The 62,578-nt window shown below is 37.4% G+C and overlaps 1 long non-coding RNA gene across 1 annotated transcript; it reads right to left on the reverse strand.

Annotated features, from left to right (window-relative positions):
* Positions 1 to 11,487: 11,487 nt before the first annotated feature.
* Positions 11,488 to 60,668, reverse strand: LOC120312695. Its single transcript, XR_005557940.1, has 3 exons — positions 60,544 to 60,668; positions 17,398 to 17,553; positions 11,488 to 11,612 (listed from the first exon to the last, which is right to left on the reverse strand). It is a non-coding gene; the product is annotated as an uncharacterized LOC120312695 (long non-coding RNA).
* Positions 60,669 to 62,578: the final 1,910 nt, after the last annotated feature.

Consider the following 62,578-nt stretch of genomic DNA (forward strand, 5'->3'; position numbering starts at 1 on the left):
TACCTGGAAGTAAATCCTGATAAATTCAACATAATTTACCTTGGATTGCAGCCGTTCTTTATTATTCATAATTCACACTATTTGGGGAATGTTAGCATTTAATGTGATTAACACATGTAAGAGGAAATTCTAACCAACCATTCATATATTATAGATGTAAAACAAAACACCAGTGCTAAAACTAGGTAGGAGCAGATGTGACAGCAGTAAAGCACTTAGCTAACTTAGGCTGTGTTTATCTTACAACTTCAATATTTACTTTATTGAGCAAAAGAATGTTAACTTCATCCAACGCTGACAGATCATTCATCAAAAAATAATAATTTTTAAATAGTGAAATATTTCATTGGCAGGATTGTGCAGAAAATTAGGCAGTGGCTTTCCATTCTTAGACCTCAGATTCAATTCACCCAGAGGAGAAGAGCAACATATCAAACTGATCAGATTAGTGAAGGGGGAAAAGCACCCTTAAGTGGAATAAACTTGACATATATTTGGTTTAGCTCTTATGGTTTCCATCCATGTAATAAACTGGCTATATACCCTCTAAAAGTTCACATCCTTCGGCCATTTGTTCTTCTAAAGTAGTGTTACAATTATGCCTTTAAGAGAGATTCCAGAGGGAAATTAACAATATTCGCACTAACGGATCGTTAGACACACCCAGTATCCCACTTTTACCTATAAACAAATCTTTGTAGTGATGAGACTTACCAACTTATGTCTTCATAGTAATGGGACAATAAAAAGGAAACATTAGGCCTAGAGAACTATGTTAACAGAGAACAGAGAATAATAGGTTTGGAAGGTACCTTGCAGGACTTCTAGGCTAAACCCCCGCTCCCCCTGCCCCGCTTGAGCAGGAGACCCTATACCATTCCAGACAAATGGTTGTCTAATCTCTTCTTGAAAATCTCCAGTGATGGAGCATCCACAATTCCTGGAAGCAAACCATTCCATTATTTTGTTTAATAGTCAGTCCAGGGGTACATACACACACAGACACTAGAATAGGGGTAGGCAACCTCGGCTCTTTTATGACTCATGGACTTCAACTCCAGGAAGATGCATTATTGCTGAGGCGGTTCTCCAGCGGCTAGAGCCAATAGTAATGTCTAGGTACTGCCCAAAATTTTGGGCACGCTATGTAGATGATACTTTTGCGATTATCAAAAGATGGGATAGCGCCAAATTCTTGGAGGAACTGAACTCAGTATATCCAGACATCTGCTTCACCGCAGAAGAAGAGATCCAAGGAAGTCTTGCCTTTCTGGATGTACTGATCAGCTGATGCCCCAATGGCACATTGTGCATGTCTGTGTATCGCAAACCCACCCATGCAGACAGAATGCTACATTATAATAGCAACCACCCAGTAGCACATAAAATCAGCTGCATCCGGACGATGTTTAAATGGGTTAATTCCCATTGTAGTACGGCTGAGCTAAAACCAAGGAGAAAAAACATCTCCATCACATCTTCATGAGCAATGGCTATTCCATGGGTTTTGTGAGATGGTATAGTAGACCACATCGAAATCATAGAGACGCATGCTCCAATGTGACAGCAATGCCGGCCACACGAACAACCCTCCCTTACATTCATGGTGTCTCTGAGGCCACAGCACAGCTGTTGGCCCCCTACAATGTGAGCGTTGCTCACAGGCCTGATCACATCCTTAGGTCCAAGGTCATGCATCCAAAAGAACCGCTCCCCAATGGTCAAAGATCATCTGTGGTTTACATAATTAATTGCAAGGACTGTGCAAGCAATTACGTTGGGGAAACCACTAAAAGGCTGAGGACCAGGGTTCATGAGCATGAACTGGCAATTAGAAAGCAGTAACAACGCTCACAAGTGTGGGCCCATATGTCCAGCTCTGGCCACACTTTTGATCTAGCTAACGCAGAGGTTATGGCTCATGAGACTACCAAGGGTGGTCACCTACTTAAGGAAGCCTGACTCTCTAATGAAAATTCCATCAACCAGCATATAGACCTTGTGCCGGCCTACCAGATGCTTAGGAGATGGGAACAACAGCAGCACAGCCAACTGAGAAGACATTTAACTCTTTCTTGGCAGGATTGGGGTAGTAGAATGATGGATGAGACAGGCACGATCTCCAAGGAAGAAGATGACAGCATTTTACATAATTGGGACAATGGCTCTATAGATGGGACGACCACGACTCACATGGACCAAGATGATGGACCAAATGGCCTTAAGCCAGGGATGGAAGCACTGAGGCAATCTGGAAGGAGGGGGAGGGAGGGGGAAGACAGAGAGCAGGAATGCCAAAACAGCTGCTTGTTGCAGGACTGGGGTGGAGGAATTAGGACATTGGCCTTGGGGGTGGGGGAGGATAATGGCCCTGGGAGGGAGGGGGACTGGGCACAGGGACAGATTGACAGCCACCCTCCAAGTGCTTGCACATGCTCAAAAAGAGCACTTGAGCATCGTAAAACAACCAGTGGAGTCAAAGACAGTTTGCCTGATGTGGAACAACTTGGTGTGATAAGGATTAACACAATCAACGGGCCGATGATGCGCTCAAGGAGACGGGCGAGAGGCAGAAGGCTATATGAGCTGCCTTCCCTATCTCCTGCTATTCTAACTCTGATGACGCCGGCAGTTTTTTGGCCAGACGAAAGCTTAGTAGCTCTTTTTAACCACAGGCTTGTTTATATTAAACAGGCTGGTTTATTATATCCTGGTGTTCATTTTTTCTTTCATCTGTTAGCATATATGTATGTGTGTGTGTGTATATATATATATGTATGTATGTATGTATGTATGTATGTATGTATGTATGTATACATATACGTATACGTATATATAATGGTACAAAAGGATATATGCAGTGTTATCTTCATTTTAGATGTCAAAAGGGTTTTGCGGCTCCCAGTGTTTTGTTTTCGGTGGGAAACAGGTCCAAGTGGCTCTTTGAGTGTTTTGGGTTGCCTACCCCGATCTAGTTCTTCTAAAAGAAAAAAGATACCTTTATGATTTAGAGTAACTCCTTAGCAAAATAAGGAGAAATGAAATCCAGTTGTTGCTCTTTTTTCATTCCACAGTCCTTAAACTATGTCTGGGCCTGTGTGCCACCTTCTTTTCTCTGTTGGCTGCACAATGATTGTGCCTTGTAAAGGTTTTTTTTAAAAAATACTGGCTACCTAGTAAAGACAGGTTGGTTATTGGTCTGAAGACTGGGGTTTATTCCCTATCTTTTTTTAGTCTCTTCAGAATCTCTTCACTCAGTTTCTCAAGGACAAACTACATGCTACATAAAATATGTAGCTTTCTGTTGCACTTCCATTTTTTAATTTAGTTAATTACTTCCAAAGTAGTCGTCCAGGCTGAAATCAAGTCCGTTGCACATGCCCTTGACTCTACAGCAGTTCCAAAGGACAAAAAGGATTGTGCTCTGGATCAGGTTTCCTTAATACACAAAGACTAAAATTCCTAGAATTTCTACCCAGCCCCACTGACTGGGGGCTCCGGGGAATTGGTGTTCCAATAGTAGTACAGTACTTTGGGGAATAGCATTCTAATATTCCTGAAGGGATTACATTGCAGAGTGTTTTTTATATATAAAGAAAACTTATAATATGAAGTCTAGATTTCACTGAAACTGCCGTTCTGTGTTTTTTTAGACAGCTTCTCAATCCAGAGAAATCCTATAGAAAACCTCAAAATGTTGTGGTCTATGAAGACACCCTTTGTTCTTTTTCCACTGACTTTTCCATCTTTTGTCTTTCCAGAAAACTTGTTAAGGGAAAAATAGAGTATTTGTACAACTTCCTCTGCCTGGTAATGCTTAAAAACCCCTGATTGCCATTTGACACACAAGGCTAACTTTGAACTTTGACAAACTTTGCTTAAAAGTCAGCTGTATTCCATTCCTGTTACCCAAATATTCATATGTTTTAAATCTGTTTCTAGGAAAACTAGACATATGTTAAGTCCAGAATTTATTCTTGGGTCTGGTTTTGAATTTTGAAAATTCAAACTGAATTGCCCACAAATAAACTCTCACTGCAACTGACAGTAACATAAATAGTATTGCAGCATTAGATAATTAGACTGAGTGTAAAAATGTGGATTTATGACACAGTCAGAAGTGATGAGGTATTGCAGCTTTTGTGTGCAAGATGTTAATACTTAAGAAATGCCAGCTTTGGGATGCCATGATAGGAATTAATGTCCCTATCCCTAAATATCATTACAGAGGAAAGATGGTCAAATTGGAGCTCTAGCTTTGAACAGAAATGTATCTATGTACATTATGCACTCCTTATGTATTGAAGCTGAGTCCATGCCATTGTGCCTAAATTGTGCTTTGCCATTGAGTAGGAGGGTGAAAAACATTACAAGAATTTAATTTTTTTTTACATGGATGAATGCTAGTCAGAAAGGCACACATGTTGTTTATCATGCTGGCAACAATTTGCTACTGAGCCCCAGTTGAAATAACAATGACTGAGCCAGAGCTTGGAAATCATTCAAATAATCAGAGAAATGCAGTGATCTTGCATTAGAGAATTAGAAGCTGTTAGAGCAGAGCTCGGAGGGAATTACTATGTCAGTATTAACAGTGCATTTCCTGGGAAAGAAGAGGCCAGAAATTCTGGGACGTATGAGAACTGCTAGGTAGGAAAGAACAGGACCAGACTAAGTCATTTCTACTGGACGTTCTCACCATGCTGCAGATGTTTCCCAAAGACTAAACATTAGTCTTGCAAGGCTCTGATTGTACTCACCAGAGCTGTTGCAAGAAAAACCAGAACTGATTTGTGCTCCTTCTAAATCAAGGGTGTCAAACTTGCAATATCATGTGATGTGTCGCAACATATTGCAACTTTTTTTCCATTGCTGGGAATGGGGTGGGCACGGTTTTGCCATGACACATCTGACCTGTGAGCTGGCAGTTTGACACCCCTATTGTAAATAGTCCACATGGAAGCTTAGAAATAGGGTTCCAATCAGATCTTTTTCTCAGTAAAATACACAAGTTAAGGGACAAGCAAAAGAAAAGGTGCTGCTGTCTGGATTCTGGTTTAAGCATTCCCGACCTGTCTGGAGGTATTGCAAGTATTGGGAGGTATGATAATAATAAGACTGGAATCTTCTTTTACCATTGGTAACTCCTGCCATGGAATCTTCTACATCAGAGGATTGCTGTCCTCAGGAATGATATCCCTCAAGAAATGGGTTTAACTCCCACTTTGATGTTTTTATCAAATTAAGCTAAAACCTGCTTTATTGAGAGGAGCAAGGAACTAGATTACAACAATCCAAAACATTTTGCAAACAGACATCTTCTTTTCCAGGCTCTGAGTTATCCCTTCCCTCCAATGTTCCTGCACCTTCAGCTTTTACATCATACTACAGCCCTGCTTTATCTAACTTTCTTTTTTAAAAAATTATTTAATTCTTCTGAGAGAGAGAGAGAGAGAGAGAGAGAGAGAGAGAGAGAGAGAGAGAGAGAGAGAGAGAGAGAGAGATGGGCATACTGTAAAGCACTGTTACATATGCATCATTGAAGGATGGGCCCCAAGAATCATTGTTAGAAAAATAAAAGTGATAGAGGGCTGCAGGCTAGTGTTTTGTCTTGGGAAAAATGCATAAAGGAAGCTAATGTGACAGTATTAAGCATACTCTTGGGGGTAACAGGAAAATGTCTTATTAATTTATCTTCTGAAAACTGGGAATTTTACGACTTATTTCATTTACCAAAGCAGCAGCCATTTGCAAGGACCCGCCTTTCTCTCACCTTCAGGCAAACTTGAAGGGACCACACAGTCCTTAAAGGTTACTTATTGCTGGAATTGGGGGACTGAAGGTGTCTCCACTCCACACAAAAAGTGGAGAGGACAGGTGCAGTAGAATGAAGAGCCAGCAAATAGAGCAGATACTCAATAAGTCCCCTCTGGAAAAAGGAGAGGACTTGAGGTCACCCAGAAACACTCCAGACAGCTGTTTCTTGCAAGGAGACCCAACACAATGGTCTCTAGTGGGTTTAAAACTCTGTGAAATGAAGAAATAGCTATCTTGTTCAAACCACAATTGGCACTTTTGAAAGGACACTACATTTGTATAATTCCTTTTCTAATCACTTCCAGAAATTGCTTGTTAATTGCTTTTTAACTATTGGATTGACAAGTCTGACAGTGCTGAATAAATTTCCTTCAATATTTAGTGAAACAAGTTTTAAATAGAACTTTAGCAACTTTTTTAAAAAAAATAATCAACAAAAGAGTTGACTTTAGAAAGCTGCAAACAGATTAACAGTCCAAATAAATTTGAAATAAGATTTTGGAATTACTAATAAAGAACTGTCCCATGAAAACGTAATGAGATAAGGGTTTAAAAATTGGATACTACAGGGAATTAGAGGAAATGAAGGATTATAATAAAGGAGAAGAACACTCAAACTGAACTTACAGTTGCAGAATTAAGAAAATATTTTAATATTGGACATATTGAAGGATATTTTTGAGCAATGTCATATAAGTTAGTTTTAATAGTTTGTACCTCTATAGATAGATAGGTTTTAAAAATGCTATGGAAGAGGAGCAAGTTTTAACTAACAAGGTCAAAACTGATTTAGAAACTGGATGTAAAAGCTACAAGAATGACATAAAAATATGCTGTATTGGACATAGAAAAGAAATCATCTAATGTCTTAATAATTAAAAGCAATATATTAATAACAAAGCAAGAGAGTGATTTGGATAATTTTCCTACACTGAATTTATAAAAGAAGCTTGTTAATTCATAAATTTAGCTTGTTGAAGAATTTTGTGAAAAAGGGCACATGAAAAATGAAAAGAAATCAAGTTCTACAGTACTATTTTATGGGACTAAAGATCAAGATTTTTAGAAGTAAAAGAAAGGAATATAAAGTTGCCTTATTTGATCAGAATTAAAATATATTCACTTTTATCTCTCGTAACCCTTAATGCACTTTTTCTGATATGAGGTCAAGGAAGTATAGTTGTATGAATTTGTTTAAGGCCAAAAGATGGGTATGGGAAGAAGACATCATTTGTTGTATTTTAAGAGGTGATACTATGTTTCCCCAAAAGTAAGACCTACCCTAAAAATAAGCCCTAACTTGATTTTTGGGAATGAACCTAATATAAGCCCTACCCCCCCCCAAATAAGCTCTAGTTTGGGGGCAAGGCGCACACCTAAAAATCAAGCTAGGGTGTTGGTAGGGATATGGAGCTGCCCCACGTACCCCACATCCACTTACTTTACAGCCATACCTCTCCTCACTGGCCCACTTCTTCTGCAGTATCCCCAGGCCTGCATTTCACAGTCAGAGGCCTTTCTGGAAGGCCACGGTAGCCAAAAACTGAGCTATGGATTGAATCTATAGCTCGGTTCTCGGCAGCAGTGGCCTTCCAGGAAGACCTTTGACAGTGAAATGCAGGCTGGAGCTCCCTTTTTAGCTGCAGAATGAAGCTGTTCCTTCAGCTGCAGAAGAAGTGGACCGGCTGGGCACCAGAGGTGAGTGGAAAAGACAACACCCCCCCCCAAGGCAAAAAAAAAAAAGAATGGGTCTTATTTTCAGGGAACCATGGTAAGTTAGTAAAAAAAAATTATACTTGTGAGGAAGGATGAAGTAATTTCTTAATATATGTCTTTTCTTTTGCTTTACTAAATTCTCATTTCTTTTTTATTTCTCTTTAGATTTTTACTCTCTTTTTTCCTTCTTTTCTGCACATTTTCTTTTTTAGTTTGTATTAGTTTTTATTGTTTAATTATAATAGTTAATAAAATTACCATTTTTTAAAAAGGGTTACTTATTGACTAGGGATACACATTATCTGAAATCCAGAAATTATGAAATTGAATTAAATATCTCTATTGCCTGAGGATCATTAGCATATTACATAAGCAAAGTAGACACTCTGCATCTTTTACAATTTTGCAGTTCCAGAGCTTCAATCCTGCCATTAAGCATATGTGAAACTGTCTTATATAGAGATTTCATAACCAAAATACTTGACATAGAACGGAAACTGAAGAAAATGCTTAAGCAATTAATAATGCCTTGCACATAATAAATATTTGCTGAACAAAATCTGTCCCAACTTTACACATTAATCAAAAGAGAATGCCACACGATTTTGTATAATTAAGTAGAGAGTCATTCACGAACAATAAAATGAAATGAACCAATATTAACCCTATGCTGTTTATTAATAGTACAGGTACTCAATAGTCCACAGTGCAATTATTGCAGTTAATTGAAGGGTCATGTTATCAAAGATTAATAATTGGAACGCATCTCAACAATTCATTCATCAGAGTAACAAACATTTTTTTCAGACTGAAAAAATGAAAATGTGAACTCTGCACTCCATTTCATTGGATTCATGAGGTGGAGGCATGAATCAATAAAATCATTTTTTAGCAATGACCAAGAGCATTTTCATATTTCAGTTTGTAATACATCATAATCTATGCATTCACCTACTTGTTATCTTCTTCGCTGTTTTTTAATCTACCTTGACTCATGGGTATGTCTGTCTTTTGCCTCTTGCATGAATGATACAAGGCAATTGCTTAACAAAAATAGAAGACACTCAGTAAGAGCTAAGCTCTCTCTCTCTCTCTCTCTGTCTCTGCCCCCCTGTCTCTGTCTCTGTCTCTGTCTCTGTCTCTCTCTCTCTCTCTCTCTCTCTCTCTCTCTCTCTCTCTCTTTCTCTCTCTCTGTGTGTGTACTTCCAAGTCAATTTTGATTCCTAGCAACTGTCTGGATAAGTGCTTGCAGTTTTCTTGGCAAGATTTCAGAAGTGGTTTCTCCTTCTTAGGGCTGAGAGTAAGTGACTAGCCCAAGATCACCCAACTGCTTTTGTGCCTAAGGTAGAAGTAGATGGCACCCAGTTTCTCTCCAGGTGCCTTAACCACTACATCAAATTTGCTCACATGCGCAGCCTAATATTTATTCAGTTAAGAACATACCTTATTTCCATATCAGCCATCTCCAAGAGAGGTGTGAGCAACCAAGAGGTGTGAGCAACTAACAAGCAGAATGTTATTTAAAGTGAACACAACCCTGACACCCGCAAAGATGTTGTATCATGTGCCAGCTAGATATAGTATCCTTTTGCCTGCACTTTATGGAGCAACTGTCCAAATTAATTGATTGTCCTGGCTTGTGCTTCTCCTGTAGCTGCTTCCTCTAAGCCTTTACATTTGCCTGGTTCCCTCTTGGCTTGTGCCTTGCTTGGAGTGGAGAGAGAAAGACTGATGGTATCTAATCTCTGCCTGTGTGCTTTAGTCTGGATGCAGAAAGCAGTGATGGAAGTAGAAAATGGCTTGGGTGTGGCCAGGGGACAGGAACAAAGAGGAACAAGAATGGATCAGAAAAGGAGAGAAAGCGGCCCAGAGAGAAAACTGATGCTAGAACAATACAAAAGAGATCAGGGTAGAGAAATAAGTTGTGGAAGTGTGGAAATAAATCATCTGCATGTAGGTGATGATATCAGTGGGGCATCATGTCTGCATATGTATGTAATACAGTTTTATTCAGAGAAATTAATTTCTATTTGGCTAAAGAAATGTAAGTTCAAAGGAATGATTTTTGGTGTTGATCTTCTCTCCATTCCTGGCTTCAGTTGGAGTTCTTAAGGAAAAATATTGATTTCTCTGTCTCATTCTTTCTTGGTCTTCAAAAAAGTTCTAACTGAACACACGTGGCCCTCATTTTTATGCCAGAGCATTAAATGCTTTCTCCTGATTAGCTATTGTCTGAGAAATCAAAAACTTGGAAAGATTTTACTAAAAATCTTCTAATAAGTGCAATCCAATTATTTTTCATTTTAGGAAAGGATGTGTTTCATAAAAAGAAAAGTCATGGTCTCGCAGCAATTTTTAAATAACCTTATAAAATGTAAGTTTTACAATATTTTTCAAGGGTAGATTGTTTTATTGATCGTAATTAAGAGATTGTTCATGATAATTCTAGATCTGCCTTTAAAATAATTCTGGTTTAAATTCTTTTACATTGATGACATGTTAATGTCTGCATATGATTAACAATCTGAATTAAATATTGTTTATATATATTTCAGGAACACTTGGCGATTGTAGAAAACTAAATGCAAATTTGAAACCATATTGTCTTCTAGGAAAGAAAAAGTCTCAATTCCATTCATAGTGGAAATATACTTTTCCTAAAAACCAAGTGATTATAGTATAGCAAAGCCAGAACCAAAAATTTGTATGCAAAAGTTCCCTTTTCCATTGCTTTCCCCTGTTATCTCCCTATTATCCAGTTACATTCAAAGGATTTGTTTTTGGTAATGTTCACTGTATCAGTGGGCTAGATGGTGAGCAGTTGCATTTCCCCTGCTAGCCTCTGGCCTTGGACAATGAGCCTATGTCTCAGGAAGGCATGATGTATAGTTTCAGTTTCCCCTTCCCAGCAGCTTCCTCTCCCCATAGTTTATGGCAGGCTGGAATGTAGCAAAGCAAGGCTGAAGCGCAGGATGGCAGTTCTGACATTCTGCCTCCTTGAAAAGGGGCTAAACCTAGCAAGAGAAAATATGTAAAAGACATGTTACTATTTCAGTGGGGTTTATCAGAATATTGGTTACGGAATTTACAAAGTAGGCATGGGACTGCCTATGTTGGACGTCAACCCACACAGTTTCAGAAGGTGGGAGATGTTTCCAGAGGATTAAGTATTGGAGTTTGCCTCTGTGGGTCTGTGAATCAAGAATTTCCTTGACCTCAAAATGTTGTTCTCCTTCTATGAGGATCAGGGCTGGTGCTGGCTTTATTGGGGGATGCAGGGATGATGTGCTTGCAGGTTTTAAAAGGCTACAGTGTAAAACAGGATGGACATATCTAAGGCTTTTTGGTAGCTTTAATTCCACCATCACTAGGTAGATGACTCTAATGATGGGGAAGGAGCCAATGTATTTCAGTCCCAAATTCTTTAAGGGTTGCCTGGATTTTGGCAGGATTTTATACAGTTCTTAGAGACCTCTCATCACCCACAGACTAATGGGGAAATGGAGCCTTCAATTACAAGATGGAGAATTGTTTGTTTGTTTGTTTGTTTGTTACCCATCTTTTTAATAATTTTTTATAAATAATTCAAGCAGCAAAAATATCTAATACTCTATTTTTCTCCTATTTTCCCCACAACGAGTATAGTGAGCTGGTATATTCATCGCAATAATAAATGAAACAGAAAATAGAACAGAATAGCAAGGAGCAGAATAGATGGATTTATAAGCTTTTCACAATCTTCTAAACTTGCGCAAAGTTATGCAAACTGATCCCCTAGTCCCCTAGCCCCTAGCCCCCTGCAAAGTGTTCTAGTTCAGCCAACTTCAAGGTAAGATAAGTCTGTAAAAGACCATGATTAACTCCGCCAAAAGACAAAGAGAAACTTTACTAAGAAAGATCAAGAGGGGTTCCAGGCAGCCCCAAGAGAAAAGACCAACAATGAAAAGTATGTTGCTAACTTTTTTTTAATGGGAGGGGGGATAATTTCTTGTCAACTTCAAATATGGACAGTTAGAATTGATTATGTAAAGCCCATTTATCAACGATCTTCAATCTCTTGTCAGGTTCATTTCATACACCTTGGAGGAAAGAGAGAAAAATGTCTGTAAGAGGAAAGTGTAGGAAATGATAAAAATATACATTTCCCTTTTAATATGACTGGAGTTATTACTCATGAAACATGTTGGATTAACAGCCTGACACCAAACCAAAAATGGCAAACATGTTGGCTGAATGAAAAATGCTTCAGTGCCTGAATTCTACTGTATATGGGTTTGTATGCTCTGTGTGTATATGTGTGTATGTATATGTGTATGTGTGCATACACACAGAATGTGTGTGTGTGTGTGTTTGTGTGTCACATTGTCTGCAATGTCATACTCCCATTCTATTCTTACACTCTTTTCATTGCTTATTTTGTATTTCAACTAGTGCTGATATGAAATACTGTACATTTGTGAATGTATATGTATAAGTAGCTATCATACATAATTGGGTTTGTTTATATTTACTATCTAAACAAAAGGAATGTTGAATGAAGCTATGTCTAATTGCAGTAAGCTGTTTCTTTGCACGACAGAAAACACTCCTGCGTCTGCTATCCTTAAAATTGTTCAGTTATCTGAAACTATTTGTGAATCTTCTTAATCAGAAGATTCTTTTTCTAAATTCCTTAGAAAATGTTCACTTTGTTGTTGATTATTATGGTTTATAACTATAAATACATAATACAGAATTCTCCAAGGAGAAAGTACAGATGATACTTCCAAGGACTAGAGATCAGAACAATGAACTCTATTGTAATAAAGATAATTGGTCATGATCATTTATCCTGCTTCAAAGGCTATAAGTCCATTATGTTGGTCATTTTTTAGAACAAATATATGATCTGGAAAAAGAAATGATGCCATTTTATAACTTTAGATCTACCAGCAGTAGGTCCATAGAAACAAATAATTTAGGCAGTGATAACCTTAAGCCAAAGATGTCCTATCTTTTCATAAGAATTAAAAAGAAATAGCCTTTGATAGCCCTCTGAGTCACATCCTTTCAGAAGTTCAAAGAGTTCTTTCATAGCTTCAGTCTATTCCGTATTCTTTCAAATCCACAGGAGAACCTAATCTTGGTCCTTCAAAAGCTAGGGAGATGGGGAGTCTAACTGAAGGCTACTAGGCTGTAGAAAAAGACTAAAATTTCCATGCAATCTCAGTTTTCCAATATTAGTGCAAAGCTTTGCATGGCAGGTGATTTTAATAATAGTTTCGTTGAGGAGGAGCTATATCGTTTAGGCCTTATTGCTACCAACAGACAATTAATATTAATATTAACAATGAGGGCAATCAAAGCTAACTAGTTGCATAGTGCTTTCAGAGTTCATCATGTACATTATCTGTCAATGCTGCAAACGAATTTGGCTGAAGCCATTTCCACTTCGTATTCAGTTGTCACAGAATTGGGAGGGTGGATGTGTGCTTTTAAGTTTAGACAAACAAAAATTGTCCTGTGGGAACCAAGGCCATTGCTGCCTGGGTTTTGATAGGCTGAAATTTCCATTAGAAAGCCCTCCAAAGTAGATTATTGGGGAATGTGATTTATGATTTATTGCTGGGGTAGGAAATTCAACTTTGTAACATTGTAACCTTTGGGAGGGAACTTCAATCTTGGTTTCACTTTTGATTGTACCAATACTATGCAGCCAATAAATATGTTCTTTAAGGAAACCTCTTGCCTTGGAGTTTTGCTTTTACTGGTCTCATGTATCGGAACCATGACATTATCTTGGTGAATAATCCTGCTGCCGAGTCATGAATGTCAGGATGGTCAGAGGGAAGAGATGGAAGGCTGGGGACAGAAGTTTTCTTAAGGTACAGCAGAAGCAATACTAAACCAGGAACTTTCTGATTTGTTCTTAAGTCTCTTATGGGCATTCAGTTGAAATCAATTCTGCTTAAAAGCCCCCTCAGTTTCTAGGGCCTGACTTACCTTTTAGAATCTCATTTTGTTTCACTTCCTTATACATAAAATGGGAATTATAGTGACTCCCTCATAGCATTTTTTTCGAGACTAGCAAAAATCTCTTTGCCTACTAGAAATAACTAGAAATAATAATACTAGAATAAAATGCAAAAAGGGTGTACATTCTTCTTCAGGGAAAGATGAAATAGTAAAAGCAAATATGCCAACCCGAAGAAAGAAAAGAAGAGAAACAGGCTGTTCTAAGTAGGGTGCATTATCATAAATATAAATGCATAATGTTGCAAGATTATATTCCTGAGCATATGCAGTGCTTTTAATTAAAATGCCACCTAACTTCTCCTCAACACAACATCCCTTTGTGTATGTGGGGCTTTGAAATGATAATGTGTACAACCTAGCACTGCAGAGCCACCCCCTCCTCCCAACCCCTTTTTCATTTCTGAACTTAAAATATTTAGATTTCTATGGAATGGAAAGAAACCAAATCAAACTGTGTAATTAAAAAAAGGCAAGAATAAATAAATATAAAATCATATCTTCCCACTTAGTCTGCTAACCTATTCTCATCTCCTATTAGGTTTTCAGGACATGGATATATAAAAATTAACACATACATCTGTATTTAGCTTAAACATACAAAAAAAATGACATCCTCCTGGTTACATTTTTAAGTCTTGTTTTTATTTCCTCTCCTTGTCTTTCAGTCTAAACACTCAAGGTTATAAGACATCAATTTTATATGCCAGGGCCCCAATGAACTGTTTCTGCTTAAAATGACACTTCTGTTTAAAGACCTAGTGATTCTCCAGAATGTATGATTTACTGCAGCAGCACTCTATAAGCTTCATTTCATACCTCCAAGAACTAACTAGTCCAAGTGTTAAATAAACATGAAGTGCCAGGCTTGTTTTCTTTCCAAAAGTGCAATCACTGTGTTACTCTAATGATTAAATATTGTTTAAATATACAACTGAGAGACTAGTTTCACAGTAGATTCTTTCCCCGCACTTCATTTTTTACGTATTAATTATTTTGTGTTCCGACAAAGAATTTAATTAGAAATCACAAAGAGCTTCTGAAGAGTGAAGTGGTAAAGGTTTTATCTGCTGTAAACCACTGAAGAATGGGCGTAATTTGGAAAGAAAAGGGAGTTTGCCAAGAAATAAATCTTACCTAGATCTGCATTAATAACAGGTGGGGGGGGGTAGAGATTAAACCAGCAAATAGTCTGGAATTTATTTGTGGAAACAGAACTGCTAGGACATTATTGGAATGGAAACATGAACTGAATGTGGAATAACCCTAATCTCCGTTAGATTTAGCAATGTTCTTTCAGCTTTCCCCAATATGGCACTTTGCCAGCATATAGGGAGAGTGTGCCACACTAATGAGGACTGATGAAAGCTGTCTTATATGATCACGGAAAAGAGCAATGATAGCCAATCCAGTAATAGATATTTCTGAATTTAATTGTATTTCACTAACAAACAAAGCAAATTAACATGGATCCAAAATGATTAGGCTAAGAACACCGTGAGACAACAATTGACTAGTTCCTGAATGACAACCACAACCTTCAGAGAATGGGATTGCAGATGATTCAAGCTGAATTGTAAAAGGACAGATAAGAATACTTCTCTTCTCCCCATTGTATGTCACTCCCTTCTATAAACTCAGACCTGTTACATTTTCTCAGATAAGAGAGTTGGTCACCTGAGGGTGCCACTAACTCTGTGGTGCTTGCCAACTTTTCAGATGCCCCAAGCCTTTGGTAGAATTTGAACTACAATATTTGTATATATACTGCAGATGGGCAAAAAGAGTTATTGTCTCCTGTGAATTCTGCATAGGTGTCAGGAAGGGCATCCAGCCAGTAAATGCTCCAACTCCATTCAGTCACCCTGACTCCAGCTCGATACAAGGGATTACAGGGTCATTAAAAGGAAAAAAAATGTACATACTGCAAATCAGTTCAGAGTCTGCATTAAGAGATGTACTGAAGCAAGTTGTATTTCTAGATGTGATGGAAATAAGGCCCTCCATGGCGTAGGACTCAGTTATTTGAAGGATTGCTTACCTCTCATGTTTCTGATTGTCAAATACAGCTAATAGAGTGGATGTGATCTGGATTTCTTCAGTTAAACAGCATCATCTTTCAGGACCAGAAAGCATGCCTACTCTTTTGCAATGCTGATCTTCTGAAATGAGATCTACCACCTACCTTTTCCCCTCTCCCGCCCTGAATGCTACATGACTCCCATCCTGATCATGTTCTGGAAGACCTTAAAGGCCTGGATGCTCACTCAGGTCTTGGGGTAGGGTGGATGGAATCCATTCTTAGATGTGTTTGACATATATTACATATGTTTTCATAGTTGCTGAACTTTGATTATTTTCTAGGTTGTATTCAAATTTATATTATTGTATTTTAATTTTGTTATTTTTATAATGTGAGTGGCCAAAATCATTTTGCAGTTTGGCAGAGCTAAAATTCAATCAAATAATAAATAAAAGAGAATTTTACTTAACAAATAGCAGAGAGGTACTGTATTGGTGGTTACAAGAAATGTGAAAAGTGGCAAGATGATTGCCACAATTGCATAGTCAAACCTCTGCCCCCTTTTATTTAGTTATTTATTAACTATATAAACTATTATTTAGTTATTCCAGAAGATGTGTCTGTATTGCAATATATTTTAAGAAGTTTTGTTAGTTTATTGAAATTATGTGCACGGTGAGTCCATTTTCAATTATAAACTCTAAAGCCATTTGTCAAGAAAACTAGAAATTGCTATACTAGAAAGTATAAAACTATTGAAAGGCACTTTAATTAATGTTTGGGTCATGGACACAACCAGATCAAACTGAAGGTTCACAAACAAAAGTGTGGCTATGGAGATTCTCAGTCATCTAGGTCATGTTGTCCCAAAGGTGCTTTTTCAAAAGGCAAATGTTTTTTTTTTTTTCCCCTTGAAAGCATTTCACTTCTCATCCAAGAAGCAAAGAACTGAAGTAGCTTCTTGAATGAGCAGTGAAACGTCTTCAAGGAAAAACAAAAAATAATTCAATTGCCTTTGAAAAGCACCTTTGGGAAGAAAAGTGGGAGTTTGTGAAAGGAAAACAGGTTTAAGACTTTAATATGTTCACAACTACTACTACTAGTAGTAGTGTTTAATATAGATAATTGTTTCTGAAACAGAATAAACTTCAAGAAACTATTGCATACTACTGCATACTTCACGCCTGGGCTCGGTTCCTATTTATTTGTGGCACAGAAACCTTCTTCGGTCTGTTAAGATCAGTGGCCTTCAAAATAATCCTATTCCAAATGGAAGAATACTTTGGAAAATAGAGGTATTAATTGTTTCCAATAGCCAGTATAGTGGCTCAAATCTCAAATACTCGGGATTCTCTCAAATGTAATCTGTGCCCAAAACTGTGAATGAAAAATAGAATTTTATTTTTGTTCTGATGTCTTTTGTTTGAATGTAATTTGTTCCTCTGGTTTTTGTTCTATGATTGAATGTACTTCCACCTTTTTGGTAGCAACCTTGTATTACAACTTTGACACATTTGAAGAAAGAAGATCTATAGGAAAAGGTAGAACCAAGAGCCGTAAGACACTAGGTTACAATTCAGATGAATTTGCAGTTTAAGCATATGATGACTAGAGAAGAGATGTAGATGTATTTTTTAACTGCCACCTCTACAGAAAGGTTAATTAAGTCATCCGTGGCTGGGGAGGAAGGTACAAAACACTGTTACCAAAGAAAATATTTTCAAGTGCTATACATTGTGTAAGCTAGAGACATTTTGTCTCTAACTTGCACATCCCAATAACAATATACACTGGGATCATTTAAAATATAGAAAAACAGAAGTCCTCACCTTGAAAGGAAGCACAATTAATTAAGGATCCTGGAAGACAATGTTTGCATTAAAGTCTGTACTCCATTGGGTTATTAAGTAATTCTTTTGGGTAGATTGGAACTTTGAGAGGTCATGAATGGGCCCTCCCATAAAGTGGGTCCTCTTGTGGAGGTTCTAAAAAATGAAACAAAATATTTATGAACAAGTAATTTGATATGGAGGATTCCTGACTTTACAATTTAGTTCACTAAACATAGCAACAATAAAAGTGAGCTCTAAAAACCTAGATTTATTTTAATTACCTTTCTGCTAGAAAATTGCTAATGAGAAGTTATATAGATGTGTACCTGGTTTTATCAAAAATACCAGCAATGTATATCTTACCTGTTATATTCTACCCACTACAAAGGATCGTGTAAGTAAGAAATTCAGAACAGATTTGTTACATCTGCATTATTGGCATGTAAAAAAAAAAAAAACCTAATCACTCTAGGCTCAGAGTCTGAGCAATTGCCAGTTAGTAATAAATGGATGTCAGGTTAAGGATTTACAACCAGTGGGGGAAAAACACACTCACAGAACCTGGCAGTGTCAGTGAAAAAGAGGAATCACATGAATTTTTTTTTCCCTAAACACAATCTAAAAAATAATTGTATCTTCTTTCTTTCACTCTTCCAGATGTGTACACTTCCTTTAAAACAGATTGCATATCTATGAGAAAAGGAACAATGGAAGCATTTTATCAAACGCTTCTAAAGAAATCAAATATCATAACAAGTAGGCACCTGATGCTTTTCTGGCCAAAAGTCTGTTTCATCTACTCACACACCATTAGTCTTAGAGCTAATTCCATTTATTTCCAGGGCAGATAAATCTCATACCAATTTCTGATGTTAAAATTCTGTGGTATCCTAACTCAAAAAAGATGTTTATCTATGTACTTTGGGTTGTAAACATATGGTGGGTACTCATGAATGCCTTCTTTGTTGCCCACAAGGTTCTCTACTCAGGTCCTGGGCACTGTGGAGCAGGTGTTCATTAAGGATATCCCTCTACTTTGCTCCATTCAGCTTTCCCTCAATCCGGACCAGTTTCCAATCTCTGCTGCTGAACACCACTTCAGCATGATGCTGCCACCACTATGCTTCACTGTTCGGATGGTTTTGGGCAGGTGATGAGTGGTATCTGGTTTCCTCCAGACATAACATTTAGAATTGAGGTCAAACAGTTCAATCTTGGTTTCATCAGACCAGAGAATCTTGTTCCTCACAGTCTGAGAGTCCTTCAGGTGTTTTTGTTTTTTGCAAAATCCAAGCATGCTTTCATGTTTTGCACTGAGGAAAGGCTTCCGTCTAGCCACTCTGCCATAAATCCCAGATCAGTGGAGGTCTGCAGTGATGGTTGTCCTTCTGGAACTCTGTCCCATCTCCACACAGGATCTCTGGAGCTCAGTCAGTGACCATTGGGTTCTTGGTCATCTCTCTTACTAAGGTCCTTCTCCCCTGATTGCTCAGTTTGTCTGGGTGACCAGCTCTTGGAAGAGTCCTGATTGTGCCAAACATCTTCCATTTCAGAATTATGAAGGCCACTGTGGTCTGTGCAGCAGAAATTTTATTCTAGTCTTCCCAGATCTGAACCTTGCAATAATCCTGTTTCTGAGCTCTGCAGGGCAGTTCCTTTGACCTCATGGTGGACTCCAATCAAAGTGTAGAAACATGCTAGCAATGATCAAGAGAAATGGGAGGCTGAATTTCACATATTATTGTAAAGGGTCTGAATACTTAAGACAAGATAATATTTCAGTTTTTTCTTTTTAATCAATTTACAGACATTTATAGAATTCTGTTTTCAGTCTGTCATCATGGAGTACTGAGCATAGATTAATGAGAAAAAAATGAATTTCAACAACTGCATAATTAGGCTGCAACATAACAAAATTGACAAAAGTGAAGAAGGTCTGAATACTTTCTGAATGCACTGTATATATACTCAGTCAATAATTCATTCATTCAATCAATTAAAAGAAAATGGGGATACAATGAAATTGGCATACTTGCCAGTCTCTAATATTATTTTTACCTACAATAACATCTGTCAGTTTCCTCTGTTGGAACTAGTTCCATAGATGGTTTTAGAAAAAAAATAATAAATTGTGAATGACTTCATCCCAGTGCTTGTACTGTTCATAAAGGAAGTCAAAGGTAGAAAGGTGAGAGAAGGCATACCAAGAGACTAGAGGAGGTCATGGGAAGAAACCTCCGTCTTTATTTTGGGATAAATGGACTTTTTAATGACCCATTATCAACATGACACTTTGCAAAATGGCAAACTGTCACTTTAGTAGGAGCCACGGTGTGAGAACACAGAGAATATAGCTTTATTTGCTGTGTTATAGATAGAGAGGAGTGTGTTAAGAAGATATGGAAGATTATAGGTGGATAGTAGGAAGATTTTATTGATAGTAAGTGTGGGAAGATGCAACAGAAAGTACTGACTGATATGAGGCATTTTGAGGAGGCTGGGAAAGTTACTGGAGAAACGTTACACATAAGCAACCATCACAGGTGGTTCAGAAAGTCACGTCTCACTCACCTGACAAATAGATTACTGTAATTGACTTTATATGGGACTGCACCTGAAGATTTTGTGAAAGCTATATCTGTCCAGAATGCAATGCCTCATTATAGCAATAGCAATAGAACTTAAAATTATATACCATTCCATGGTGCTTTCCAACACTCCGAATGGTTTACAAATGTCAGTATATCGCTCCAACAATCTGAATCTTCATTTTACTGACCTCAGAAGAATGAAAGGCTGAATCAACTTTGAGTCCATCAGGATCAAATTCCAGACTGCAGGCAGAATTAGCCTGCAATACTGCCTTCTAAACTCCAAGCCACCAGGGTTCCTGGAATTTGAGACCAATGTCTTGTAAGTTAGACTGGTAACTGGCTGGTTTCTGAGTTCAATTCAAGATCCTTTTTATCACTAATAAACCCCTTCCTGGCATAGGACTCAACAACTGAGTTGTTTTTGACTATCTGGTAAAATCAAGCAGAAGGGATCCCATTAATCAAGCAGGGGCAACCAGTTGACCCAAGAAATGTGCCTTGGCACCTGCCCTATGAAATGATGTCACCCTAGAGATCTGGGCAGCTCCCACCTATTTATATTCAGGAAGTTATTAAAGATCTGGTCATTCTCTCAGACTTTGGGGAAAGGTGAAGGTTGAGCTTCTGCTGAATATTTGCTACAGTAGATCTACAATCAAACCATAGATTTAGTCAGTACCTGTTCAGATTTTAAAAGGTCAAGGTAGAATCAAGATAAGAAATGTGCACATCTTGTCAGAGAAAGCAGTTTAGGTATTAGGGACTTAACTATTGTTCATTAGTGTTAAATATATTTTTAAGCTGTCTTTCCTCTTTGTGTAACCAAGATATTTTATAAAAATATGATGAAATATGCCCTACACAGCATAATAAAAAAGAATGCAAAAATAAAAACAACTATCTGATCATATTTAACCAATAAAATGTTCTAGTCAGCTAAAAACATGATTTTTGCTGGCATTCCAATGTAAAAGCCTTAATTGTGTCAGGTCTCTTACAGGTCACCTTGTAGAAAATACTATCTCTGTGTAGCACAGACATACAGAAGAAAATTGTATGAAGGACTAAGTGTTTCCTCTAGAAAATGAAACTTATCCATATTAGGAGCCAGGAATAGACTTCAAGAAACTATAACTTAAAGTTGTGAGACTGGCTGTCAGTGCTTTTAAAAACTGTTCAGAAAGAAACTCAGTTGAAGACCAAACACCCAACAGCAGGAAACCATAGCAACCCATTCTACGTTATGCCATTACTTTCATTTGTTCACCCTATACATGTGTGATACATAAGTGCAAGGTAATCCAAAGTGTACTTTAGTTTCAAAAGTAACTTTACGTGTGCAATTTATAAACAGAGTCAAAGCCCAGCCTCCAGAATTCAAGCTATTCCCCTTTTCCCAATGGTTTTCAGTTATAGTATATTAAACTACAGTTCCCATAGTCTACACACCATCTAAGGATACTGAGAAGGTATCCAATACATAGTAGGAGAGTTTGGGAAAACTGCAATAGTTCCCTTAGAAAGCTGATACTATAAATGAACTTCCACATTCTACATAAGTGATCCTTCCTCTAGCTTCTTTCAAGAGCGATGCGGTGGGATAGTGTGTACACTGCTAATTGCATCTGATGATATACAGTGACTTTGCATTTTTAATATTATTTGAGGAAAATATTTATAGCCCAAAGGATAATTATTTCAAGAGCTATGGTCCTGGTTTTCCACCCCATTAGTTTGGCATGGAATCAATGGAGTGAAACCAAGAATTAAAAAGCAAACAAAGAAACAGAATTGGTGTGTGTGTGTGTGTGTGTGTGTGTGTGTGTGTGTGTGTATGTGTGTGTGTGTGTATGTGTGTGTTCTGTATGCATGGTGAATATAAATCAAGTCCTGTTTTCCTAGGAAGGTATCTGCAAAAAGTAACCCTTTGTAAGCAGCACGTTGTTAAATTTGTACGCTGAATATTAACAATTCCAAAGAGACAAAAGGATAGGTATATAATTATCATTTTAAAAGCTCTCAATAAGAAGTTAAAACTCTGTGTAGCAGAGGCTATCATACATTTTGGGCTTAGACAAATTGCTGTATTTGATAAGGAAATCAATAGAAGGCAAAAAAAAAAAATCCATGAAATAAATATAGGAACCTGATAATTACTTGGGACCCAATTAATATCAGAATTGTTGCCATTACTCTCGGAGGAAAACCATTTCATCAAGCACACAGGTGTACTTTTAAACAGTGGATCTGCCTGATGAAAGATAGCAAGAATTTCAATGACACCTTGAGGGATCTTATGAATAAAATATCAAAAAATGGACCTTTTCTTTGTATGTGGAGATTGTAATGCAAAAATTGAAACAGGTTTATAACATATCCAAGGTAAGATGTGTGCTATCTTATATTTAGGCAGCCAGAGATTCCCAAGTTAAAAGTTTTAAATAATAAGGTTCTTTTGGATAAACTTAGCTTCCCTCAGAATTCTGTCCTTACTGCACACTCTGACACTCCATTTGAAAGTCTGGTTAATCAACCCAGAAGATCATTTGGAATTTTCTCTCAGTCGTTCACAGCTCCAACTATGCCTCTAATCAAGTTTTATCAGCTTCATTCCTTTTCTGGGCAATACTATTATTCCAAAAAGAAAATGAGGCAGAGAGTGGTAATTATAAGCTATGACATGAGCGAAGGTTATATTAACATCAGCTTGTATCAAAATAGTCTAAGGTGTCTTTCCTGAAAGAAAATACAGAGAGAAGAGACATAAACAGAAGAAAGTGAGAGAGAGGGAAAGATAAGGGAGACAGAGACTATATGAATAGTCATTCTGCTTATTTAACATACACTTAAACTGCACTCCCTATTCTTGTTTGTACTTTTCGATTTAATTTCTTGCTTCCTTTCCTGCTTTTCATTTAGTCTACACAGAGTACACACCTAGCATACATTCCTGCCAATTTATAATATGTCAAACATCTGATGCATTGCACTCCAGTCCATGAAAACATATGCTATAATAAATGTGTTAATTTTGAAGGTGTCAGCAGATGGTTAGTTGCTTGGCCTCAACCAATTTTTCTGCCCTTCCCTCTCATCTCCATACTGATCATCAGGAAAGCATCCCAATCAGTAAAACATCAGCATTCTTTTATTATATCTCTTCTGCCTACCCTCATGGAAATTTACGTACACACAAACACACACAGAGACACACACACATACAAACTGCACATCTTATGCAATGGTTGGAATATGCTTATCAATCACAAAGTAGCTCAAATACTTTACACCATTCACCACCAACTCTCATGGACACATTAATCAATCCCAAGGGTCATGTGAGTAAGTTCTCAAATTATCACACATAGACAGAGGCCAGGTTTACTGTATCTACTCAGCAAGCATATTCAGGCCTGGGGATATGACCCAAGGAAGATAGGAATAATTTTCATGAATCCTGGTCAACTTCAAAAAATAAAAGGGAGGAAAAACGTGCCATTTCTTCCCACAATGTTGATGTATGAAATCTGTGCCATACAATTTCCTCCTAAAAATGTGAGTGATGAAAGGTGGACACGAGTCAGATTATGTGCCATGTTTTATGCGTTTTGGATTTTGCTCATGGGCAGTCTCACAGGGATGAAATTACATTCAGTTTTCTAGGCCATCTATTGAAATATACGAATTGCTCTCCATCCAAATGGTTCTTCAATGTGCCAGTATACAGTAGCTCTACAGAAAGGATTGGAGAATCATTGAAGTAACTCTGTGCCTCTATTAAAGATCTCATGCCCAGAACAAATAATTGGATTTGGGTGACCATATCATTCTGCCATTATAGGAACATAGGCAGCCAAAGCTATAAATTGTGATTTATGCACCAAGTTCCTAACCAAGGTCATGTCAGTGGAACTGTCATAGTGTAAAATGTACTGAACTAAGAGCTCTTTCTTGGGAGCAAAAACAAATAGAAGGTGATTTGGAAATGAGTGAAGTTTGTATAAGTGCTGCCAGCCATCTTTGACCTCATGTTAGAAAGTCCATGGCAGGTATCTTGGAAAAAAAAAAAAAACAGAGGAAGAATAGTCATGCCATAAATGCTATGACTGAGATGAGGGAAAAATAGAAATAGGTAGCCTGTTCTGGTTGCTGCTTATAACTATTAATTTTCTCCACATGGATAAGATCACCATTTGGGAGGGGGGGGAGATGTAAGCCATTTTTCTGCTGCTTCTGCTGCTTCTAAGCCCAGGTACTTAGCAAGATAGTGTTACTCCCTCTCACTTATTTCTCTAGCGGGAAGGCTCTTTAAGACATTACGCAGCCTCCTAACACACTATTGGGACTTGCAACATTTCCAGTGTATATGTTTGCTTGCTAATCTGCATCTCGTCAGTGTATGTTATGTAAGCTGTTTAGGTTCAAGGGTGTTTCACTAGCATAGCTTATTGGGGACTGCATTTTCTCCAGAGTGCATGGCAAGCTCTACATCAAAGCCTGATTGAGCAGAAAATATGTGCTAATGTTCACAGCAGTACTCTATTATGGTATAAGTATGCTTGTAAATATTCACTACATGTTATTACGCCATTTGAACCAAGAATATTGCAGGGTTAAAGGTCACCCCTAATGCTCTCTCAGGAGGCAGCCGTTTTGAATATAACCAAATGGGATAATGGTCAGGAATACCCAGAGGGGGCGATGTAGCACGTCGTAAAGAATTGTGCTGCGAGTTTTAAGTTTTCAGGACAACAAAGATGCCAACGAGATAGCTCCTATACAGTCATTATTAATAGAATGACAAGGCTATGTTAAACAGGGTGTCTTCACTACAATAAATCTGGTCCCTCTGCCATTAGTAGTCCTTACAACTGCAAATAGCATTTAGGTTATAACCTAACATGGCAGAATGTTATCCCCTCAATCTCTAATGTATTTTATAATGCTGACAAAGTCATGAATAGCAATGGTTTAAATCCACTTAATCTGTGAGAAGTTTAAGCACGAATTTTAAATGCAAAAAACCACTTTGATATTAGTTGGCTTAATTAGATAGAAGGGCTGTTTAGTAGTCAATGCTCCAGAAAGCATGTGTCTTCGAAAGCCAAAGGAACACACCCACCCTGAGTTCCCTTTATCCCTTAGTGGTATGCACTTAGGAATGAGCAATTTCATTAATTCCAGAGGAACATGCCATGTTACAAAATCCTAGGCCTTTGCAAGCAAAAGGCTGCATCAAAGCCCATGAGGGTACCAAGGAAGCCCCCGTCTGCAGTGGTTAAAGTGCAGTGGGTATTTCTTTGCACAAGCATCCAAAGTGTTACTGTACATATATTGCCCCACTGAAAATAAGGGGCTTCTCGATTAAGCATGCATATGGATTGCATTGTTTTGAAGCTAGAGCTTTCAATAATCATATTTTTAAAAAATAAGAAAAATATGGCATGTTCCCTTTTAGAGGAAAAGTAGTATATTCATATTAATGCACTTTATTTATTTATGTATTCATTCATTCATTCATTCATCCATCCATTCATTTATCACATGTATGTAACAATCTAGCTCAACCAATTTACTCTAGGCATCTTACTATAGAAAAAGGCCACAAACACAGACCATAAGATGAAATAAACATTAAAAATTATGTCATAATAAAAGCATTATTACTTAAAAACATGGTGAGAGTGTATTTTTGATATTGCATGCAGTATAGCCATCTCACCAAGAGTTTATTCTTGCCTATGAAAAGGTATTTCAGTCCACATTGGACTTGGTCATCTTAATTGGTTGCAATTACTATAAAAAAGAAAGTTTATATTTCTGTGACATTGGTTTACGGCAAAGAGGTGATAAAGGTGTCCTTAGTCTGAACTACAATGGCATAATTGATTCTGTTGATATTGCCTTGGTGATGTTATCATTTGCAGCCATGGATGTAATAAAAATATTCCAAATTAGAGCTACACAACCCAGCTCTGTGTGATCTAAACTGAAATAAGCTTCCTACCTGGTTGAGTCAAGGGAAAGCATCACTGCTGTAATACATATAGATTTTGTCACTATGGACAAACTTTGATTCATATTATACATCTACTTTCCCCAGTCTGGTGTCTTCCATATATATTGCAATTTCAATTCCTGTAATTTCCAGTCTGTAAGGCTGTTTTGCACAGTGTGTCCTAAATATGTAATGATGTCTTCTTCAAGGAAGACAGAGTATTAATTGTCTGCTTAATATGCTTCACCTTCATCTTTGCAAATCCACTTCTACATCAAGAGAGTCTAAATGAACTTCTTAAATAAACAGAACTGCATAATTGGCTAGAATATACAGACATTATTTGTGAGGTTTCACGAAGAGATCGGTCTTAAGAGTATATGAACACAGCTTCAGCTCAATAAGAAGACTGTGTGGAGAGAGTAATTCTATTGCCTCTTCATAATAAGAGAGGGACAAAAGAGGGTTTTGTCCCCATACATAATAATGGATATATGATATAGCTTCACCATTAAAAACAACACAGTTTTTCTATTAGGATGATGAATACGTAGTAAAGTATTTCTCCCCCCCCAAAAAAAAGTTTATTTTAATTGGACCAATGGGATTCCATCTTTGATTTCTAAACAAGCATACCTTTATATCGGGCAAAATATTTCACAAATTAGATGATAGCAGCCTTATGGCCTAGCAGCCGAAACCTTAGTAGCAGTACAGGAAATTAACACTGGTTGAGGTAAGACAAGTATTGTTTGCTTTATAGCAATCACCCGGTGGCAGGAGGCTACATTTCAGCCAAACTAATAAATAAGGCATCTGCAGCCTGAGTGACTTTCCCATTGAAAAAGAATCTACATATGAATCAATCTGCCACAGTTGTAGAAAGTATAATAAAAGATTCTGAGAAATGCCGTAGGTTGCAAAATTAATTTATGTAAGATTCAAGCCAGATCACTGGCTTTACTATCTGTTCAGATGAATCAAAATGCAGCATCAATATGTTGCACATATTTCAGTAGATCAATAATGGTGTTAAATTTCAAGAAAGTTTGCCATTACTTAAATTGCTCTAGTGAACTTCTAAAGGAATCTTGAGCTTTCCCAGACAAAGCACTCCAAACCATTGTAAGAAAACATTTCTGTATCCCTGGAAATACCTGGAATTAATTCCAAGATCAAGAAATAAACACTCCATACATCGCTTGCCATCAAATAAAGGCCTCTGCAACTGATGCAATAAAGATGTCTAACATCCAAAAACAACACTGTTAACAATAACACTCTCTAGCATTCCAGCAACAAAGAAGTGCCCCCAAGGGATTCAAATTAAATGCTCAAGGTAGAAAAATAAAGTAGAAAAACAGGCATCTTCTTTGGAGGAGACCTTTTAAGAACACACAAGGATGATTTTTGGCCCATGGTAAATACAGTATATTTTATTTATTTATTTAATTTTATTTATATGCCGCCCAATCCCAAAGGACTCAGGGCGGCGTACAGAGTCAAAACAATCATAAAACAATAAAATAATAAAATAATAAAATAATACAATCATACCGCGAGTCCGATCATATCCCGGCCCCCCCGGGGACATCAGCCCCAGGCCTGCCGGAACAGGAGAGTTTTAATGGCTTTCTTAAAGGCCGGCAGGGTGGAAGTAGTTCGAACCTCGGGGGAAGTTGATTCCACCAGGTCGGAGCCACCACAGAAAAGGCCCTTCCCCGAGGGCCCACCAGCCGACATTGTCTGGCCGACGGGACCTGAAGGAGGCCCAATCTATGGGACCTCACCGGTCTCTGGGAACTATGCGGCAGAATGCGGTCCTGTAAGTAACCTGGCCCTATGCCATGAAGGGCTTTAAAGGTGATAACCAACACCTTGAATTGCGTCTGGAGACCCACAGGAAGCCAGTGCAGCTCGCGGAGGATAGGTGACATGTGGGCGTACTTGGCGCGCCCACAATCGCTCTCGCGGCTGCGTTCTGAACCAACTGCAGCCTCCGAACGCCCTTCAAGGGTAGCCTCATGTAGAGCGCATTACAGTAATCCAGTCTTGAGGTGACAAGGGCATGAGTGACTGTGAGTAAAGCCTCCCGGTCCAAATAAGGCCGCAACTGGTGCACTAGGCGAACCTGTGCAAAGGTCCCCCTGGCCATAGCCGATAGATGTTGTTCCAAATTTAGCTGTGAGTCCAGGAGGACACTCAAGTTGCGTGCCTGCACTGAGGGAGGGAAATTTGCCCCCCCCAGGACTAATGATGGACCATCCAGTTGGCCTTTGGGAGGCAAGACCCAGAGCCACTCGGTCTTGTCAGGGTTGAGTCTAAGCCTGATTGATTCTAATGCTGTGTCTTGATATGAATAACCTCTTCATCACTGAAGTTGTGATGCTGGTTGGCTTCGGTTTCCTTATAGAATCTGACTATTTGTGAATACTTTTCAAGGCTCTTGCAGAGGTTGAGGAAGATGACCCAAAAGAGATAATTAGACAAGACTCATTGACAAGACCAAACAATTTTTAAAATTTGGGAGTGGCTCAGACAGACACTTCTCTAATTCACTGAACTATAAGATGCAAGAGGTAAAGCAAAATCAGACTTGCAAGATTATGTTATTATAGCCAATCTTAATAAAAGTAATTGTAAACATCTTGTGGAATTGTTTTCATGATCTGGTCTATGTAGTTAGAGTGACATATCTGAACCAGAATATGAATAATCAAAATTGAGTCCATTATTGTATATTTCAGAGGTCATCCTATGGATTTATCAAAGGGCTAGAAATAAATAAATCCATTATGCCACCTTTTGTATCCTGGATCTCTGAGAAGAGTGGTATTTTTCAAAGGAAACATGAGAAAGGAATCTCTAATAGAACTATGCACATGGAATTCTGAATGAAAAAATGAGGATCATGTTATCAAATCAATAAATAGGGGTAGTAGCAAGCAGGAACCTATTTTCTGAACTAAGTGCAGTTTCTTAAACTACTGATACTGTGTGTCATTCTCTTCTCTCCTCGTTCCTTAAATTATGAATGTATTTATTTTAACTATTTTTATCTTGTCTTTCTAGTTCAAAATCCTCCTGTAGGTGACTAGTCTTCACAAGTAAATCTAAGATATTAATTAGTGAAATCAGCTATGAAGTGAATATCATAGTAACATTAACAGTAAAAAAGAATGCAGAAAAATTAGCCCAACTGAAATCTGTTTAACCCTTGGAAATTCTATCTATCTATCTATCTATCTATCTATCTATCTATCTATCTATCTATCATCTATCTATCTTTTCTTCTGGTGCACATGTTTGAGTTGGCAGGTCAATTCACTCACCCAATGTCACAAACAACAGTTTCCTCACTTCTATAATGTTTTTCCTAGAAACTGTTCTTTGGCAATAGTTGCAGGTTAGCTGCTGCAGCTAATGGACCATTATTTGATCCAGCAAGGGCCTGAAATGCTTTTGTTCATATTTTAACCTGATTTACTGGTTATTTTGCAGCCATTACACAGTGTTTGTATATGACTTGAATATTGGCAAATGACAGCTAGAGTCATTGGACTTGGTCTTGACTCAGCAAAGTCCTCCTTAAGTAATTAAACAAAGTGCTCAAGATAATTGAAGAGATTAAAGCCTCATCCTTTTGTAAATTAAAAATCCACTGGTGAACCCAGGAATCCTAATTCTGAAAAATAAAGCATAAAGGCTGAAGTCAGTCGACTCCTGTGTTAAATGGTGTCCTGTGGTGTCCTGTGGCTAGAACTCAGCATGGATCACAGCTGTTGAATGCAGTGGGTTTAATTCAACTCCCTTTTCCTAGTCATTAATCTGGAGGGCAAATCGCACACCAAAAATTTGTTTCTAGCCTTGAATTGCCTTAACGGGGCATAACTGGCACCTGACATATCAGACCTTTACTGTTGACTTAAAGCTTATTCAAGCTCTCCCTGTCAAGCTCCCCTTTCCCCAAGATGCTGCATATGTAAATGGTATTTCTATATTAAAAATTCAACCTTAGTCATGTTTACTTCAAATAGGCAAAGCTCATCCATTATTAGGTATTGCTATATCACTTAGAAACATGTCCCAAAAACTGGCAGTAAGTCTCAATGACTTATGCAGAAGTAGAGTATATATATCGCATTCAGTATTATAGACCAACATAATAACTAAAAAGCCACTGGCTACAAAAAAAAAAACAGTGAACAAAATGAACCTTTAAAAGTTAATGACTTAAGGGTGCTTTTATAGTTGTAAAAAAGTATGTTAGGGGCTTACCCTATTTGTCATTAACACATATTCTGAAGGCTTGGCTAATATAATGTGACACAAAATTAGTCAAACACAATTCATGCAATATTGTTTAATTTTACTCCTCATTTAACTTGGTTTTAAGCAAAATCATTATGCCACATGATAGCGTTGACATGAACAAGAAATATTTTATAATGGTCTCTGCATTTAGAAATGAGTTATTAGAAGCTGCATGCCGAACACATTCTTAACTATGAAAACTATAAAGCTAATAGCTTAATCATATTTTGACAACATCTACATACTTTATGCATTATTTACAAGAAAGATATAAAAATGAAACCACTGTACTTCTCACGCCATACTTCACAGTCATAGTTAACTGGTTAAAGATATAACACATTTATCTTCCAGAGCTTTATATTTGCATAGGAACATTTGCATATCATGTTGCAATGTGATCTTAATGTATAATTTAATCTTAGAGCTTTACTTCCAATCTGCATGGTATATTCATTAAAAAAAATGTTAAAAGTAAGTCAGCTAGATGTATGTGCTTCAATAATCATTTGTATGAAAACCGTGGAAAAATAAAGGGTGGATAAGGAAAATGCTTACATGAATTAATTCCTAATTTTCTGTATTTTATTTTAAATTTTAATGGCATTAAAGCCATTTGTTAGGCATATCAGCTTTACATGTTTCTTATGGACTTTCACTTTAAGCTGCCATTTAAATAATTTGAAATAAAGTTAACTAATCTTGCCTGCATTTGGAAGCTAAGCAAGGTCACATCTGCTCATACTTGGCAAGAAAGTACTTGGGAATGCCTGGACTGAAGGCTAACACTGGGAAATCCAAAATCATCTTATAAATAGACCATGGCAAACCATTTATCTAGAGCAGTGTTTTCTCAACCTTGGCAACTTTAAGACATGTGGTCTTCAAGTCCCAGTATTGGGGGTTGGAGTTCACATGTTTTAAAGTTGCCAAGGTTGAGAAACACTGCTTAGAGAAAACTTCACAGAGAATATTTATATTTTAACTAGCAGTTGTAAACTCCAGTTGTGTGACACCTTCTCATTGGAAGTACTGTTAATATAACACTTGAATCAAGTTTACAAAACTGCAGAATGAATATTGCTTTAAGCATTTGGACAAAGATAAACTAAATGTCTACAATTATGACATGTGACACTTAAGCTTTAATTTAAATGGCAGTAGTAAAGCTTCCTGGAATATTTACCCAAGTACAGTTCCCTAACTGTTTTTCCATCCTTGGTTGCTGTGTTAGCTTTGCAAAGCATGACAATACCAGGAACAAGAAAAGGATATCTGATTCAATCTGGATTTGCCTCTGATAATTTCAGGAATAAATCAGACATTGTTGCTTGATGTCAAGCAATAATGGTTAACTTATCTGCCTAGTTAAATTCATCTTATTGCCACACGAAAAATTAGTGAATTTACTTTCTTTTCCTATTGAATCAAAGAATTCTGTGTGCATACAGTAATTGGTTTTTCTCTCCCATTTCACTGGGAAATGCAGAGTATTGAAATTTCTCTGACCCACAAGTGACTCCATTTTGACCTCAAAGGACTACTTTGTCTTTTCAGTCTCACTGGTGTGCCTCCTGGGCATAGTCGAAATTGTATCTGGTGATTCCATGATGTGGCCAACTATCTACTAAGGATTGAACTAACAGCACTATGTTCAATTAATTCTGGGAACACGGGATGCCTTGAAACACAATCCCAGATGAAGAATGATTTTTCTCTCCAGATCCCAACGGACCATCCATCTATAATAAATACTGATCTTTGAAATGCACAAAAGCATGCAAAAGACATGCAAATAAAAATATGTTAAGGTGGGATTATACCTAGCGTGATTTAGACATTGGGAACGAATGGAGGCAGCATATTTTCCAGATGCTCCTAGTAAATAGTGATTTGGGAATGAAATTGCAAAAAAAAGAAAGAAAAAGAAAAGACCAAAGTAAATAGTAGCAGGGCAAATGTACTGAACGGCAGAGCCAATGTACGTGCTAAGAAATGCTGTATTGAACTTTTAGTTATTTGTTATATTATCTGCACTCCTACAATGTTTGGCTGAGATTGCTCTTGTAAAGGTCCTTACTGAGGTAAATAAAACTGTAGAACCTTAGAAACATTGTATTATTACGGCCGCCAAGCTAAGGTGTACAGTACAGGAAATATCTCTCTGAGGAATAAATTACATGTGATGGGGGCCAAAAGAATACAGCTCCTGTTTCAAGAAGTCTTCTAGGCAAAAGCAGAAATTTGGCAGTTTTAGCGTTGCTTTCAAGACAATACACGTACACCAAAAACATTATTCTTCACAGAGGACCCAAGAGACTTTCCCAATCATCTGGACGCTCAAAGTTATTTCATAACCTCAGATTCTACACAGATCTTCTTTATTAATTTTAATTTGTCATCAATAACCTGACAGGCTCTCTTCGGCAAGAAATACTGCATTAACTGTTTCACTCATTGTGGCAGCTATTAAAAATGTGATAATGATTAGCAGTAATGAGGTCAAATAGAATAATGTGAGTATACGTTACTACTAGCAAAGTATAACACAAGAGGATTTATTATGTTCACTTGCTGAAATGTAATTTAAGAACAGGATATTGCCACCTGCAATGGAGTCTCATAGAGTTATCCAGATCATTTTGCCATGTCCTGCTAATATGTTTAATTTGCTTCTACATATATTACTGTCCCTTGCATTTTAAATAATTTAAATAGCTATTGCTACAAACTTAGTGTAAACATGAAAATATAAAGAAATCCTTTAGATCAGGGGTGTCAAACTGCCAGCCCGCAGGCCAGATGCGTCATCCAGAAGCCACGCCCACCCCATTGCCGCAATGGCAAAACTGTCCTGATACGTCTCGTGACGTCACAAGTTTAACATGTCTGCTTTAGATTATCATCAGTAAAGACAATAGTAGGGTATAAAAGCTCACTGTATCTAGCAAAATGCAACCATATATTATACTATGACTTATTGATTAAAAGTTTAATTTTCCTATCTTAGAATGAATTCAACCCCCCCACCCCTTTCATTTCCAAGGCAAATTTTTTCACATTTTTCCTGAAACTGCAATCCAAAGTATATTTGAATAGGTAAGGCTGTTTTGAAGGATATATGTAAAGGCTCAATAAGAAGTTATTAAATAAATAATTGAAGGATTCTGCTATGTGCAGAGTGAATAAACCTTTCTGAAACTAAGCATAACCCCAATGGATATTGTAGGGTGACATAAAAGAAGAGCATGCAGTGCTCTGGGGGGGGGGCAGAGTTAAATGAGTAATCAGTTTAGAGTCATTATGTTGCCACAAATAATCCAAATCCAGCCCTCCTTGAATTCTATTAACCCTTATCTGGTACAAATTTATATTTGAACTTTAATTGACTAGATTCTTGGACATGAGCTTGAACAATAAATCTTTCTGAACTGCAACTTAATATATGGTTCATATACTTTGCACCTGGCAGGTGTGTTTCACATCTATACATTCAATAGCATACATAGCCCTTATAGTATTTAGGTCCATAGTAGTACACTCTCAATTATATGACTTTGGATAACTTTTCCGCTACCCAAGCTGCCCACCCCAACAAGTTTTTGTTTTTTGATGAACCAGAGAATCAGTTTGTTTCTCACAATGGAAGGTAAAGCTGATTTATACTATAAAGTATAGCAGTTTTTAAATGAGAGGAGATTGTTTAGGATCAGGAAAACTTTTTGTAGGGAGATTAATAGCTGGGACTAGGTATCCTTATAGTACTGATTGCATCTGGGGCTTTGTCTAGTATGGCTCTTCATTGCAAACACCCCCCACACACACACACACATAAACCACAGCCTATATGTTTTTTACAGGTTCACGTGCTTGGATAAAATCTGTATATTCTGTATATTGAAGATAGAAATAGTTATAGTTATACTATAGTGCATATAGATATATATGAGAATTATTTTTTATTTCCATAAATCATACACTTTAGAGATACTCTCCTTCAGATTTCTTTGCCATTATAGTCATGTTTAGAAAGGTACCCTTCTAAAACTTATTTGACTTGCTTTCAGTTAAAAGCTAAGGCCTAACTGCCAACATTACTTCTCAGCCTATTACTATAAATACAACTATTTCAGAAATTCAAACTTAGTGGAGGAGAGTAAATGTATAGGTGGGTAAGCTATTTTTCTCCAAAATAAGCCCATACTCCATTCAGTTCATGTAAGTGAAGATCTTAGATGACAAACTAACCATGAATCAGGAAGTAATGGAGTGCTTAAAAAGGTAATGCTCCAAATCTTAACCAGAAGTACTGTTCTATTCTGCATTTATCAGAATTTGCTTGAGCATTGTATCAAGTTCTGAGCCATACAGTTTAAGAAGGATATCAGTTAAGGCTGTGAAAAATTTAGAAAGGCTTCTAAAAACAAAATGAATAATGCCTCAAAGTCTCATCCGGTAATTCTATTAGTTGGAAAATTTCTTCCATGTGTTGCACATACCCGATATATGCTTCTACTTATTAAATGGCTTCTTCTAGCTATTAGGACTTCTGGAATCCACAATGAGGAAAATAATTTGGCTTCCAAGGTACAATCAACTGGAATGGAGACAAAGGATGGCAACAAAAATTTTCAAATATGAAGACAAGGAATTTCAAGTAAGCATTACAAAATGTTTTCAAATGGTTTTACCTGTCTAAAATGGAGGGGGGTTATTTTTCATTAATTAAAAAATTAATCAAATGTTGCATGCCCATCTTTTGAGAATGACATAGATATCCTGCAGTGCCAAATAAAGCCTTTGTTGAAGTTTAAGGTCATTTCCATGGCTATGTTCGTATATTATATTAACAGCTTTGCTTAATTAGGTTTAGTAAATAAAATATAATTGAATTCATTTGCATAATATGCTATGATGTAAAGATATGGTTTAGAAACAACAATGATAGATGCAGACACGGTACTGGATTACAGAGAAGCAAGCTACATCTTAACCCAGTATATGTGACCTCTTTTTTTGAGTTTGTAATATTACACAAACAGAGTTCCTTTTCTCAAAAATAATGTAACCTACAGTTGAATTTGACATATTGACTGTTCATTTCAGGACCATAAATTTTTTTTATAAAGTTTTTATTTTCAATTTTACAATACATTACAATCTTAAAAATACTTCAGATAAAAAATAAAACAACACCACTTTTGGTATTGCCCACCCATTTCCCCCCAAACCACATCCACCCCCAAAGTAGAGAATTCTCTTACATTATGTTCGGATTTGGCTTTTGTACCCCTTTCTTTGCTGAACGAACTATCAGTCTTGAAAATTTGAGTAAGGATATAGTATGATAGTAAATCCTAATTATCTCAATAAAGATGGATATTTTACAGAGAAAGCTCTTCTATCTTATCCAATTCTGACTGAAAGAAACATTGTTTCAAGTTAAAATTTATCTAGTAGAATAAAAGCTGAAGCAAAAGATGATTTTATAGTAGATCCTGGAGAAAGCCAAACAGACTAGGATTATTATAGTTGTGTAATATTACTGTAACCTACAGTTGAATTTGACATATTGACTGTTCATTTCAGGACCATAAATTTTTTTTATAAAGTTTTTATTTTCAATTTTACAATACATTACAATCTTAAAAATACTTCAGATAAAAAATAAAACAACACCACTTTTGGTATTGCCCACCCATGTAGAGAATTCTCTTACATTATGTTCGGATTTGGCTTTTGTACCCCTTTCTTTGCTGAACGAACTATCAGTCTTGAAAATTTGAGTAAGGATATAGTATGATAGTAAATCCTAATTATCTCAATAAAGATGGATATTTTACAGAGAAAGCTCTTCTATCTTATCCAATTCTGACTGAAAGAAACATTGTTATTAAAATTTATCTAGTAGAATAAAAGCTGAAGCAAAAGATGATTTTTAGTAGATCCTGGAGAGCCAAACCTAGTATTATAGTTGTGCTGATGATGATCTTATGTTCTAATGACATTATGCATGTGAAGAAGCTTATCAAGTGGATCTCCATAGAAGTAATGTTATTATAGATGGTCACACAGTCAGCCAGACATTTAGACTGGGTTTGGCATTTTTGTCCACCTATTCAGTCCTTTCCAAGAATTTGGGATAGACAGATATTATTGTTTAATGATATTAAAGGTATTCTTACAAGATGTAATGTTCCAAGTATAAAGTTGCCTTTTGCAAATGATTGATGGTGATTTTGTTAATGTTTATAAAGTTCAAGTGGGGCTCCAGATGGCTTGGGATTGCACTCAAGACACTTTTTTGCAATATCCACTATCTAGACATTTTTGTCTTTCTTATTGAGAGTTGTTAAGTCTGGATTGTTATGCTGTAAATGATTCTCTGAATTTTAAAATCACAGAGCACTGTCGCATCTTCATTTTTTATTACTTTGTCTATTTTGTGGTTTTACCAGTTCTTGTTTACAGGCAAGTGGCATTTCTTGCAAATATTCAACATGGCATTGTTGCAACTTTGTCATGCTATTATTTGTAATTAATCCATGATCTTGATCGCTCTGCAGCAGTTAACTAGACAGTCCATTGTTGTTGTTGTTGTTGTTATCTTCTTTGCAGAGGTAGTATCTGCTCTCTATTGCTGTCTTCTCAATTCTGGCTTTATATGCATTTGTTTTTAAGGTTTAGTCTTGTGCAGCCAGAATTATTTCTTTCTTCACATTTCTTTCTCTTATCCATTGCCATGTCTTGCTATCTTCTTTCTGGCTCTTTTTTTTTTTTTTTAGGAATATATTGCCCATGTTATGCTTTGCCTTACCATGTTTGTTTTCTATTCTTTATTTGGTCTTTCTTATTGACCAGTTTGTATCTTTGATATTTAGTAAGCCTTCATGATGTACTAGCTTCATTGTCCTTCAGAACTTCTTTTCCTCCTCCTCCTCCTCCTCCTCCTCCTCCTCCTCCTCCTCCTCCTTCTTCTTCTTCCTCTTCTTCTTCTTCTTCTTCTTCTTCTTCTTCTTCTTCTTCTTCTTCTTCTTCTTCTTCTTCTTCTTCTTCTTCTTCTTCTTCTTCTTCTTCATATTTCATTCTGTGTATCAAGCAGATCCAAATTTCTTTTGGCGTCCATGAAACAATCTAAAAATATGCCATTATTGGAAGATTTTACTGAAAAGGTTTAAAATAATCTTTGCTATCTACCTTTTCCAAATCTCATTGGATACTTCCAAAGTACAAAGCTCAAGGTATCTTCTCTTACGAAACCCAAATAAACAATTCTATGAATTGGGAGTACACATAGATGAGAATGTTAAATCATATTCAAACTATATAGAGAGCATGTGCTGTATTGTGATTTCTTTCTATTTTCCCCAGCAAAACAATGGCTGGAGTTACTTTGCTTGAGGAAATCCCAAGGGAGTTGGGTTGCTTAAGCCTCTTTTGTATTTCTGTAAACAAGTAACAGCCTTCCAAGCCTGCTGTTCATGTGATGTAACAACAACTCAAGACTTTACATACTGAGCTAAATTTGAATTAATGATAGGTACAATGTTTGTAATTCTACATCAAGCGGCACTTGTGTCTGGCATTTATTTGTGCTGTTATTCTGGCAGGTTCTTCCACAGAGTCTTCTCATCTGATATGTCAAGTCTACAATCAAAGCAGAATAGTGAATTCACTTTTACAGTTAGGCGAGCTGAATGCTATTACCCATGTATTTGTCACAACCCGCAGATCCCAGTCTGTAATCTGCCATCTGGATGGATGCTACAAAGTTAAGAGGCAGGGACATGCATTTCTCAGTAACTACCTGCTGTCAGCTGTTATTTTAAGGATCCTGTGATTTTCTTTTATTTTGACTAGGGGAAAAAACAAGGCAGCTCCAGTAATAAAAAGGCATATCAACTAGTCACTTTCTGGCAGATTTGTCACTGGTACAGATAGAAAGAAGGGTTTTTGTAGTTGTTAGCAAATATATACACTAGAATCTAATACTGAAAATCTACAATGGTGTTTCAAAACAATTTTTTTAAGAAGGCTGATGTGAAAAAATAAATAATACACATTCATACACATACACTGCAGCTTATCATTCATATATACTATGCCCACTATGTTAAAAAAAATCACAATATATGAAGAAGAGCCAATGTGGTGTAGTGGTTAAGGTATTGGACTAGGAGTAGGGAGTTCCAGTTTCTAGCTCTTCCTTAGTCAAGGAAGTTGGTTAGGTGACTTTGGACCAGTCACTCTATCATAGCCCTAAACTGGGAAGATGAAAAATATCTGTCAATTAACCTGCACTAGATCAACATATCAGATTACAGTCTGTAATCTTTGCTGACAAGGCTTTCATCCCACAGTAGATTCATTCTCTATCATCTGTCTGTCTGTCTGTCTGTCTGTCTGTCTGTCTGTCTGTCTGTCTGGCATCCAGGTTGTAATTATCCCAAAGATGCTTTTTCAGGAGGCAGCTGGATTCCTTGTTTTTCTTTGAAAAAGTTTCACTTCCCATTCAAGAAGTTTTTTCAGTTCTGACTGGATGGTGGAGAATGGAAGAATTTATACTCCTTGCTTTCTGCACCTTTGGAATATCGATCTATCTATCTATCTATCTATCTATCTATCTATCTATCTATCTATCTATCTATCTATCTATCTATCTCTTGTTGCTGATCTTAATAAATGTATATAAATATTTCAATTTTGGTGTCAGGATTGCTACTCTTTGTGTGTGAATACCTCTATATAACAATTGAATTTATAATTCTCATCTTAAATATTGAGTACTAAGCAGCAATCTGATAACATATTTTTAACTCAAGACAGCCTGAATCCCACTAAACTTTACTGGGTACTTGAGTTAACTAAAACTGAATTCAAAATCCACCAAAGTTCACTAAGATGCTTACTGAATAGGCATGTTATTTAGAACTGAGTTCATATGAGGTTTTTTATTTGAAAAAAATACAAGGGAAGGAATAAACATGTATAATCAATTACATGGAGAGATAGTTACTGGAAATGGAGAAATGCTACTCAAAGGTGCTAATATGAGATCTGCATACTCTCTGGTTCTCTGGATTTACTGGAAAGTCAGGCAACGGCAGGTAGCCATAGCAGAGTTAGCTGTATTTTGCATTTTAGTCTGTCTTTCCCACTAAAAAATTGAGTTTAGACTGCTGACCAACCAAAGACAGTAAAGGATATTTTTCCTTTATTCCAGGATCTAGAAAACTGAGATATTATATCCTATCATTTGGCTTCCTCCATTGTACTGTTTATATAAATAAATAGCTTTTGAATTAGAGTCATTCAAAACCCTCAGAATTTTTCCCAAATCAAGCCAGAACTGGTCTCCAAGCATCTCTAGCATCTTCAAATCAACAATTGATTGGGACACTTCAAAACATGGGTGTAAAAATATACTGGCATTATCAATTTTTTTGCATTTGACCAAGAAACTAGTTGTAATGGAAACCGTTCCTCTACTTCCATGAGATTCTTACATATAATTAAAAAGCTACATGAATAGTTGTCTATACTAGTCAGAATATGGTCATTTCACAGCCAAACCTCTGAGACAGAAAGGGGTAATAAGAGTTTTGAATTAATTATAAGAATCCTTCCTGTGGGAAAATTCTTTTGTTTTGAGTGCTTTAAAAATCTTTTTAAAAGAACCAACATGATAGGATGGGATTTTGAAGGTTGGACATTACAGGGAACAAGAAGGAACTAAAGATTGCAATTAAAGAAGAATATTTAAATCTGACTTACTAATTCAGAATGGAGTAAAATACTTTAACATTGGATGTATTGAAGGATATTTGTGAACAATGGAACCAAAAGTTAACTTTAACAGTGTCTACCTTTATAGATGGACTGTGTTTAAAAGATGTTATGAAAGAGAAAGACTCAACAAGACTGGGACTGATCTGAAAATGGATTTTAAAATAACAGGCTACAAGAATGATATGGAAAAGGATGTTACATTAGATATACAAATAAGTTAATATCTTAATAATTAAAAGGGATACACAAATAACAAATTAAAAGAGTGATCTGGATAATGTTCCTATATTGGATTCACAAAAGATACTTGTTAAAGCTTCAGAGAATTTTATGAGAAGGGAACAAAGAACAAATGAAGAGATCAAGAAGTAGAAGGAATATAAAGTTGTTTTATTTGATTAAATTAGATAGCTTGTTATCTCTTATAATCCTTAATGGACTTTTGCTGATCAGGGCTGAATGATAAGACTTTAAGGATTTATAAGTAAGAGATGGGAAATATGGGAAGAAGTGATTATTTGTTGCATTTTAAGAGAAGTACTAAGTTACTAAAATATTATACCTGTTGTGATGAACAGGGAAGTAATTTATATATTTATTTTCTTTTTCTTTATTACATTTTTTTTTGTTTTCTTTTCTGCACTTTCTTTTTTTACGCTTTTTAAGTTTGTGTTATTTATCTTTTTAATTGTAATGTTTAATAAAATTACAGTTAAATAAAAACAAATCCTGTCCGAATCCAACTGCATTTAGAAAACTGCCTGAATAAATAAGGTCATATTGTTACATCAAATTAGATGCTAAACTAAACTCTTTCCAAGCCAAATTTTCCACTACTTATATTTTCCCAGTTGTCTTGGTGTTTTGGCATCCCCAGTTGACAGAAACTAAAAATGACAAATTAAAGATTAGATAAATACGTTGCAACTTTTAAATGCAGGTCTACAACAGCAAAGTTGCTTGTAAAAATAACGCAGTAGGGAGTCTGTGTTTATTGTCTTTCTGTGACAGGTGGGAAGAATGATTTTTTTTTTATTTCTGACTGTCAGGTCCACAAAAAATATATCCAGTGGTATTCCTTATAGGAATACAGGGGGGAAATAAGTTTCAAATTATGTCATAATGCTGTCATAAAGCAAATAAAGCAATAGTAGTACTTAAAACCATACAACTCTTCTGATAAGTCAAGTCTTCATATCACTAATGATATTCCTCAGAAATCATGCAGAATGATGAGTCAGTATAAATAGCCCTATTTACAGAAAATTAAGTGTCTGCACATGTGTGTAAAGTTCAAGAAGGCTCACTCCAGGAAGGAAAGTAATTAGCAACGGGTTTCCTTGGACAGAAAAGTTGGAGGGCACAGCAGTAAAGGAATTGTCTAATTGTCCAGTGGCAGTGTATAATCTGGAGTGAAAATGTTGCAAGCTGTGGTCAAAGTCTCTAAGTCCAGACAGGATTTACTTAAACTAGCTTAGAGGCAAGCTTGGATGAGCACAGGACAGGAGCAGTTTAAATGATAAATGTGGATATGTCCTTTGTGTATTACTAGATTCAAATTGGACACATTTTGATAAGCAGCTTAGTCACTGAGTATACCTATTGCATATTTAGTATACTAGTGGAAATAATGCAGGCTGCAAAGCAGCCGGAGGTGTTTATATGTACGGTTGTACAGAATGTAGAATTCTGAACCAGAAAGGAGAATCTGTACGAGGAGACATATGATATGATATTGTACCAAATGTAGTTCAGACATTATTAACTCTCTCATTTTCAGTGTAACTTGTTTTAGATATCCCATTATAAGCTATGGCATTATTGTTTTTATAAATGTAACTCTAATTATTGCAAAAAATTATATAGCTAAGCAAAAATACAACATGATTTTCCTTTTTATTTTTTTCTTGTTGCAGAACTCACGGTCATAGTCATGAAGCAGAGACTAATTTGCCCCTCATGGTCAAAGTACAGTGGACTCCCAATCAAGACTTCCTGATACCCCAGATAATTATATAAACTTCTGAGACAGCAAACATACCCAAATTTCCTGGGGCCAAGACCTTTGTAAAAGGTAAAACCAAAACAAATAGATGGCTTTATACTTTCAAATAAAGAAAAGTTGGTATAATTATTTCCCAGGCTTTTTTTTTCTTTTGCTACAATCAAGTTTGATGATAACTCCTCAAGAGGCTCTGAAGCCAGCACCCCACACTACAGAAACCTCCAGAAATGGGTAAGGGAAGGAGGAAACAATGGGAAAATACTATAAACCTCCTACAGGTCTTCTCCCTGCTCCTCTACAAAAACATTTTTTTCTCCAAAAAGTTATTGAGAAATCCACTTCTCTTCCAATATTGAAGAAAACTGTAACTTTCTGTACAGCTGAACACTCCGGCAGTCTAATTAAATATTTACTTCCAATCTCTGATACAACTATTGAACTGGTAGCGAATAGTTTCTCTAGGCAAAGACACGTATCCCAGCTGCAGGCATCTGAAGAAACTCACATGGCAATTATAGAGCTCCCTTGCAAATTCTGAGGGGATGATAGAGTGTTGCGACATTGTATGAACCATTTAGACCAAAATAGACTATCCAACAGTAGAAAGAGGATGATATTGCATGGGGCCAGGGAAAAAGATGTAAATCAGACAGGCTTGTTAAATCATGCATTTATTGGTTCAGTGTGACTCAATACAATTTTTGTGTTAGGAGGGATGAGCCCAGGATATGAACTACAGAGGCTACAAAACTATTGAAGAAAATTCCTGAGAATACCATGGACACCAAGAAAACAAAACCAACGGATCATTGGTAAAACCTATATAACTAAAAGCACAAACAATCAGACTCAAATTATCCTACTTGGACATATTATGCAAAGATCTAGCTCTTTAGGGAAGGCTTTAATGTTGAGAAAGATAGAAGGGAAGGGAAGGAGAGGATGACCAGCAATAAGGTGGATGGTCTCAGTTACAGTGGCAATAAGTGCACCATTGGGAGACCTGGGTTATGGATAGGTTATGGATAGACTATCTTGGAGAAAATTTATCTATGTGGTTGATAGGAGTCGACACTGAGTTGATGCTATATAATCTCTCTCTCCTCCCCTCCCAAAAGACATACAAACACACACATACAGACAAACACACACACAAACATACACATACACACACACACACACACACACATACAAACAACATATGAAGAACAGTTACAGGAACTGGGCATGGCTAGTCTAGTGAAGTAAAGGATCAGGGGAGACATGATAGCAATGTTCTAATATTTGAGGGGCTGTCACAGAGAGGAAGGGATCAGCCTGTTTTCCAACACACCTGAAGACCAGACAAGAAGTAACAGATGGAAACTGATCAAGGAGAGATTCAATGTAGAGACAAGGAGAAATTTTCTAACAGGGAGAACAATCAACCAGTGGAACAGATTGTCTTCAGAAGTTGTGGGAGCTTCATCACTGGATGCTTTCAAGAAGACTAGATGACCTACCAGGTCACTTACAACTATTCTATTCTATTCTATTCTGTTCTGTTCTGTTCTATTCTATTCTATTCTATTCTATTCTATTCTATTCTATTCTATTCAGTTGCTTCACCATACGAGAATTTTTATAACAGATCTTTGTTCCTGCATCTTACTAGCATTGATTATGGTAACAAAGAAACATCTGGTGAAGTCATGGCAGCAACCTGATGAGCCTCTTTTCTGATTTAGCAGATTAGAATATTTAATTACGGGGTAGAGGAAGCACTGATACACTCAGCTTCAATACAACTGAAATCTGAGGCTAAATGTCTAACAAGAAAGCAATCTCTTATTTCTATTTAATTTCCTAGCACTGCTAAACCACAGAAAGAAAGGCTATTGTTTTCAGGATCTGTTTTTCAGCCTTTACACTCTTTAAAGATGACATTCGGGCTCAGCCACGTTGGGGAATTCACATCAAACTCTGGTTCATAATTTACATGTAATGACATATACTTGGACCACTGATTAGCTACCTTATCAGCCCTGTAATAAAGGAATTGCATAACCCCTAGTTTATCATTCATTTATCTGAAGTCATTTTGAATAATATCACAAGATTCTAATGTAATCATTATGCTGTACAAACACACACATACAGACAAACACACACACAAACATGAAGAACAGTTACAGGAACTGGGCATGGCTAGTCTAGTGAAGTAAAGGATCAGGGGAGACATGATAGCAATGTTCTAATATTTGAGGGGCTGTCACAGAGAGGAAGGGATCAGCCTGTTTTCCAACACACCTGAAGACCAGACAAGAAGTAACAGATGGAAACTGATCAAGGAGAGATTCAATGTAGAGACAAGGAGAAATTTTCTAACAGGGAGAACAATCAACCAGTGAAACAGATTGTCTTCAGAAGTTGTGGGAGCTTCATCACTGGATGCTTTCAAGAAGACTAGATGACCTACCAGGTACAACTATTCTATTCTATTCTATTGTTCTGAGTTCATTCTATTCTATTCTATTCTATTCTATTCTATTCTATTCTATTCTATTCAGTTGCTTCACCATACGAGAATTTTTATAACAGATCTTTGTTCCTGCATCTTACTAGCATTGATTATGGTAACAAAGAAACATCTGGTGAAGTCATGGCAGCAACCTGATGAGCCTCTTTTCTGATTTAGCAGATTAGAATACAGAGGAAGCACTGATACACTCAGCTTCAATACAACTGAAATCTGAGGCTAAATGTCTAACAAGAAAGCAATCTCTTATTTCTATTTAATTTCCTAGCACTGCTAAACCACAGAAAGAAAGGCTATTGTTTTCAGGATCTGTTTTTCAGCCTTTACACTCTTTAAAGATGACATTCGGGCTCAGCCACGTTGGGGAATTCACATCAAACTCTGGTTCATAATTTATGTAATGACATATACTTGGACACTGATTAGCTACCTTATCAGCCCTGTAATAAAGGAAGCATAACCCCTAGTTTATCATTCATTTATCTGAAGTCATTTTGAATAATATCACAAGATTCTAATGTAATCATTATGCTGTACAGCATGTGTGGGCCAGAATCCTACACTGTCAGTGTCAGAGGACTGTCATAGTTCATACTACTTAATTTGCTCACTTCTTTCACATTTATAAAATTGGAGTCAACAGTCTAGTGTAGCATAATATTCTGGATGAGGCACTTATACAAATTGTTAATAAGATGTTCAAGTGAAACTACAGGAAAGATAAAAAAGAGTGGATTGGGGATGTGGGGATGAATATATAGAAGAGTCCATATTCTATAGAAATTCTATGATTTTGTATAATTTGAGTATATTTGAGAGCATTGATCCAAATTATACACATACACATCTTATGATTACAAATACTATGCCCAGTATGTAGAAAATGTTTGGGTGTGCATGTGTTTCTGTGTGTCAGTCATACACAGACTTATGTATATGAATGAGAGCTGGTGTGGTTACATGTTAAAGTGCTGGATTAGTAAGGTGACCAACTTTTTTACAACAAAAAGGAGGACACGAATAAATTGAAGAAAAAAATATCGTAAATAAAAGAAACATTGTATTTATTGCAACAATAATACAGAATACACTATAATATGATCAATGCATAATAAAAAACATTTGTAACAATAACATTTTATATTATAATTATGCTTACATGCCTATTAATTATTTAAATGAGTACTTTTCCATTGAATGAATATTTTTTGTCAATGTATCATCTTCTAACAATATATTGGAAATATCTGAACAAGAAATATCCTTCATATTGAATTTTATAGCAAGTGCTGCAGCTAGAGTATCAACATTCAATCTCGATTTCTCACTTGTCCAAAAATCTACACAGCTGGACTGCGCGGGGGTGGGCGGCGGAGGCAGGTGTTGTGAGCCAGGCGCTCCAGGATGGCCACATAGATGTGCAGGGTGAGGTGGTGGCAGCGCAGATCAGCACTGCGTTAGACCACCAGCTGGCGCAGCCCATGGAAGGTCAACTGCCCGCCGCGCCCCCGCCCACAGCCGCCCCGCCAGCACCGCTGCCCTGCCGTGGAGAGCCGGCCCCACAGCTTGCAAAGCACCAGCCAAGCCAGCTCCGGCCCTGAGCCGCCCCCCAGCACCACCGCCCACCCTGCACATCCCCATAGAGCCAGCCCCACGGCTCACAAAGGCAAAGCACCAGCCGCGCCAGTTCCAGCCCTGCAGCCGCCGCCCCCAGTTGCCCCCCAGCACCACCGCCCACCCTGTGCATCACCGTAGAGCTGGCCCCACAGCTTGCAAAGGCAAAGTACCAGCTGCTCCAGCTCCGGCTCTGGGGCTGTCCCCCCAGCCGCCCCCCAGCACCACTGACCACCCTGCACATCCCTGTAGAGCCGGCCCCATGGTTCGCAAAGCACCAGCCACGCTGGCTCCAGCCCTGCAGCCACCCCCCAGCACCACCGCCTACCCTGTGCATCCCCGTATAGAACCGAACAGGGAAGATCAAGAGAAACTTACTGCTCCAGTCTCCTCCAGCTGTCTGCGGAATTAAGTAAGAGATGGTGTAGTTGGGTAGCAGTGAGGGGTGCAAAGTTCCTGCAACTTGCACGTGCAAAGTTTGCCGCCTGAGTGTTTTGGCGCGCTCAGCAGCAATTCCTATTGGCTTTCGAAAGCCAATAGGGGGAGTAGCACAGCTCAGGCAAAAGTTGAAAAAAACCATCAAAAAAAGGTCCTGGAACGCCTTCTGGGCGTTCTATGAGGGAAAAAAAGCCCTGCAGATAAGTTTTCAAATATAGAAAAAGAGGATATTTAGGAGGACATTTTCGAGGGAGGACAGAACTCAAAAAAGGAGGACTGTCCTTCCAAAAGGAGGACAGTTGGTCACCTTAAGATTAGGAGCGAGGAGTCCCATTTTGTAGTCTGCATTTAGGCCTGGAAGCTGCTAGATGACTTTGGTCCAGTCACTCTCTCTCAGTTCTAGACAGGAAAATAATGTGATAATGCCTTTATCACCATCAAACATCCACATCTGCTTATCCCAGATCCTTGGGAAGGACTCAGTGGGTGGATAAAAATGCTAGATCACATCTGAATATCTGGCTAACTTGGGTAACGAACCATGATAAAGATCTACCAGTATGGCCTGGGCTAACATGGTAGACTGTGATCCATAATCTTTAATGAAAAAAGCTTCATTTTGCAATGGGTTGATTTGAACTGATAATAACAGGCATATCACACATGCCTGATTCATTAAATTATTGATAAAATTATTCTGTGGCATTTTGTATTATTTCCCCCAGTATTTGATCCAACCAGAAAAATATGTCCTTTAATAGTTCCTCCCTCCCTTCCTCCCTCTCTCCCTCCCTCCCTCCCTCTTTCTTTCTTTCTTTCTTTCTTTCTTTCTTCTCTAGATTGTTCTATGACAAATAATATCAAGCTATTATTTGAACTTACAAGCATAGATAGAAAAAAAATAGCAAATTAATTTATTCCGGCAAACATGAAATAAAAATGAGCTAGCTGAGTTTTGTTGATGGTTTTCAACTTAGCCCTTCCAAAATAATATAACAAACTAATAAAAATTATGGCACAATTAATATTTGTGATTTGGAAGCTGCATAGATTTAGTACCCATATAAACAAGCCTGAACAGCAAGCATGGCCCACATTGTGTGGGAGTTGTAGCCCTAAACAAATGGAGGATCTAGATGGGAAATGTTCAGAAATAATGATTATGATTCAATATAGCACATAGTTGTAATATTAATTATGGTTACAGGTAGTCTTTGAGTTACAACAGCAATTGCAATCTCTTTATTATTCTAAACCCAAGACAGGCAGGTCATTAAGCAGAAAGTGAAGGAACTTCCAGGTAAGGAGTGCAGAGGTCCCACAGTGAGTTGGGAGGCCCTGAGAGGCCTGGTGCAGGCTGTGCGTCCTTGAGGGGTTGCTGCAGTGCAGCACAAGCTCAGGGAGGCCAGGGAAAGCTAATGTAGAATGCATGCATGTGTGCAAGCATGGAGAAGACCAGGGAAAGAAGGTGTGGGATGCATGTTTTTCTGCAAGCACAGAAACGCCCAAAAAGGCTGAAACACAGGCTGGAGAAGGAGGATGCTGATGGGTTGAGTGAGCAAAGGAGGAGGAATGAGGGCACAGTGCAGGCAAGAATAGAAAGTCTGGCGTAGAAGAATTACCCAAGTAATTGTGACCTTCCTTACCTGTTTCCAATTGATTTTGCTTGTAAAAAGCTGGCAGAGAAGATTGGTAATCATGGACCATGGGTTGCTCCAACTGGCTATAAGTGTGAGCTAGTTGTCAAGTGCCTGAGTTTTGTTCAGGTGACCATGGTGGTGCTACAATGTCCAGAACTTTGAGGACAAGTTGTAACTCTCTTTTTTCAGTGCCATCGTAATGTTGAACAGTCACTGAATGAAAGGTCATAACTTGATTATCCTCCGTTAACAATGGTAGCTGAATTCGATAACTCTTTCACTAAATGTGATCATAAAGCATGACTGTTCAAAGTTATTACAATGGTGTGGAACTAGAAGATTTATGCCTGACACTCAAAATTGCAACCATTGCAGAGTCCTCATAGTCATGTGATTATAATTCTGGTATTTGACAACCAGCCTACAATTACAACAGTCGCGGTATCCCATGGTGACAGGATTCACATTCTCTACTAACTTCCAACAAGACAACGGTGAAGATGATAGGTGATCACAAATGGCAATCACATGGTGTCCTGCATAATGACTGTGCAAGATTTGCCTAACAAAGGCAAGTGGGACTGCTGGATCTGCCATCACACCAAAAACCAGAGTTGTTATCTCATTACTATAGGGATTCTGCAACAGAGGCAATTTTGAGGACTAGGTGTAAATCTTGTTTCACACAATTGTCATTTTGAATATTCACTGAAGGAATGGTTGTTAACCAAGGACTCTCTCTGTATGATTTAAATGCTTATATTATAGTTCAATGCAACACATAAGTAATAAGTTGTTTCGCTAAAGTATACATTCTCTTTTTCTCTCACACACATTGTACACTTATATCAAATGTAGACTGGAAAAATTCTTGCCTTTTCTCCTATCTTTCTAGAATAGATGTAGGTGTAGATCCCTGCAAACAAATAGTACAGAGGAAAGAGAAACAAAAGGTTTACCAGGAGGAGGAAATGATAGAGAGAAACCACATTGGTTATCTGTCTCACAGTAGCAGTTGTTCCTTGTTGAAAAGTCTAATGTGTCTCTGAACACACAGGCAGACATACAGAATATGCAAGTACATCATAATGTATATTAAGTAAGCTTATTGTAGGTCATTTAGTAAATTTGTAAGAAATCATGTTTGTATGTGGATATCCTAAATGTATTTACTGAATTATTGAGGAGGTTCACTTACAGAGTAAACATCCAGTCCAATTTACTGTGGATATTAATAAGGCAGTATTCCAGCCTGACATTTTTTAAACAGCAGATTTCTTTTTAATGATAACAAAAATAACTACTTATGCTGACTATGTCACCTAACAAGCCTTCATTCTGAACTCTATACATCTTTGCATGGATTTGAGGAAAACTTTTTTTAAAAAAAATTCAAATTATTCAACTGTCATTCTTCAACTCATACATTTTTCTGATGCTAGTTTTCAAATATGCATTTCCCCAATGTAATCTTCCCCATAAATAAATAAATAAATCCATATGCAGTATTTGGTGGTGCAATTTTTCAGACTTTTTTCCCCCAAATTTTGATATGGAAAAGGTAAACACCGTGATTTTGAAAAGTCTGGTAGAGCAGGACACAAAAATCAACCCTCAATTAAAACTGTGGCTAAATTATTTTACATTCCTACGGGTGACTGAGCCCTATTGAATCTATTCAGTCTTGAATCTGCTTCTCATCTCTGTTTGGAATCTTTCAGATCAGTTATACATTTGCACTTTCTCTATGAGCTGTATGGTTCTCTGTGTAAATTTATGGGAGGCATTACTAACTATTACTGCTTATCTGTCATAAGTAAATAATTACCTTTATGAAGTATTACGAGATGATGTGTTTCATGAAAAAACAAAACAAAAAACCCAATTAGATTAGTCACCTTTAAAATGTAAGACAGTAAAAATAAATGAGGATATCAATCTTGTATCGTGCTATAACTCATGTGTAATTTAATCCTATTTAAGCTTTATTCCTATATAAATAGCAAAAGCAAATTCATTAATCCCATGTTTCTGCACAATTTTTTTTTCAATCAAGAAATTTAGTGACGAAGTTGAGGTTTGTCTTCTGGCATTATTATTGTGGGGAAAAAACAATTTATAGTGTACAGTTTATGAGATAATTATTGTTGTTGTTAAGAATAAAACCAGCCCCTGCAGGAGTTGTGGTACAATGAGCACGCTTGGATTTTATCCTTGTATAGTTTGACATTCGGAACATTTGTTAGTTAATGTCAGATTGTGATGAAGATAAAATAATAATAAACAACAGCAACAATATCAAGCCTTCAGAGTGAATGATTTGAAAAAATAATGGGGGTTGAAATGCACTTAACAGCTGGAATAATATCTAGGTTGGGTAACTGCATGCAAAAATTGCAAATAAAACTGAAAAACTGCTATTCATTTAAGCAACACATGGTACATAAAACAAGTCAGAGCACAGCTGGATGGACACATATATAAATATGAGTGGAATAAACAAAGAACTTTCTTTTGCGATGCAATAGGAAAAGCACAGTTCTATAGAGTAATGAGACAAAAGTAATTTGAATCTTATTAGCAACTGACTATAATATGTGAGAGGAAAAAAATTCAGAAACTATCGGCCACAGATTGTCTGCTTCTAATGATTATTACTAAATTGCATCACACATACATATAAGCTCTCCCATGAAGACTCTATTAAATGAAACATGTTGGATGAATAATGCAAGTTTAGGTTTTGCCATCATAAATCAAGAAGCTCATTAGTCCATGTTGGCTGGAGATCCTGGGATTTGAAGTCCAATATATCTATAAGGCACCAGCCTGGGGAAGACCCAGCTAAACCCACAATTAAGTTTGACAGAAATGCAAAATGGGAATCATCATCCTTATCTTAATCCTGCCTTTGATCTTCATTTTTCTTCCTTCTTTACCCATCGTGGAGGTACTAGTCAAGGCTTGAAAAAGATTTTCTAAAACTTATTCAGCATCTTCCTCCACCAAACCTGTTATGACCACCACAGCCACAGAAGGCAATAGGATATGATACATTTGAAGAAGGGCAAGAATTCAAAGTGGGAAGGAAGCTTGAAAAATGTGAAAATGTGAAGCATTAATCATACTTGCACTGATTAATTCTAGTTTGGATTCTACCCAGTATCTTTTGAAATGAAATCATCTTTACTGGTTTACAATGTACATATTCCTATCAAAACTGTCCAGAACACACACAAAAAGTCAACCTATTGGCCAAAGAAACACAAGATGGTGGCAAATAGTTTATCTCCTAAGAGTATGTGTAAGAGGCTTATTCAGCTATGAGAATGTCCTTAGGTACTTCCACAATTTCTGCAAAATGATTACTAAACTATTTTCTGATCAACTGGTTGATGTATTATCTAATAGGTAGTGACAAAGTTAGACTTTTTGTAACTCTTGACTGCCACATAGTGGCAGACTGGACTAATGCAGCCATTGGATAAGTGCTGTTGGAGAACAGGAGTTGAGAAACACTGTACTAATTTTTGCATTAAATTAAGTATTGCTATAGATTTAATCACTCCAAAGCATAGGAGGAGAGGAAATGTAGGTGAATGTTGAAGCTATATATAATCTGGTTCATGTTATAGTCTACTGTAGGGTGAAGCTTTTTTAAAAAAGAAATAGTTGAGGAGAAAACTCTCGCCAGAGTATTTCTCCATTTGGAAGGGAATTCCTTGTCTCAGTCTACAGAAGCACAAGACTGAAATATTTTCAACTACCCTTTCAATTACATGCATTAAACCAGGTATGAAGAAGTCAGTTTCAAAGCATCACAGAAGAATTCCTGACAGCCAGAAAAACATAGCAGCATGGATTGAAGGAGATGGTTTTATAGCATGCCAGCCTATTTGTTATCTTCATGCATCATGAATTTTCAGATGAGAAGTCTTATATTTTCCCTGGGAAAACATGACATTCATGTGATGACACCTTGGACCAGTTCCAGCCTGCTACAATAGGAGGCTACAAGATGGAGGACATGTCTCCAGCAAATGGTAAGTGGGGTTTCTTTGTGCCTCTGTAAGCAGGCTATGAGGATGACCCCACTATTAATGTCATGGGTGGAGAATGTGAAAAAGGCTCTGTGTGGGAAACTGACTAGCCTGAAATCAGAGGGCTGAAATTCCAGTCTTCCCTTTTTATTCTCTTGGGAAATTTACTTAACAATCCTAGTTTTTCATGTTTTATTTCACCAGTCCCCAACTTTTACGATTTCGCGGCCCAGGTGGAGGACAGGAGAATTGGCCCATGCAACTGGTGGGTTGTGACATGCATGTACACCAGCCTGCTGCTCATGCAAGTTGAGCTGCCTGTGCGTCAGTCCGCTGCTTGCAGAAGTTGAGCTGTGCATGTGCACGCTGGCCTGCCGCTCGCGCAAGTCAAACTGCTTGCATGGCCTGGTTCCAATTCACGGCCCAGGCCATGGTTGGGGATCCTTGTTCTATTTATATGGAGAAAAAATAACTAATGTAGTATATCAACTAATGTACCGTATATGCCGGCGTACAAGGTGACCCGGCATATAAGATGACCCCCGTCTTTGGCGCCGAGTCGCAAGAACATCATCTTATACGAAACTACCAGTATTTCTGGCATATAAGATGAGATATAAGACGACCCCCGTCTTTGGCTTTTAACGCATGCGGAAGTCGCCTTCGCCAGCATTACGGTATATACAAAATAAGTTCTGAAACAGAGCACATATTGTAAAACTGAAATAGGAAACTTATCCCGCAATAGAACAGGTCTCTATTCTCAGTTCTCTCTCTCTCTCTCTCTCTCTCTCTCTCTCTCTCTCTCTCGCTCTCTCTCTCAAAAGAAGTCACCATTATTCCCAGAAGCTCTGATAGAGTTCTTGTTTTCATTATTTAATCCTCTGTAACTTAAATGAGGCATTGAAATTTAAGACCTATATTTATTCATCTTATATATATTTTATTTTGTTTGTTTCTTTATTTGTATTTGTATATTTATAAATAACTCAAGGCAGTGAACATATCTAACAAACATCCTTTTTTTCCCACAACAACAACCCTGTGAGATGCATTGGGCTGAGAGAGAGTGATTAGCCCAAATTGACTAGCCAGCTTTCATGACTAAGGCAGGACTTGAACTCATGGTTTCCTGCTTACTAGCCTAGATATGAATGATTTTTTTTTTCAAAATAGAAGCTACCTTGTCTGATACACACACACACACACACAAACCATACACAGAGAGACATAATTTGTATTTTACCCCTTCTCCAAACCTTTCTCTTTTAAAAAAACTCTTTGTCAAATGATTTGTGGATGCTGCCTCTTCTATCTGGAAGTCTTAGCAGGGATTTTCTTTTTGTGTCAGATGTTTTCCATCCTACTACAATGTTTATTTAGGATTATTTTGTATGATTACCATAACAATGTCAGTTTCTGATTAAAAACTCATTAAATAAATAAAATGATAATAATGAACTAGGCTATTTCTCTCATATTATTCACGGCTTTCATATTTCTGACACTTCGGAAGATATATGAAATGCAGATCTGCAGGAGAAGACTGGTAAATTATCCCAGGTTAAAACTGATACCAGCTGGCTTTCAAGCAAAGGGCCATTCTTAATTTTTCAAAAGTTTTACAAATAAGAATCCACCCTCCCCTCCCCAACCACCCCACCCCCCCCCCCCGACTTCCCAGAACTGAATATAGGATTATTTAAAAAATATTTTAAAAATAACATTTGCAATTTATGAAATAATTAATAATAATAATAATCACAGTAATAATATATATAATAATAATATGCATAACATAAACTTTAAAATGAATAATATATACTAAAAAAGAAAAAAAAAATGAAAAAAAAAATAAAAAAGAAGAGAGAGAGAGAAAGAAGAAAGAAGAAAGTAGACGAAGAATAAAGCATATATATATAAAAATATATATATATATATATATATAAATAATAATACGTAAAAAATGTATATATATAAAAAAGAAAAAGAAGAAAGAAAGAAAGAAAAAACAATCATTACAAATTATAAAAAGGCTAAATAATATTTTTCCATATCCAAATTATGTTGTATAAAATTTATCCATTTTTCCCATACCGCAAAAAATTTTTCTTGAGATTGCTCCTTTAAGAAAGCCGAAATCTTTGCCATTTCTGCAAATACGAAACTTTATGAAACCATTCTTGTAAAGTAGGCAAAGATTCCTTCTTCCAATATTGTCCTATTAACAACCTAGCGGCTGTAATCAAATTTAACATCAATATAACCTCCTTAGCATCACAGTCAATAACAATACCTAGTAAAAATAATTGCGGAGTAAATTTTACCCTCCTTTTAAAAATTCTTTGAATATTCCACCATATCTTAATCCAAAAAGCTTTTATATGCTTACACGTCCACCAAATATGGTAATAGTAGCATCCAAATATCCACATCTCCAGCATTTCGGCTGTAGATTAGGGTACATAATGGACATTTTCTTTGGGTCAAGGTGCCATCTATAAAACATCTTATAAAAATTCTCTCTTAAATTTTGCGCTTGTGTGAATTTAACATTTCTTATCCAAATAAGTTCCCAAGTATCCATTGAAATCGTTTCACCAATATTCTGTGCCCATTTAATCATACAATCTTTAACTAGTTCAGGTTCTGAATCTAATTCCACTAAAACCCCATAAACTCTCTTAATATGGGTTGGCCTTTGATCTCTTACTTGTTTTAAAAAAATTTCATCTTCTCTAAGCCAGCCCATTTTACAATCCATCTTCCATCTATCCACTATTTGTCTATATTGGAACCATGAATAAGTTAAGTTTTCATGTGTTAATTCTTCCAAAGATTTTAACTGCCAGTCTTGGCCATCCCATCTTAGTAACTGTACGTAAGAGACCTTGTCCATATTTACCCCTTTCCTTATACCTTCTATGGCATGCCGAGGTATAGCCCATAATGGTATTTTGAAGTCACTTTTATAATACTTTCTCCACACTCTTAGCAAAGAGTTTCTTATAATATGAGACTTAAAAACCCAATCCACTTTTTTATTAAATATTAAATAGGCATGCCATCCAAAAAGTAGGTCCCAGCCTTCCAAATGAAGTATTTCTGTATTTGTTAAATTCACCCAGTCGCTAATCAATGTCAATACTACAGCATCATAATACAATTTCATATTTGGTACCTTGAGTCCACCTCTCTCACGAAAATCTTGCAGTATTTTAAGTTTCACCCTTGGTTTTTTCCCTGCCCAAACAAATTTATTAATACCTTTTTGCCATTCATCTAAATTACGTTCGTTTTTTAAAATAGGTAACATTTGAAACAAAAAAATAAACTTTGGCAGGACATTCATTTTAATAACTGCAATTCTGCCCATAAGGGATAACTGTAAATTATTCCAGTTTTTTAAATCCTTCTGTACCTCCATCCACAGCTTTTCATAATTATTTTTATACAATTTTACATTAGAAGCAGATAATGTAACCCCCAAATATTTTACCTTATCAACAATTTCAAGGGATTTTCTTATTTTTTTAGCTTATGGTCTTATTATTATTAATTTTAAAGCCAGAAACACGTCCATATTGTTGAATCAATTGTAATAATTTCACCACCGAAGAAACAGGTTGAGACAAAGTAACAACCAAGTCATCTGCAAAGGCTCTTAATTTATATTCTTTTTTATTAATTTCTATTCCTTTTATTTCTTGAGACTCCCGAATTTTAATCAACAAAATTTCCAGTGTTAAAACAAACAATAACGGAGACAACGGGCATCCCTGTCTTGTTCCTTTTTCTATTACAAAAGCCTCTGACAAACCCCCATTTACAATAATTTGAGCAGTCTGTTTTTGATATATATTGGATAATACTTGTAATATATTTTGTCCAAAATTCATCTCCTTGATTAAACACAGCATAAACTGCCAATTCACTTGGTCAAAGGCTTTTTCAGCATCCAAAAATATCAGGCCTGCAGAGACTTGGTTATTCTTTTCTAAATACTCTAATAAATTAATAATTTGTCTAACGTTATTCTTCATATACCTTCCAGTTATAAAACCCGATTGATCCCTATGTATAAACTGCTGCAAGATCCCCATAAGCCTGTTAGCTAAAATTTTTGCAAAAATTTTATAATCCACATTTAAAAGAGATATAGGCCTATAATTTTTAGGCAAAGTAAGATCTTGACTATCTTTTGGAATCAATGATATAAATAAGCAAAGGGCCATTCTTATCACTCTGCAATTTGGGGGCCTTTCAGAATTTCACTTGTTCAGATAAGATGATGAGTGGGGTTAAAAAAAAAAACACCTTACAAACAAAGTAAGCTTGTAGAGATGAAAAGTCTCCAGCTTTCAGGAGGAACAGTAAACAAAGAAACTGCTATATGTTGGATGAATTCACAACTTGTATTTTCAGAAACTACATCTGAGAGTTGCAGACCTCAAAATTGGGGCTAATTTTGATTGTTAATCTTACAGAGCAGACATGTCAAACACAAGGCCTGGGGGTTGGATGTGGACTGCGAAGTGGTTTCATGTGGCCCGTGAAGCCATCCTGGAAACAGTGAAGGAATGGCCACTGCTGCCTTGGCCCTGGCCCAGGCCGTCCAGGAGCCAATGTACAATTTTGTGGTGGCCATCTATGCTGAAACACATTGAGTCTTAGCTCCACAAGGCCGTCTGGAAACAGTGAGGAACCAGCCCTGCCACGTCGGCCCTACCCCCTGGGTGCATGCTGGGGAGGCATCACCCTTTATGAGGAATGAAAAAATGCACCATCGCCTGGAAGTGGACAGCAAATGGTCCTTGCCTAATTCACATATCCAGCTTAATGGGCTCTGGGGGAGAGGTTTCAGCAGGCAGCAGGGCACTTTCCTCACACCGCCAAGAGCTGAGTCAGGTGGCATGAATCTGATAAGAAGTACAATGCTGCCTAGTCCCCAGCCTGCCCGGTTTCAGCAGGCAGAAAGGTGCAAAGCTGACGAGCTTCGCACCGCCCAGCTCAACCTCTCAGCACTGTGAGGAGAGCGCCCCGCTGCCTTCAAAACCAGGCAGGCTGGGGGCTGGGCAGCATCGTGCTTCTTTTTGGATTTGTGCCGCCTGGTTCAGACTCTTGGCGCTATGAGGAAAGCGCCCCGCTGCCTGCTGAAACCAGGCAGGCTGGGGGCTGGGCGGCATTGCGCAGGTAACGTTGACTCTCACGCTGCTCATGGTATCCCTTCCCCCAGAGCCCACCAAGCCAGATATGTGAAGTAGGTGAGGGCCATGTGCTGGCCACTTCCAGGCGATGGTGCATTTCTTCATTCTTCACAAAGGGTGACACCTCCCCAGCTTTCTTGCCTGTTTTTCTCCCTCCCTCATCTCAAATATTTTCCCACCACTCTGTATTTAGGAAGGAAGGAAGGAAGGAAAGAAGGAGAGGGAGGGTCTGAGGGAAGTCCTGCCTTAGTTCTGCCCTGCTGCCCTTTCACCATCCCCTTGCCCCCTCCTCCTGGCCTATCCTGGGGGTCTCCCATCCTATTGCTAAGGAAGCTTTGGATACAAAGCCGGGTTTTCTCCCATGGAGAGGAAATGGGCCTCCCTCTGACTTTTCCCTCATACCCATCATGAGCAGCCTGGATAAGAAGAGCAAGCACAGCAGCAGCAGCCTTGAGGAGGAGGTAAGTGCAGTTGGGTACACCTTTGGGGAAGTGGGGCTGGGCTTGGTGCTGTGGGTGCTCGAGTGCCAGGCTGGGCATTTGACCTCTGTTGTCCAAGGCTCTTGGCAGCCTGCGCCACCATCCAGCTCCCCCCCCCCCGCATGGCCTGAGAGGAACAGTGAGGCTCCTCCAGTGGACCATGCCTTGGCACTTGCCCTGGTGCCACCCCCTTCTGCCATAGACTCTCAGATCTGTCCCACTCCTGCCCAGGGCCCCACAGGCACCCTTGATGCGAATGATATAGAGCTGGTCACGCCCACCCAGTAGGCCACCCCCAATCCATCCATGCCCACCCAGTAGGCCGCATCCACCCTGGCCACACCCACCCAGCCCCCCAAGGGCAACCGCAATGCTGATGCGGCCCTCAATGAAATTGAGTTTGACACCCCTGTTACAGTGGGATAAAAATAACCTGCAAAGATTTGAGCTGGGGTATAAAGTGAAGTTTCTGACCCTTTGCACTTTTTAAATGTACAGTGTTGTCAACTGGTGGTACATCAGGGCTTTCCTCTTCTTTTTATGAAATGTTATATGATTGATAAAAGTTACTGCTTTTTAATAAAAAATAAAATGATATCTTGACCGTTTCTATGGTATGTGGTATTATAGGAGACATTGCAAATTCCCAGTAGACAAAAGGAAGGAGGGTGACAGAAAGTTTGTATTGACATCTGTGATAGCTACAGGAGAAATTTTCCAGTGTCATCCATGGGAAATGTTTAAACATTAGGGATAATAAGCAGCTCCAAACTGTATCTAGTATGAAAGAACAGTTCACCATATAACCAATATAGTTTTGGAATTGAACAGACAATATGGCTGTATAATTTTCTATCCACTCTGCTTTTGATACCCTCCCTGGTAAAATCAGCAAAAGAGAACACGGATGGTGTCTGAGACACAATAGAAACAATATTTGGGATATAAAATCAAAATGGTCACAGATATCCACAGAATAAAAATAGAAGCTGTTATGTGGTATCTCCTAGTACTCCTCCTTTTCTTTGCGAAAGGTCATCTCAAAAGCATGTATTTGGAAATGCAACATACAAAAAAGCAATGTAATAGTTATATTTTTAAAGAAACACACATGGTAGAATAGTCACAAGTGGCCAAGGGACTCTGTGGAAGTGGAAGTGTCAAAAAAGTCACAATGGCAGCCATAATCACATGATCAAAGTTACACTTCTCTTCCATGTGGGTTGTGACGGAGAGCTATTATGCAGTCATAGTGACATTTTAACTTTTTTGACAATCCCTGGATGCTCCTGGGTGCAAAACTCTTGTTCAAGTTGTGTTGGTATATAGAGTATCTAGACTGTGTGTGTGTGTGTGTGTGTGTGTGTGTGTGTGTGTGTGTGTGTGTGTACAGTATATGTCTAAAATAGTTTTGAAGATAAGAGTCTCGGGTATATTCATATTCAAAAACTAAAATACAGATCACCAAGACCAAAGAATTTATTTAAAAACTTAGCTTTCATCAGCATCTGCTGACATCGTCAGAGTTCTAGCCAGGATTGAGAATCACGTTCTTATAGTCTCTGTAACATTAAGTGTTTGGCTAATGAGGGTATTACCAGTCTATTTAGTTCCCATCTCCCCCAGGAGAACGTGATTCTCAATCCTGGCTAGAACTCTGACAATGTCAGCATATGCTGACAAAAGCTAAGTTTTTAAATAAATTCTTTAGTCTCAGTGATCTGTGTTTTAGTTTTTGAATACAGTATATGTATATATAGTTTTTTTACAGCAGTAAAGAGAAGGAAAGAGAAAAATAAAAATAAGTAAATACATGAAAACTGGCAGGCAAATTTAGATTGATCTCTACATCAGTCTAAATCAGGGGTAGGCAACCTTGGCTCTTTTATGACTCGTGGACTTCAACTCCCAGAATTCCTCAACCAGCATGGCTCAGCTTGGAAACCTCTCCCTTTCCCCTCAGCATGGCTGGCTCAGGAATTCTGGGAGTTGAAGTCCACGAGTCATAAAAGAGCCAAGGTTGCCTACCCCTGGTCTAAATCATATGGATGTAGAAACTCTTTTTACCCCAGCTTTGCATTATTTCTGAAATTATTTATGAACAACAGGATCGCCCACCAATGATTTTGGGGTTAGTATTTGCAAGTGAGGCATGGCAGAAATAAGCAATTATGTCCATATTTCGTATAACTTGTACAAGAGATAAATGTCTCCAAGGCTGGCCATAACAACCTTCATTTTTAAAACTAATTACATTTACTTGTTTTTATAGTAATATTTTAGCTCAAGGTAATCTCAGATAATGATGAACCTTGGGAGTTTGCACATGCACTCAACCATAAACCATAATACTTTATACCATACAAAAATAAAGCCAATGCCATATTTCAGTGCAGCAAGAAGAGTAAATCCAGCTGTAAAATCTAAAGCAATATAAGGTCTAAAGTCTAAAGATGCCATACAAGAAACTAAAATGGACTGGAAAGATTCAGCAAGTCTCCTCCTACCTTTCTGCAAATCATATCTCACTGTCGATCTACCCACCAAAAACCACATTTTCCAGAATTGTGCTTCCTACTGAACATCACATTCAGCTGTTAGTTCCCACAGAAACTTCCACTGTAGCTCCAAGCATGACTCATCTTTTGAAATAGCTTTTCTTCCAGCTGCCCAGCCAGCCTATTTCTGGATATGGTTCAAACACAGTCATCAGGTTTTATATGTTTGTCACAGTGTAAGGTATTTCTTTTTAATGTGCAGTAACTAGGGCTTTTTTCTTCTTAAAAAAAAACAGAGATGGATGAATATACACAAACAGGAAACCTTTTGATTATGTAGAAGTACAAAATTAGTAAAAGGGTTAGAAATCACTATACGCTATGGAATTCCATTGTTTCCCCCCAAAATAATTCCATTTATTTTAACTTTTTTTTTCATGCATAATTCCAATGGCAACAGTTCTTCCTTTGATTGTCAACTGCCTTAATTGAAAGGTGTGGTACAGTGTCTGTTTTGACCGTTATGCTTATATCTTTTGTTTCAAACCCCAAGTGTTGGCTTTCCTGTCTGGCCTTCCTTAGTATTTTCTGTTTTGGTGATGTGATGACAGACTTACAGTGTGTTTCCTTGTGTGTATGGTAACAGATGTTTATGTGAATAACAGACTTTTTTATGAAGGCATACACTTTATAGCCAAATACTAATTAAAAATAATTGCATGTAAGCATTTTTGTTTATTCCCTGTTGTGCATCTTTAATCATTTGAAATCACCTGCAGTTGAAAATTGAGGCAAAGATTTGATACTGCAATTATAAGAGGCCATCTGACTCCAGACAAGAGGCGGGGGAGGAGAGGAAAAAGAAGAGTAATTTGAAAAACAATTATGATTTTTAAATATATATATATATATGGTAGTATTAGATCTTACTAATTTTGCTCTCATAATGGATCAGAAATATTGTTGTCTGAAACTATTAGGAATTTAAGGCTAGACTCTCTTCATGCTTACTTGGGCATAAGTTCCAGTAAACTCAAAGAGACTTATTACTGAATAGCTGTCCATACGGCTGCACTGTATGTTGCTGTATATGAATTATATTCTAAACAGAGTGTTTTCTGTGCACTAATACATTGCAAAACCTTTTGATTATGTGCATATTTAGTTAGAGCTAAGATAGTCGATTTTCACTGAAGCCTCTTATTACAATTAAAGTGCAGGTAAGGACATTTAAGAATAATCCACCCTTTCTATATTTATGGACATAAATAATATTCAAAAGGAGAAACACGTGAGCTGTCCCTATATCAGAAGAATTGGATTACCGATTTATCCCCACAAGTTTTGGTTAATGACTAAAGTCATGGTCAGACATGGAAGAGGTAGAACATAAACCAACACATGTGGTTGTGATCTGGTTTTAATTACAAAATGTAATCTTATTTTCAATCCATCTGCTTCCATTATTTTATTTGCACTTCAGCTTGGAATTGTACAACTGCTAAGCTCTTCCTTCAGCAGTTTATCACATTTAGGTTCATTTAAGATTATCTTCATTGCTGACTTTAATGAAGTCCCATAACTCTAGAATCATTCTTTGATGGAACATTCATTTAACAGCCCTGACCCTACTGCTCTTACTACTTTGTTATTTCCTGCCCCTTCTTTCAGGAAGAAGTGTCCTTCTTTCATCTTGACCATCCACATCATATATTACTTGCTTTTACAGTGCAAAGCAGGTAAAGGTATCATTATAAATGGGAATTAAATGTCCTCTTGCTGAGGTAAGAAATCACTCACATGTTCTAGAGCAGTGCTTCTCGATCCTTTAAGATCTCAACCCTTTAACTCCTGGAATCTCCCTATCAGTTCTGAGAAACAATTTCACATCATCTGCATGATAGCACAAACAATCAAACAGTACAGAACAGTCTAATCAAGGAACTACTAAGAACATTCCCATCAATACTGACAGGTCAAGCCGCTTGTATATAGAAAGCAAACCCACTTCCTTCTAGCACTGATGTTGTTACCTAGTTGACTA

Source organism: Crotalus tigris, unplaced genomic scaffold, assembly GCF_016545835.1.
Source record: "Crotalus tigris isolate CLP2741 ecotype Arizona unplaced genomic scaffold, ASM1654583v1 scf7180000017536.10889498, whole genome shotgun sequence".
NCBI lineage: Eukaryota > Metazoa > Chordata > Lepidosauria > Squamata > Viperidae > Crotalus > Crotalus tigris.